Raw genomic sequence first — 72089 nt, 5'->3', positions numbered from 1 at the left:
GGGGCGCCCGGCAGTGGCGACGGCGGGGCGGGTGGCGGGCGCGGGGGTCGACGGCGGGGCGGCGGCGAGGTGCTGGGGGCGGCGGCGCACGTGTGAAGAGAAAGAGAGAGGGGGGGTGGGGCACGACCGTTAACGTTAGTGGGGCCCCTCCCTCTTTGCCGTCCGCTTATTTTCTCTTTGCCTTCTGCTAGCGGACGGCAAAGAGGGGGGGCGTTAGGTTTTTGTAAGCAGCTCGCCAGTGGGGCCCCCTCCCTCTTTGCCGTCCGCTAGCGGACGGCAAAGAACTGGCTGATGGCAAATTAGGTCTTTGCCATCAGCCAGTTCTTTGCCGTCTGCTTTTTGGTAGCTGATGGCAAAGAGCTTCTTCGCCGTCCAATAGCTGACGGCAAAGAGCTGGTAGATGGCAAAGTACCTGATTCCAGTAGTGTATTGTTATGTGTGAAACATGATATATTTGTATGAATGTGTTATTGTTGTCATGACTTTCTCGACCGTTTAACATTTTAAAATTTTAATCTATGTGAAAAATATATTTGAAAAAAGGCCCAGCCGTGTCCGGACACGCGCATGGACAATATACTATACAACGCCTTCGGGGAGGCCTTTCGGCCGCCGAGCGGGGAGGCCACGGCGTACAACAGGGCATTCATTAGTGTTCTGTAGTGAGCTTGTGAGAAGGCGACAGCGCGGGTATATAAATCGGTCGTCGCGTCTCTCCGCGGGCGAGGTGGGACTAAACCTAGTCGCCACAACGCGCCAGTGTCCCCAGCCGCACACAAAGAGGCATTAAAGGGCCGGCACACGCGCCTGACGCACGTCATTAATGGGCCGACATCGCCATAAATCCCCCTCGGGATCGTTGCATGTGCCCGCTCGGTCGAGCGGGACGAGACGTCTGCCACCGGGCCCGCGGCTGTCGCTTGGTCGGCTGCTGGGCCACCAGACGCGCGCGTGGCGCACGACCAATCGCGCCAGCCCGCACTAGCTGGACTACGCGGGCCCGCCACTGCCTCGGCTGTCGGCCACCGCACGGGCTGGGCTGAAATATTCATCATCGGCGCGCCGATCATGCTGACAGGCCGATCTTCATCGGATCCAGCGCCGCCGCTGCCACCAGAATCGCCCTGAGATATCGTGCACGTTTTTTCCACATCGTGCCAACTCAAGACGGCGGAGATATTTTTTTTATAAAAAAATGACTGCCATGAATACAAACAACAATAGTACATATGACATCACATCCGCAAACTGATACATTTTAGCACAGCAAAAATATTACTTGCCCACACTTATAACATTCCGTTTCATAAAATAGTACCATTCATAGTTGGACACGCATTTAAATGTTTAGTCTCACACGAAAGCAACAACTAAAACGTGAAAAAATTGTCGAACTCTGTCCCAGTGCCATGTCGCATTACAATCGAACAAAGTATCCAACAACGGCAGGTAAACCTTCTACGGGACTAAAACCCTACCGATGCTAATACCTATTCCTCTCCATGATTTTAACAATTTTCATCTTGACCTTCTCTAATTTGTTCACCTCTGAAAAAATAATTTCCGCGACAATACGTGGCCTTGACGCATTAATCTCTTCCTGGTCAAATTCATATGTCCAGCGATCTCCGTCCCAGTATTTTATGCACCACATCACAAAAAAGTCCACAAGCCACTCTGCAATAAACATGTGTGATCAGCTTAGGATGTAGAATGCACTTGCTTGTACTAGTTGTATGCAGTATTAACTTACCCATCTTTTTGTCTCGGCATTTTGTACTCATTTATTGGCCACGATGAGACATATGGAATTTTTTTGCTTCAAGAGTTGAGTTGGCCTCCATAATATCCTTAGAAATTTCAGCTATCTGAAACAAATTAACAAAACCAGAATATAATGTATGACCCAATATTTTTCCGAATGCGAGTGCAAAAATTATAGCATACCAGGGTGGCAATCATATTGCGAATTCTTTGGCTAATCGCACCTTTAGAATTTGAGGTAAGAACTTGAAACTCCTCCTTCACGGTGTGCATCACTATGGTTATCCAATGATTATCATTAACGTGCATAGGAAAATACACCTACATAGTAACCAAATGATGCTAGTGCAATTAAATAGTATTGACTAATAAAACATATACATATGAAAGCAATACCTTGTCCCGTCTGAAATACTCATCCAATACTCTTGCGAGGACTTTTTTCTTTGTAACATTCTCCGAGTCTAAATCATTTACTGACTTGGTCTTTCCCCTTGCCCTATTCAACATAAATTTGGGGAACCACGTTGTTGATATGTAATCATCAGAAAAATCACGGTTTTATAGGTGTTTACAATATGCATTGATGATCTGCATACATAAACTAAAAATTTGTTTCAGAGAGCTGAAGTACAAATGAGGGTTTTGTTAAAAACAAAGTCATACTTACAGCGCCATTCAACCATTTAAACGTTAGGACATCGTAAAGCATAGCTGGCGTGCATATGTCCCCATCTGGTGGCGGCACATCAACCATGGTTCGGTGTGCATGCTTCTTTAACGATGCAAGAGTCTCAACAAAAACTTTGGCTGCCTCTATGTGATCCGGAGTCATGTTAAGAGAACTTGCAGAACTGAATGTGGTGACGATGCAAACAGATCTAAAGCAATGCAGCTACAGTCAGTTAAATAATAATAAAAATTACATAACGAGTGAATGAATTATAAAGTAGTATTTGACTTACTTTTTTACCACGTTTCTTGCGGGTAATGAGAAGGTCGTAGGGGGGTTGACAATATTTCAACTTTTTTCTTTTGCGTTTACCTTCATTGTCCTGACTGCCTTCACCATTACCTATGTTGCTCTTTGCTGGGAAACTCTCAAACGTGTCTTCAGACTTTGTTGGTGACAAACCACCCATAGACTCACCAGAAATATCATCATTCTGCGGGGTTCGGGACATAGACGGAAAGTCTTTTGTCCATACAGTTGATGTCGAAGATGGAGAGTTTCCATTATCCTCTATAATGAAAGGATCAGTAGCTTCACCTTTACCCGATGTCGTCGCCGGAGCATCCGTGTCATCAACGGGCACGGAGGTATCATTCATACCCGTGAAAGATGTTCCTATCTTTACGTCCGTAGGTGATTCAATATCTGGCAAATATTTTGATGACTTGTACTTGCCATTCTCCATCCCAACTCCTTCGCCTACATTATCAAATTCGTCATCGTTGTCCCTCTTATTGGGTTTGTACAACACACCTTCCGTGTTCAACCTTTCCATTACCATCTACAAACACAAATGAAACACGATAAGTAGTTGAATAATTAAAGCAGGTTCAATACAACTTCTAAATTACCTATGCACATCTTTCGGGTATATTGAGAACCTCCTTGTGAAGCAGCTTTATGTATGTCATCACATGGTCCATACTATAATTCGTGTTAGATGAAACCGCGGACGTGCTTGGCTTTCTACTCCTGCCACCACCTTTCCGTTTAGGTTTCTTCGTTTCTTCCTCTGGGACAGTCCCTTCACGTGCTACCTTAGCACGTCTGTACTCTTCGCTAATGCAGTTTTCAATCTGTACAACAAACAATAAAATGAATTAAATAACGAATATACTTAATTACTATGTGAAACCAATAAGGACTATACTTATTGACTTAGATTGCCGGTACCCCGCCCGTGCATGTTGTCATGTCGTCTCGCCTTTCCCCTTCCGTTTCTGGCCAGTTAAGCATTAGTGGGTATTCACAAGACAAAGGATCAAATGTATCCACACCAATTGGCTCAAGTTTTTCCCAGTATATATACTGCATGATACTAAACACAAATAGTCAGGCACATAGATCACATAAAAAATATATGTACATACAACTATTACGAAATGACTTTTACCTGAAGAAGAGCCAAGTTCCCGATAGGCCACTTGAATTTTTCAAGATCTTCAACCGTTTTTTAATAGCATCCATGCACACCCCCAACGTGAAATCGTTCCAATTGTATGACTTGATAGCGTTCACGTCCTCCACCATTTTGTAATAACGATAAGGAACAAACTTGGTGGATTGTGGTGCTAAGACTGTACCCATAAGAACCAGTACGTCCCTTCTCACAAAATCATCATCATATGACTGACTATCAACAATATTTTTTAGGCTAGGACTTCCAAAACAAATCCGCTGCCCAGAAAATTCTGCAGGGTCACGCGAGGGCAATGTTGACGTACAGGTCGCGAGCTCCATAAACGATCTTTTCCATGATCTTCATGGAGGTCGAAGTTGATGGAGACGAAGGAACCCGTCTGATCTTGACTATCCAATGCGAAGCTTAGTCCTTCGCCCAGCCAAGCTGACCAGTCGAGCTAGCCCCGAAGATGCCGACGTTCATGATGAAGTTTTGTTCCAGTGCATAGATCGCGCCGAAGCCGATCTGAATTCCCATCACACCGCACTGACTACTAGCAGGGATCTGAATTCCCATCAATTACGAAGCTAAATCCGACAGATCTCGGGTAGGGAGTCCCAAGCTGGTGATCTTGACTTGATGGTAACATGATAGAAAAGTGACATGGTGTTTACCCAAGTTTGGGCACTCTCGAAGAGTTAAAACAATGACCTGCTTAATCATATATGTGAAATGAATCTCTAGGATGTCTAGAATATGTTCTATCGACTAGCCTAGCCTTGTTTTATATAATGTATCAGAGGCCTAGAATTTAGAAGAGTTCTCGTCTTGTGCGCCAAATTTGTGTAATCTTCCTGACCGGGATACGACATGGTGAATACCCCCTTACTTGGACTTGAATTTGTAATCAGGTCACATTGTATTCTAGATCTCTTATATAATAAGAGGTAGTGGCGGAGATTGAAGCCCTTCAGTGGGCGGGTTATGTGGGCCTAACAAAATAAAATAGCATATGGTCTGGCGTTCCAAGGACTAGAAGTAAAAAAATAGTATACATGTGTCAAAATGTTTTTTTGAATTGTACATATTTTAAAATGTTGGGCAGGTCATGGCCCATTTGGTCTTGTAGTAGCTCTGCCAGTAACGAGGGGGTACCACAAGTTGTAACCCATGACGACTTGATAACAACAGGTACTACGCGGGGGAGCCGGCGGCCGATGATGCGGTATCTTGGGGACAATCGCATGTAGTTATTTGCCCCTGGGATGTAGTCATGATCAGTGAACCATGTTAACCAATATTGTGCCTCGATGTTGTCTATGATCTGGCGTGGTGTTTTTATTCTAACATACAGGAGGACTAGAATATACGCGTCCTAGTAGAACATGACTCCATACTCTGTTTACAACAGTATGAGTCCAAATCAAGCTGTAACCTATTTTGTATAAAATATTGGTAAACGTTTGTGTGTGGCGCGCCGGCCGAATTTTCGGCCGGTAACGCCGATGTACTCGTGCACATACATAACAAACAGAGCCCCACCGTACGTCATGTCCTTATCTCCACTAACTCTAGCGAACCAGCACCGCTTTCCCTAGTCCACACAAATCATGCAGCTTGTCCTCTCTGCGCGTGCATCGCCTATCCTCAGTTTTTGCTCTCCGCTCGCGCATCAACTGCCTCAACTCTGCCTCGCGCCGTCGGATCCTAACTCTGGCGAGCCCCACCACCACCAGAGAGTTCCCTCTGCTGCTATTTCTCTCTCTCCGGGGAGCTTTTCTCCCTTTTTCCCCATAGCTACGCCGGCGTCCTTCTAGCTCCCTGGCGCCCCCTCTCATCCCAGGGATGGACCACGGACGGCGGATGGTGGAGCTGCAACCGGGCATGCCAGAAGCTGCAACCGGTGGACGGAGGAGCTACAACCGATGTTGGGTTGAGCTCCATCTGACGGTGTTGCGCCGACGGGTGAGCTACAACCGGCTGCTACCGGAGCTTCAACCACTGGTGGCGGAGGTGCAATCGACGTTTGGGTAAGCTTCATCGAGCAGGCGGAACTGCAATCGACGTTTGGGCAAGCCGCATCGAGCAGGCGGAGCTGCAACCTGCACTACAAGAAATATGTCAACTAGTGACCTTCTGTCAGTGACCCTGGAAGAATTGGTCATAGATCTATGACCATTTCAGACCAGTTGGTCAAAAGCTGTTCGGGGGGCTCCAAAACCTAAACTATAACGACCATTTTGGTCAGAAAGGTCATAATTTCCTTACACGAAATGGTCATAAAGCAGATAGCACTGGTCTGCTGCCTTATTTCTAGCTGATCATGACCAATATAGATGGTCATAACCTTGTAAATTGTGGTGGGTTGCTATGACTAGGCGCCACCTCATCAGTTTTGCCTATGTGTCATGTCCATGTGGCTGTTTTTGCCCTAGGTTGTGAAGCAACCTATATTTTTGTCATTCCCAAAATTCCCAAAAAAATCTCATAAATTCTTTGGGTCATATCTTCATCAAATATGTAAAAATCCTTCCTTGCCTAGTTTAAAACTAATTCAACAATATTCATTTTCCTATTCTGTTCACAACAACACTTTATGAAGGAAGTGCTATTTATATATTCTTGATTGCCCTCGGAATTTTTGGGCACTCTGTCCTATCCAAATCATTACCACATGACAAAATTCAGCTCCACTTGCCTGGCAAATCTTCCTCGGCAAATTTCCAAAGTTTTTGTCCACCTAGAAGCATTGTGAAGGAAGTACCTTTTTTATATATCGAAATGACATGAAATTTATACAGTTCCTTCATATGCCCAAATTATCACCCTCCTCCAAATTGCAGCTCAGCCAAATCATCTATGTGAGCCCAGGTTCAATTTATATTTTATGGCCAAATTGGCATGTTGCAAAGCAAGTGTTATATAGACCCCTCCTATTACCCTCAAACTTTTCGGGCACTCTTCCATACCCAAATCATTGCCACATCATAATATTGAGCTCAATTTTCCTTGTAAATCTTTCTTAGGAAATTTTCTACCTCGAGAGAAGCTTTGTGAAGTAAGTACTAGCTAGGCTTACCCAAATGATCTGAAAATTTACCAGCGCATGACCATACCTATGTAACTTACCTACACCAATTTTTAGCTCATTTAATTCATCCAATCTCTCTCACTAGTTTTCCCAAGTTTTTGTCCATAGAAGAGAATTGTGAAGGAAGTACCACTTTGGCATGTCCAAATAGTATCCATTTTCTACAGTGGTTTCCTATGCCCAAATAACCATCCTCCACCTAGTGCCAGCTCAATCCATTTATTATTTTGAGCCGAGCTTCAACATTCGTAGTTATGTCCAGTGTGGTAGTTTGCAAAGCAAGTACCACCTAGGCTCCTCCTTTTGAGCTGAAAATTTATGAAGACGGTCTTCTTAGTAACTGATCATCCTCAGCCAAAACTCACTCCCATTAGCCATGTACATTTCCCGTATCGCTAATCAAACACTTGGCTATTAATTCATGTTTGAGCATCGATCGGTCTCCTCGTGAGAATCTTATGTTGTAATTTTCTTCCTAGCACCAACCTGGGGAGTGCCCAACCCACTAGACATGCCTAGGCCGCCCAGAACACATGGAAACGCCATGGTCACAAGGTGACCACGCGATGGGCATGCGAGTTTACGCGCTCTAGAGTTGGGGCCCTCGGCCACCGCCCAAACCTCGACGTATCGCCACCAAACCATGTATTTATGATTAAATAGGTCCTTATGTAACTAGAAATGATTTTTGGAAAAAATAAATAGCAAACTATGAGGCAGCCGCAGTTCAAATTTGACCCGCCTCCAACTGAATCGGCGGGAATTTGTCTTTTTCAGCAGAGGTGGATGAAAACTTTTTACACCCAACCATGTTGTCAATTGTGCATTAAATATGTCCTAGTATTTTAGAAAATTGATTTGGTCCAATTTTGCAACAATTATTTGGGAGATCCTTCATAAAAAAACCTCCTTTTGGGCACTTGAAAAATGGAAAATGGTTTTTTCGTCCAAAGAAAATGAAAACTTACTTAGGCAACATTGTTTGACATTCCAATATGCACCCTTGTGCACAATATGAGATCATTTGAACAAACTATGCCATGAATGTGGCCATAAGATTGATCATTTGGCTTGAAAGCCATGAATCCTCACACATGATAGCTCGTTTCTGAGAACACTATTTTAAAACAATTGCCGTATTACCAGTTTGTTATTTTTCCTGGGAACTTGGCCACATATAATGACACAATGCGAAGGTTTCCCAATTTTTTGAATTTTTTATGCCCGTTTCAAAATGCTATCAAAACGGCGGGAATGACCGTTCCTAGCTAGTGGTTGAATCTTGGAATTTTTTGGTGTTTCTATGATTAAATAGATACTTATGTACCTAGAAATGATTTTTGGAAAAAATAAATAGCAAACTACAAGTCAGCTACAGTTCAAATTTGACCCGCTTCCACCTGAATCGGCGGGAATTTATCTTTTTCACGAGAGCTGGATCAAAACTTTTTACACCCAACCATTTGGTCAATTGTGCATTAAATATGTCCTAGTATTTTAGAAAATTGATTTGGTCCAATTTTGCAACAATTATTTGGGAGGTCCTTCACAAAAAAACTCCTTTTGGGCACTCGAAAAATGGAAAATGGTTTTTCCATGCAAAGAAAATGAAAACTTCCTTAGGCAACATTGTTTTCTATTCCAATATGCACCCTTTTGCACAATATGAGATCATTTGAACAAACTATGCCATGAATGTGGCCATAAGATTGATCATTTGGCCTGAAAGCCATGAATCTTCACACTTGATAGCTCGTTTCTGAGAACACTTTTTAAAAATAATTGCCGTATTACAAGTTTCTTATTTTTCCTGTGAACTTGGCCACATATAATGACACAATGCGAAGGTTTCCCAATTTTTTGAATTTTTTATGCCCGTTTCAAAATGCGGTCAAAACGGCGGGAATGACCGTTCCTAGATAGTGGTTGAATCTTGGAATTTTTTTGGTGTTTCTCTGATTAAATAGATACTTATGTACCTAGAAATGATTTTTGGAAAAAATAAATAGCAAACTACGAGGCATCTACAATTCAAATTTGACCCGCTTCCAGCTGAATCGGCGGGAATTTGTCTTTTTCACGAGAGGTGGATCAAAACTTTTTACACCCAACCATTTGGTCAATTGTGCATTAAATATGTCCTAGTATTTTAGAAAATTGATTTAGTACAATTTTGCAACAAATATTTGGTAGGTCCTTCACAAAAAAACCTCTTTTCGGGCACTCAAAAAATGAAAATGAATTTTCCGTGCAAAGAAAATAAAAACTTCCTCGCCTCGCTCCCCCTATTTGTCTCACAAAAAGAAAACATTGTTTGCCATTTCAAGATGCACCATTGTGCATAATATGAGATCATTTCATTGAATTTTTCATGTGAAAAAGTAGAAGAAAAACAAAAGAATGCCGAGGTAGATGCTTTTTTGAAGCATAATTTGTCTTTTTGATGAGAGGTGGATCGAAAGCATTTTACATCTAAAGATTTGGTCAACTGTACATAAAATGCGATCATATAGTTTTGGAAAATGGAGTGGTGCTGTAAACATTTTTGGCACTCCAAAAATAGAAAATGACCCCCCCCTAAAAACTCATTTCTCATAACAATTTTTAAAAGATATTTGTCTTATTGCAATTACAAGTTTGTTAGTTTTCCTAAAACCTATGTCACATTTGGTGACACAATAAGAATGTTTCTTTTTGAATTTCTCATATCATAAAATTGTTTATATGATTCAACAACTTTTTTTGAAAAAAATATGGTTTAACACCTTATTTTTAGTCAATTACGACCAATTTAGAAGGTCATAACGTGTACTGGATTCTGATTGGTCCATGGACATGTCACGCGGATCGTGCTCAAACACCGTCGGATGCTCTCGAATCGGACGGCAACCCTTTCTCCCTCGCCTCGCTCCCCCTATATGTCTCAAAAAAAGAAAAAAAAACTCCCTCACCCTCTCACCCCACGAACCCTAGCGCTCCAGATCCACCTCACGCGCTTCCTCTCCCACATCGCCGCCGCCACCCCGCCGATTCAGATCCGACACCGCCGCCCACGCCCCCGCACCACCACCCGCTCCTCCGCCCGTCCCGGAGGCCTCAGTCGGCGCCCTCCGTTGCATGGCCGCTGCGCTCGTCCCGCCCTCGGCATCGCACCTCCACCGCCATCTCCGTTGGCTCCTCGCCGATGCCTCCGCCCCTTCCTCGTCCAGCGCGCCTCTGCTCAGGATCACATCGGGCTCCTCATCGTCCTCCTCGACCTGCTCCTCCCACCCGCGCTCCTCTCCAACTTCCTCCCCGCCGGCAGCCCCTCGTTTCCGCTCCCCTCCCCTCCATAGGGCCAGATCCGCACCATGCGGCGTTTCTGCATCCGCATCCGTGCCGCCACCACGCCCAAACCGCAGCCGAGGAGAGGAGCCCCGCCGCCAACACGCCCTCCTCCTTCCACCTCCACAGCTCTCTCTCCCTCCCTCCTCGCGCCTCAAACCCTGGCCCGTGCGCGGGCGGCCATGGCGACCGAGCTCTGGATCCTCAGCACCATCTTCTCCAAGAGCAAGATCAGCAACGCAACGTCCACAAGGAGAGGCTATGGTATGCTAGGTATGAATCCCTTTCTCTTCTTCTTCTCCTTCTTCTGGTTTCCTTCATCCCGCATCTGATTCCTGCGTTCTCTGCAGTTTGCTCACTCCGATCTGCTACAGTACGGTCTGCTTTAGCTTGTGAAGGAAGGGGGCCAGCCAAGGAGAAGCTCCTGTGCTGCACGTCGTCTACAGGATCAACATCGAAGTAGTAAGTCCCTGCCCCTCGTCCCCTCCATGCCCATCTTTGTTCGCATTAACCACCATGGCCCTGGCCAGTTTTTCAGCAGCAGTCAGTGTCACACACGCCAAACCCAAAATCAATTTCACGTTATAATAGCAGCTAAAATTCAGATCCGGGACAATGATTCTACCCTGTAAAACGATTCGATGCCGCTAGTCTCAGGGGTTTGAATTGGCCTTAGCACGTACGAATGGAAGTGATGCATATATACAGGTTATAAGTTGTCCTTTACATATACCTTACCCACACACAATGTTCAGTTGCCAGCCTGCAAGAATGCTATTCATTTTCTAGTATGAGTGTACATTCTCCCTTAGGTCTGGTGTTAGTTTCGTCCTTCCCTGTGTGTGTTCTCTCCTAATGCTACTAGTTTCCACGCAGGCGACCTCCATGGACGACATCGACGATGAAAACAATGACGAGGGGCCTGTAACAAGAACGAGAGCCCTCTTGTTTAGAGGGGCGTTGACCCGTGACGCGGTCTTTGCCGTAGAGTTCCAGAGTTCAAGGACCGAATCGTCGACGCCATCAGTGACAAGCAGGTTCGACATCTTTCTCGGTTCTTTCCCCTGCATTCCTTTGGTAGCAGCACTAGTAGTATATGTAATTTGTGCAGATGCAATTGAAGTGAATTAACTCGGTCCGCTGTAGTTTTATTCATTTTGGAATTTTTTTGAAATGTGACCGACTTGGATTGGATGGTAGATGGTTTAGTTCATGTGAAGCATCCCTCTTACAGTAAAGAATGCAGTTTGAGGATAATCTGCCAATTCTTCTGTAGTGGATATAAAATAATTAGGCATTTCTAAATTGCCTTGAATTTCCATGAACTGACAAATGGACTGATCTACTTGCTGCATGTGCTACTAAACATAAAACTGAAAAACCTTTTGCTGCCATTTTGTAGGTACTTTCCATAATGAACTTGGTTTCTGTTCACACACATGTACTGCTACATTATCCTATACATGTTGTCTGAATTATGTGAGAGGATACTGCCATTTTGTTGGTACTTTCCATATTGAATTCATTGTAGCAGACATTAGCATGTTTTAGATGTAGCACTCTTTACTTTTGTCGATGGTTTACATTTGTCAATCCTAGGAATTGATTAGTGCCTTCTATTTTGACTCTAGATTTGAATAGTGCCCAGGTAGTGTTCATTAGTAGGTTAAAAGGACGTTCAGCTTATTTATTAAATCATGATGTACAAAAGGTTTAGCTACGTGGGACTCCCAAGTTTGCAACTATAGTAGAATTAAGGCCATGGAGCAAGAGTTCTGTTGGGCATCCTTTGCATTTCTCTTGTCATGTTCCATGCTTCACAACATGTGGGTAAACATATCGGTACACACGCACACTGCAGTTTGTAATGTCATTTAATAGGGGATGCATTAGGGTACTTTATTTCCATTATAAACTAATAATAATTAAGAGCTTAGTAAGGTAACAATAATCTAGCATATATAGTAGAATATTAGATGTGCTTGTATAAATAGAATGCAGAGTTTAGAAATGAACTGAAATCTGAGAGCAGGAAGTGGTAGGCTTAATTTCATTTTGACTCTACATTCTTATTCTTATATTTTCATTGTTATTCTTTGCACAGGTGAAGTGTGAATCCAAGGCCGAAGCTGTGAATCATATCAACAAAGAGGAGCATATTATGTGTTGTAATTGTACGCATATCTGGGTTGTAGTATACTGAATTGTAATAGACTAATGTAGTCTTGTTTTGGACGAATTTCATTTGCTCTCTAGTCTGTTCAAAACAATGATTGTGTATGTGATTTGAATACCCGTGAAATGGAAACCTGACAAGAGGGTCCAAGTTATAATGGTTGTTTGACAAATTTCGAAATTTCTGACATGTGGGACATATTTTGAGATAAGCATGACATGTGGGGCTGGCTTACTAGTGGTACCCCAATGTATAATGGCTGAAACTAGAAAAATCAATGGACTAAAAAGGCTACGACCCAAAAGTAAAATGGCTTAATTGTTGGGCCTGGCCCATGTAGTTGACCAAAATTAATCAAGAAAAAATATGTAAAAAGGCCGAATTATTGGGCTAGGCCCATGTAGAAAATCGAATTGGACCGGGTTGAATCTTGTGCCACATCAGATTGCCACGCTGGATGCCTACGTGGCCTGCGGAGGTTGCTAGTGACCAAAACGCCACAGTAGACGTATTTTGGTCATAAATGTCTACGACCATTCCAGAAGAAAGTTCACTATAGTCAGTTTATGACCAATAGTGCTGGTCACAAGTTGACATATTTCTTGTAGTGCTGCGGGGGCCGCCAGTGCTGGAACCAATATGGTGGCGAGCTGGAACGGGCGTCCCATTTTGCTGCAACCGGAGTAAAGTGTTGCTGGAACCTGCTGTTCGATTTGCTACAATTAAATTTATTGAGTTTGTTGTTTGTAGTATTTTTGCTGGAACCGCCTTTTTGTTTTGCTACAATCGAATTTGCTAGAGTTTTGCTATTTGTGGGATTTTGCTGGAACCAGTGTTCTTTTTGGCTGGAACCAGCCATTTTTTTGCTTCAACTGACCACCATAGCTTTTTTGTTTTGCTAGAAGCCGACAGTGGTAGGTGACGAGGCGGCGAGCCGGAGCCGAGGACACGAGGATGTTGCAACCATGGCGATCATGTGCTGGAACCGGCTGGCGTCAGAGCTACATCCACGATGACCATGTGCTGGACCCACCGGCGGTCGTGCTGCAATCTCGGCGGCCACGAGCGGGGCACTTCGCCGGTGCTCGTTGGCCACGGCCCCGACGGCAAGGCAAAGAATACTTTTGAGATTTGGAAGCGTCGAGCCGGGGACGGCACAGGTCTCTCTCCCCCTTCTTTTATTTCTCTGCTTTTGTTTTTTGCTGAGAGGTAGTCGAAGGAACCGCATCGTACTGTTTAAAAAAATCCTAATCGTGTGGTGGCGTGTGGACCGGCCCAAATTTGGGCCGGTGCGCTGGCGCCTATCATCGCCCTAAAATATTTGACACAATTACAAGAACAGTTGATACCCAAAGGAAGCCAGTTCAAGGCAGTGAGGGGCCTCCGGTGAGAGCTCCGTGTGCTCTGGAGCGATATCGTGCCTCGAGAGATGACATCCAAGGCCATATGAAGATACAATTTGGAGCCCCAAAAAAACTTGCTGCTCCACCCCATGAGCCGCTGACCCGTCTTCATTTTTTGTACGTAGCTTGTTTCAAAATGACTGACTTTACATACACACTCGTTCGCTTATTGTAGTTGTACTCCTCCACCGTTTCGACTTCGGATTACGAACAGGGCCGTCTCTCTTCGTGTACGAGTACGACACGAACCAAGAAACAGTACCCCCGCGCGGCCGAGTATATAACATACCAGCAAACCATGGCAAACTCCCCTCATCATCATCTTCATAATAAACCGTGGCTCCCTGACCAAACGTAAACGTGCCATGGACGATTCCTCCAAACCAAGTGCAAGCAAACGACACGCCATGGCGCCGGCCCCTTGGTCTGACCTCCACGGCGAGCTCCTCGTGTCCATTGCCGCCACCGACGGCGTGCCTCTGAGAGACTATGCATCCCTCCGCGGCATATGCACCGCGTGGCGCTCCGCCCTGGCGCCACGGTCGTACCCGTGCCTTCTCTCCCTCGCCGAGAACCACGATAGCCACAGCGCCTCTGTCTTTTCACTCCCGATGGGGCGCTCCTTCCACCTCCACACGGGATAATCTGCAATCGTCACCCCCAAATGCACTTTCTATGGCGGTGCCCGCACCCGAGTCGTCGGCTCAGGCGACGGCCGCTTCGCCATCGCCATAGACGAGCGGGACACCCACTAGTAGAAAACGGAGCTTTAGCGCCGGTTCGTAAGGGCCTTTAGTGCCGGTTCCATAACCGGCACTAAAGGGTGGGCACTAAAGGCCCCCCCTTTAGTACCGGTTCGGCACGAACCGGCGCTAAAGTGCCACCACGTGGCGTGAGCTCGCGCCCTAGTATGGGGGACCTTTAGTCTCTAATCACCACGTAAGGTTTTTTTGAAAATTTTGGAATTTTTTTTAATTTTTTTGAATTATTTGATGATTTAGTCTCTAATCACCTCTCTTAACTGCTCAAGTGTGGATCACTCATTCCAAATCATCTAACTTCCCGACCGGTCACCCATCCCTCTCACTACTCCAGCTCGAGCACGCTTAACTTTCGGGTTCTATTTCCTTCGTTTCCGAGTCTGCACTTGTTGTTTTCCTGACAATAGTAAGATGTCAATCCTATTAACCCTCAGGAGTTTAGCTTCAGCATGAAGTCACACATTTCACCGTTTGAGTTTGAAACTATTATTCTAAAAAACAGTAATTATTTAGTAACACTAATATTTCTTGAATAATTTTGACCATAGTTTGACCACAGTTTGACCATAGTTTGACCAGATTTGACCAAAATTCAAAAAATTGAAATAATTATTTAGTAACACTAATATTCTTGAATAATTATGTAGTAACATTAATACTTCTTGAATAAGTAGTTTGACCAGATTTAACCAAAATTTTTTAAACAAACTGAAATTTGACCATATCTTTTTTTCCTTTTGGAATTTGAGGATTCTAAAAAATTCCAAACAAGCCGTATTACAAGTTTTTTATGCCCGTTTCTGAGAACACTTTTTAAAAATAATTGCCGTATTACAAGTTTGTTATTTTTCCTGTGAACTTGGCCACATATAATGACACAATGCGAAGGTTTCCCAATTTTTTGATTTTTTTGAATTTTTTATGCCCGTTTCAAAATGCGGTCAAAATGGCGGGAATGACCGTTCCTAGCTAGTGGTTGAATCTTGGAATTTTTTGGTGTTTCTCTGATTAAATAGATACTTATGTACCTAGAAATGATTTTTGGAAAAAATAAATAGCAAACTACGAGGCATCTACAATTCAAATTTGACCCGCTTCCAGCTGAATCGGCGGGAATTTGTCTTTTTCACGAGAGGTGGATCAAAACTTTTTACACCCAACCATTTGGTCAATTGTGCATTAAATATGTCCTAGTATTTTAGAAAATTGATTTAGTACAATTTTGCAACAAATTATTTGGTAGGTCCTTCACAAAAAAACCTCTTTTCGGGCACTCAAAAAATGAAAATGAATTTTCCGTGCAAAGAAAATAAAAACTTCCTCGCCTCGCTCCCCCTATTTGTCTCACAAAAAGAAAACATTGTTTGCCATTTCAAGATGCACCATTGTGCATAATATGAGATCATTTCATTGAATTTTTCATGTGAAAAAGTAGGAGAAAAACAAAAGATGCCGAGGTAGATGCTTTTTTGAAGCATAATTTGTATTTTTGATGAGAGGTGGATCGAAAGCATTTTACATCTAAAGATTTGGTCAACTGTACGTAAAATGCGGTCATATATTTTTGGAAAATGGAGTGGTGCTGTAAACATTTTTGGCACTCCGAAAATAGAAAATGACCCCCCCTAAAAACTCATTTCTCATAACAAATTTTAAAAGATATTTGTCTTATTCCAATTACAAGTTTGTTAGTTTTCCTAAGAACTATGTCACATTTGGTGACACAATGAGAATGTTTCTTTTTGAATTTCTCATATCATAAATTTTTTTATATGATTCAACACCTTTTTTGAAAAAAATATGGTTTAACACCTTATTTTTAGTCAATTACGACCAATTTAGAAGGTCATAACGTGTACTGGATTCTGATTGGTTCATGGACATGTCACGCGGATCATGCTCAAACACCGTCGGATGCTCTCAGATCGGACGGCAGCCCTTTCTCCCTCGCCCCGCTCCCCCTATTTGTCTCAGAAAAAGAAAAAAAAAACTCCCTCACCCTCTCACCCCATGAACCCTAGCGCTCCAGATCCACCTCAGGCGCTCCTTCTCCCACATCGCCGCCGCCACCCCGCTGATTCAGATCCAACACCGCTGCCTGCGCCCCCGCACCACCACCCGCTCCTCCGCCCGTCCCGGAGGCCTTAGTCGGCGCCCTCCGTTGCATGGCCGCCGCGCTCGTCCCGCCCTCGGCGCCGCACCTCCACCGCCATCTCTGCTGGCTCCTCGCCGACGCCTCCGCCCCTTCCTCGTCCAGCGCGCCTCTGCTCAGGCTCACATCGGGCTCCTCATCGTCCTCCTCGACCTGCTCCTCCCACTCGCGCTCCTCTCCAACTTCCTCCCTGCCGGCGCCCCATCCTTTCCGCTCCCCTCCCCTCCATAGGGCCAGATCCGCACCGTGCGGTGTTTCCGCATCCGCATCCGCGCCGCCACCACGCCCAAACCGCGGCCGAGGAGAGGAGCCCCGCCGCCGCCACGCCCTCCTCCTTCCACCTCCACAGCTCTCCCTCCCTCCCTCCTCGCACCTCAAACCCTAGCCCGTGCGCGGGAGGCCATGGCGACCGAGCTCTGGATCCTCAGCACCCTCTTCTCCAAGAGAAAGATCAGCAACGCAACATCCACAAGGAGAGGCTATGGTATGCTAGGTATGAATCCCTTTCTCTTCTTCTGGTTTCCTTCATCCCGCATCTGATTCCTGCGTTCTCTACAGTTTGCTCACTCCGATTGCTATAGTACGGTCTGCTTTAGCTTGTGAAGGAAGGGGCCAGCCAAGGAGAAGCTCATGTGCTGCACGTCGTCTACAGGATCAACATTGAAGTAGTAAGTCCCTGCCCCTCGTCCCCTCCATGCCCATATTCGTTTGCATTAACCATCATGGCCCTGGCCAGTTTTTCAGCAGCAGTCAGTGTCACACACACCAAACCCAAAATCAATTTCACGTTATAATAGCAGCTAAAATTCAGATCTGGGACAATGATTCTACCCTGTAAAACGATTCAATGCCGCCAGTCTCAGGGGGTTGAATTGGCCTTAGCACGTACGAATGGAAGTGATGCATACATACAGGTTATAAGTTGTCCTTTACATATACCTTACCCACACACAATGTTCAGTTGCCAGCCTGCAAGAATGCTATTCATTTTCTAGTATGAGTGTACATTCTCCCTTAGGTCTGGTGTTAGTTTCGTCCTTCCCTGTGTGTGTTCTCTCCTAATGCTACAAGTTTCCACGCAGGCGACCTCTATGGACGACATCGACGATGAAAACAATGACGAGGGGCCTGTAACAAGAACGAGAGCCCTCTTGTTCACAGGGGCGTTGACCCGTGACGCGGTCTTTGCCGCGGAGTTCCAGAGTTCAAGGACCGAATCATCGACGCCGTCAGTGACGAGCAGGTTCGACATCTTTCTCGGTTCTTTCCCCTGCATTCCTTTGGTAGCAGCACTAGTAGTATATGTAATTTGTGCAGATGCAATTGAAGTGAATTAACTCGGTCTGATGTAGTTTCATTCAGTTTGGAATTTTTTTGAAATGTGACCGACTTGGATTCGATGGTAGATGGTTTAGTTCATGTGAAGCATCCCTCTTACAGTAAAGAATGCAGTTTGAGGATAATCTGCCAATTCTTCTATAGTGGATATAAAATAATTAGGCATTTCTAAATTGCCTTGAATTTCCCTGAACTGACAAATGGACTGATCTACTTGCTGCCTGTGCTACTAAACATAAAACTGAAAAACCTTTTACTGCCATTTTGTAGGTACTTTCCATAATGAACTTGGTTTCTGTTCACACACATGTACTGCTACATTATCCTATACATGTTGTCTGAATTATGTGAGAGGATATTGTCATTTTGCTGGTACTTTCCATATTGAATTCATTGTAGCAGACATCGGCAGGTTTTAGATGTAGCACTCTTTACTTTTGTCGCTGGTTTACATTTGTCAATCCTAGGAATTGATTAGTGCCTTCTGTTTTGACTCTAGATTTGAATAGTGCCCAGGTAGTGTTCATTAGTAGGTTAAAAGGACGTTCAGCTTATTTATTAAATCATGATGTACAAAAGGTTTAGCTACGTGGGACTCCCAAGTCTGCAACTATAGTAGAAATAAGGCCATGGAGCAAGAGTTCTGTTGGGCATCCTTTGCATTTCTCTTGTCATGTTCCATGCTTCACAACATGTGGGTAAACATATCAGTACACACGCACACTGCAGTTTGTAATGTCATTTAATAGGGGATGCATTAGGGTACTTTATTTCCATTATAAACTAATAATAATTAAGAGCTTAGTAAGGTAACAATAATCTAGCATATATAGTAGAATATTAGATGTGCTTGTATAAATAGAATGCAGAGTTTAGAAATGAACTGAAATCTGAGAGCAGGAAGTGGTAGGCTTAATTTCATTTTGACTCTACATTCTTATTCTTATATTTTCATTCTTATTCTTTGCACAGGTGAAGTGTGAATCCAAGGCCGAAGCTGTGAATCATATCAACAAAGAGGAGCATATTATGTGTTGTAATTGTATGCATATCTGGGTTGTAGTATACTGAATTGTAATGACTAATGTAGTCTTGTTTTGGACGAATTTCATTTGCTCTCTAGTCTGTTCAAAACAATGATTGTGTATGTGATTTGAATACCCGTGAAATGGAAACCCTGACAAGAAGGGTCCAAGTTTATAATGGTTGTTTGACAAATTTTCGAAATTTCTGACATGTGGGACATATTTGAGATAAGCATGACATGTGGGGGCTGGCTTACTAGGTGGTGCCCCAATGGTATAATGGCTGAAACTAGAAAAATCAATGACTAAAAAAGCTACGAGCCCAAAAGATAAAATGGCTTAATTGTTGGGCCTGGCCCCATGTAGTTGACCAAAAATAATCAAGAGAAAAAATATGTAAAAAGCCGAATTATTGGGCTAGGTTGGGCTAGGCCCATGTAGAAAATCGAATTGGACCGGGTTGAATCTTGTGCCACATCAGATTGCCACGCTGGATGCCTACGTGGCCTGCGGAGGTTGCTAGTGACCAAAACGCCACAGTAGACGTATTTTGGTCATAAATGTCTACGACCATTCCAGAAGAAAGTTCACTATAGTCAGTTTATGACCAATAGTGCTGGTCACAAGTTGACATATTTCTTGTAGTGCTACGGGGGCCGCCAGTGCTGAAACCAGTATGGTGGCGAGCTGGAACGGGCGTCCCATTTTGCTGCAACCGGAGTAAAGTGTTGCTGGAACCTGCTGTTCGATTTGCTACAATTAAATTTATTGAGTTTGTTGTTTGTAGTATTTTTGCTGGAACCGCCTTTTTGTTTTGCTACAATCGAATTTGCTAGAGTTTTGCTATTTGTGGGATTTTGCTGGAACCAGTGTTCTTTTTGGCTGGAACCAGCCATTTTTTTGCTTCAACTGACCACCATAGCTTTTTTGTTTTGCTAGAAGCCGACAGTGGTAGGTGACGAGGCGGCGAGCCGGAGCCGAGGACACGAGGATGTTGCAACCATGGCGATCATGTGCTGGAACCGGCTGGCGTCAGAGCTACATCCACGATGACCATGTGCTGGACCCACCGGCGGTCGTGCTGCAATCTCGGCAGCCACGAGCGGGGCACTTCGCCGGTGCTCGTTGGCCACGGCCCCGACGGCAAGGCAAAGACTACTTTTGAGATTTGGAAGCGTCGAGCCGGGAACGGCACTGGTCTCTCTCCCCCTTCTTTTTTTCTCTACTTTTGTTTTTTGCTGAGAGGTAGTCGAAGGAACCGCATCGTATTGTTTAAAAAAAATCCTAATCGTGTGGTGGTGTGTGACCGGCCCAAATTTGGGCAGGTGCGCTTGCGCCTATCATCGCCCTAAAATATTTGACACAATTACAAGAACAGCTGATACCCAAAGGAAGCTAGTTCATGGCGGTTAGGGGCCTCCGGTGAGAGCTCCGTGTGCTCCTGAGCGATATCGTGCCTCGAGAGATGACATCCAAGGCCATATGAAGATACAATTTGGAGCCCCAAAAAAACTTGCTGCTCCACCCCCTGAGCCGCTGACCCGTCTTCATTATTTGTACGTAGCTTGTTTCAAAAGGACTGACTTTACATACACACTCGTTCACTTATTGTAGTTGTACTCCACCGTTTCGACTTCGGATTGGCCGTCTCTCTTCGTGTACGAGTACGACACGAACCAAGAAACAGTACCCCCGCGTGGCCGAGTATATAACATACCAGCAAACCATGGCAAACTCCCCTCATCATCATCTTCATAATAAACCGTGGCTCCCTGACCAAACGTAAACGTGCCATGGACGATTCCTCCAAACCAAGTGCAAGCAAACGACACGCCATGGCGCCGGCCCCTTGGTCCGACCTCCACGGCGAGCTCCTCATGTCCATTGCCGCCACCGACGGCGTGTCTCTGAGAGACTATGCATCCCTCCGCGGCATATGCACCGTGTGGCGCTCCGCCCTGGCGCCACTGTCGTACCCGTGCCTTCTCTCCCTCGCCAAGAGCCACGATCGCCATAGCGCCTCTGTCTTTTCACTCCCGATGGGGCGCTCCTTCCACCTCCACACGGGATCCTCCGCAATCGTCACCCCCAAATGCACTTTCTATGGCGGTGCCCGCACCCGAGTCGTCGGCTCAGGCGACGGCCGCTTCGCCATCGCCATAGACGAGCGGGACACCCACTAGTAGAAAACGGAGTTTTAGCGCCGGTTCGTAAGGGCCTTTAGTGCCGGTTCCATAACCGACACTAAAGGGTGGGCACTAAAGGCCCCCCCCTTTAGTACCGGTTCGGCACGAACCAGCGCTAAAGTGCCACCACGTGGCGTGAGCTCGCGCCCTAGTATGGGGGACCTTTAGTACCGGTTGGTGTTACCAACCGGTACTAAAGGTTTTTTTTTGAAAATTTTGGAATTTTTTTTGTTTTTTTTTAATTTTTTTGAATTATTTGATGATTTAGTCTCTAATCACCTTTCTTAACTGCTCAAGTGTGGATCAGTCATTTCAAATCATCTAACTTCCCGACCGGTCACCCATCCCTCTCACTACTCCAGCCCGAGCACGCTTAACTTTCGGGTTCTATTCTCCTTCATTTCCGAGTCTGCACTTGTTGTTTTCCTGACAATAGTAAGATGTCAATCCTATTAACCCTCAGGAGTTTAGCTTGCGCATGAAGTCACACATTTCACCGTTTGAGTTTGAAACTATTATTCTAAAAAACAGTAATTATTTAGTAACACTAATATTTCTTGAATAAGTTTGACCATAGTTTGACCACAATTTGACCATAGTTTGACCGGATTTGACCAAAATTCAAAAAGTTGAAATAATTATTTAGTAACACTAATATTCTTGAATAATTATGTAGTAACATTAATACTTCTTGAATAAGTAGTTTGACCAGATTTAACCAAATTTTTTTAAACAAACTGAAATTTGACCATATCTTTTTTTCCTTTTGGAATTTGAGGATTCTAAAAAATTCCAAACAGGCCGTAGGCGGTCTCCATCGGATGCGGATTTTCGTGCTGAATTTTTTGATATATTATACGTTTTTTCCGACATCGTATGCAAAAGTTATAGCCGTTTTATATTTTCCCTACACTTTTTGCAAAACATGTCCAAATTGTAGTTTTTAAATTTTCCTAACTAGTAGATGTAGTAATATAACTACATCTCGAAGGATTTTATTTTTTGAAGTTTTTATCATTTTCTTTTGATTTTTTCAGAACTGAAATGGCGACACACGGGGGGGGGGGGGGGTAGAGTTTGAAAATTGCCCTATAGTGCCGGTTTGTGTCACAAACCGGTACTATAGGTCAGACCCCTTTAGTACCGGTTCATGGCACGAACCGGTACTAAAGGTTAGACCTTTAGTACCGGTTCGTTTGAAAATTGCCCTATAGTGCCGGTTTGTGTCACAAACCGGTACTATAGGTCAGACCCCTTTAGTACCGGTTCGTGCCGGTACTAAAGGTGATCGTGGGCCCTCGGCCTGACGCTAGCCTGCCACCACCCCTTTAGTACCGATTCGTGCCACGAACCGGTACTAAAGGTTTAACACGAAACGGCATTAATGCAAATCCGTTCGAACCGGCACTAATGGTACCATTAGTACCGGGCCAAAATCAAACCGGGACTAATGTGCTTCACGTTTGACCCTTTTTCTACTAGTGACCCGAAGCGCAACGCTGAGGATCGTCCTTGTTGATCCTCGCGCCGGCAAGAACGTGCAGCTCGGCTCTCCGGCAAGGGGCAGGGCGTCCGTATGCAAGATTGTGTTTGCTTCAAACACGAATTTGAATGACAACTGGAGAGCCGTGGCTCTGTACGACCACAACAGCAGGGTAGCCTACATCGACACCGGCGGCGGCGACAGCACTGAAGACAAGAAGTGGACGACCGTCGACGTCGCTGACGGGAGTTGCTACGACGACATGGCCTTCCACGCTGGAGACGACAAGGTGTACTTCCTCAGTTCATGTGGCAGCGTGCATGTCCTGCGCATGCCCCGTGGCGGCCAGCCGGCCGTAATCGAGCCCTTGGCGAACCTCATGCGCGACCCCAACCCAGCGGCCGCCTACGCTGCGCCCTACGACGTTGTGTCCCCAAAGATGGTCACCAAGCACATCTTCCTCTGCCATGGCAGCCTGTACCAGATGTGGAAGAACACCAACGCCAACGTCAACTTGGGCAGCGGGTACTTTAGGATGTCTGCCGACGAGATTTTCGTCCTGAGGTACGACCCGGGACGCTGGCCATGCTGGGACGTGGTGAAGGATTTGGGAGGCTGCTCGGTGTTCCTCGGCAGGAGCAGCAGCCCGGCGGTGGTGCGACCCGCTGTCCCAGAGGTGAGAGCCGATTGCGTGTACTGGATAGACTGGCAGGGTGTTCCGATGGTGTGTGACATAGCCACCGGGACCTCCAAGCCGTGGGTGCCTCCTTGTGGTGCGTGCAAAGGTGAGTGCTGGTATTTCGGTCATGAGAGCATGGCTAATAGAAGAGCCTGCTGCTGGCTGTATATGGGTGCCACATCATCCAAAGGCTTGATAAAAGACTACTAGTATAATAGGCTGGCTGTAGGCTGGCTATTAGATGGACTATACTATTCAATGTTTGCATGTAAAGAAGGTCAAACAGGCTCACATGATTGGCAGGAAAGACGGAGCTCTTGCGTTTAGCACTCACGCCGGCTGCATGCTGGCTGTATTGCATCGAAGATTGAGCTGCAGCCGGGCGATACACGGAGCGCCGGCTCTTCTCTCTCTCTTCATTTCTCACTCCTCCAGCAAGGATTTTTGCTGACATGTAAAACCTTATAGCCAGCTGACTAGGCTTATTATACTTGCTCTGACAACACGACGGGCATCGACGGTGAGAGGACGATTTAAATGGGCTCCAGATGTTTGAGGTCAGAGGAGAAGAAGATTTGACTCTTTCTACGTAATTTAATGAATGAGAATGGGATTATCATGGTTCCCAAAAATGTGAAGTTCCATATGGCTATCAACATTGTATTCTTTCCGGCAACCACATCTTTTCTACCACTGGCAGAGCCTTGTCAAAGAGCTCAGGAGCGCTTGCTCATGCCTGAAAATATACCTTCTATTTTGTTGATAATTTTCTGAAATAACCACACCTGTACATGACGGAGTATTGCACTTAGACGTTAATTTTGATTTAAAAACGTGCATTCAGTTGCCATGTTATGGGAAAAAAAAACAGGGAACGAGATGATGATATTCTACCCATTCATACTGTTTTTCTTATTACGAAAAACACAAAACAAGCATGTTCTCCTTATGAGGATTTTCATTTATAGGCGATTTGTTTTCTTCTTTTTAATTTTGTATGAGGGCAGATGATAGGTCTTAGTTATTATGAAGAGAAATATAAAATTTAATGCATGGTGGGTGAAATGATGCGCTTTTTACGATCGACTAGTCACAATGGATAGTAAACATACACTAGTAACATACACATGTCCCTAGACTATGTTACTACCTTCATAGTGGATAGTAACTTAAGTGTGGTAACAATGCAAAGATTCATTTATTAGGTTATGGACTCATATTGCATTGGGACATGTGATGTTACAGTAACTAGCTAAGTTACTACAACTACCTCTTTCTTCATTAACTCATTGCCACATAAGCAAATTTGCTGAGTTAGACTCGATGTTACTGCTGAAGTTATTACTCCCACTGTGGGTAGTCAATCAATTTTGGGCATTCCTTACTCCATTGCAAAAAAAGAGGAAAGTGGAAGGTTGGGAGGGGAGAAGCTAGAGACCGAGGACGTATCCCCTTCTATTTTTTCTCCTCCAGTCGTGTTGTATCTCAAGTGTTTAATTCCAAGCCTTATCACTTGAGCAGCTAACCTGAGTTTCGTACGCTGTTTGGTGGTTAGCGTTTTCGTTCAGGTGGTAAATCATGAGCGGCCACATACAACCCATTAACAGTCATGCAAGGAGCGCCCCCTCGACCTGTCCACATCATCACATGGGACAAGAGATTTACTGTAACTCAGCGTAGAAACAATGTATCGAGGTAAATAAGGCGAGAGATAAAAAAAAATGCTAGATACCCGGAAAAAACCAACGGACCTTTACGGATTAGCTGACTTGTCATTTTCTAATTAGGCTAAATAACCATGTCTTCCTAATTAATCGAGCCCCCCCTGATTTCTAATGCAGCGACTGTTTCCTTCGTTAAGAGGGCAACTCCCGATCCCACGCCACCGTCTCTCACATCGCCGCCTCCTCTCGCTCCTCGCCTTCCACGCCGTCGCTGTGGCCGCTCCTCCTATTCTTCTTGCGCCCCCTGCCATCCCCTCCTTCACAAGTTGTGTGGTGGGCGATCCTCTCAATGCTGGATGCGGGAGAGGGAGAATCCGGGAAGGTGGGCGGGGGCGGATCAACCTAGGCTCGATTTTGAGGCCTCTCATGGCCGCGCCCACACCACCTACGCTCCTCCCCTCCTGCGGCGCAGCTGCTGCTTTTGGAGCTCTGCTCGGACTAGGCCTGCTGTCCTCTTTCCAGGTGAGAGATTTGTTGCCTTCCTTAATTTGTTTACCTGCCTATGCTTCATCCTTCTTTACACTTCAATCATTCAAATTTTTCTTGATGCTTTTTATGTTATTCCTAGGAGCAATTTAAGATCAAAAGGATGATGGGAGGATGCAACTACACAGTAGTATGCTCCACGTCAAATGGTATATTTATCTCTCTTTTTAGGTAAGATAAAAACAGTAACATGTGAAACAAATCGCAACATGCTCTGTAGCCTGGAGTGACAGTCTAGATATGGAGAGCATTGCCCATAAATCTGCATCGTAGTAGCTTGTCGCTTCTATAAAATATCACTAAATTTAATATGGTCATTTCGTCTTGATTACCTATATAGATTTGTGAATTTGGCATTTTATTCCTTTCTTGCCCATGGAGGAAAATGTGAAGACAGCTTGCAGCCCAATCTCAGCTCTTGGATTTCACAGGGACGGCGGGCGATGGCCGTGGCGGCGGCGGAGAAGGTGTTGTGGTGTCTCACGCTGGGGTTCAATATGATGTGCGACTTGAGGCAAGTTCTGCAAAGACTCTGCTTCTCTTTTGGAGACCGCGTGTCTTTTGGAGCATGTTAGGCTTTGATTTCAGTTCATTGATGTGCTCTATCATCCACCTTGTAAGACTATCACCTATCTCATAAATATGGCCCTATTACCTTGCTATGCTTGATGATTGAACATTATCCTGCTAAGCTTGTTTAACTCTATTCATATAGTAACAACTGAGCTACTTAGCACGCATATGCACATTCACAACTGCACCGCCAAGGCAAGTGCGCAAAGGACTGCACAGGAGGCGCGCCCGGGGCACGGGCGCGCCTCATCCACTAGTGATGTGTGTATACGTTTATTAGGAATGAGACGTATCAGGATGACTTGACTCGGTGTAACAATAAATAACTGCTGGTTTGAACAAATCGAGATTCAACACACATTCTTTTAGGCGCTAATTATGGCAGAGAGATTCTTCATTACTAGAAGGGTCGAGCGTGCTTTGCTGCGCCGTTGGTGTTATTGGGTTTCTTTAAAAAAATTATCCTGCTTCAAAATATAAGATGTATTACTTTTTTAAAAGTTAAATCTTTTATTTTTGGTCAAATTTGTAGAGAAATATATTTAAATTCATAATATCAAATCGGTATTTTTGAATTCATCATGAATTGAATTTATGTGGATGTCGATATTTTTGCTCTGAACTTGTTCAAAGTTAAAGAATTTTGACTTCCTACAAAACTAATACACCTTATATTTTGGAATTGATGGAATATTTAGTTTGACGGGTGGGGTAGGTAATAATGTGTTTTGTTTTTATTTATAATATAGTGATTTGGTGGGCTTTTGTGGTGTGATTATGTGTTATCCACTAACCAATCCATATTTATATAAGGAAATTTTTGTGTCGATGGTCGCATGCTACTATATTGGTGCTACAATATCACATGGTTGCATTTTTTTTCCAAGTGGTGCGAGGGTGTCCAGAATTGATATGTTTTTATAGGCCAGTTGTTGTTGATTGATTTGAAAAATTGTTGGCCCAGTCAAAATCGTAAATCAAATCTAAAATTGAATGAAAGAGATTCAAAATTAGTGAATATAGTGAATTAAAATAATGTAATGGGAGAGCTTGAGAAAATATTGACCTGGTCAAAATCGCTTGACTCAATTCAAAATTGAATACCTCAATTAATTGTGAGGCATTAAAAATTACAAAGAATAGTGTATGGTATAAAAGAATTGACCGTGAGAGCTTTGAGAAATTATTTACCCGGTCAAAATCAGGTGGCCCAATTCTAATTGGAAACCTCAAATGTGATCTCTTTAAAATGACACTAATAGAAAAAGGGTCAATTGTGAAGCACATTAGTTCTGGTTTGTAACAGAACCGGCACTAATGTGATCAATAGTACCGGTTCATGGCGGCGATCAATAGTACCGGTTCATGGCGAACCTTTAGTACTGGTTCATGCCACGAACCGGTACTAAAGAGGCTGTGGCAGCCTGCGGTCAGGCTATGGCCCCACCATCACCATTTAGTGCCGGTTCGTACCACGAAGCGGTACTAATGAGGTTATGGCAAGCTGTTTTTAGTCCCACCTCGCTCCCCTAACAAGGTTTTTACCACCTTAAATATGTTACTTCTCAAACTATCACAAGCACTTGGTCTTCATTGAACTCTATGTGTAGAATTTGTGGCCGTAATATGAGTCTTCACCGGTTTACAAATCGTTGAGGACTCATATTGACAATTTAGATTGTACACAAAAAGGTCATTGATGATCAAAGTATTTTTGATGTATAAGATCATATTGACAATTTAGACTGTAAAGAAATATAAGATTATATTGATCATAAAAGGGTTAAATGTGAAGCACATTAGTGCCGGTTTGAATTTGAGCCGGCACTAATGTGACCATTAGTGCCGGTTCCAACGGTTAGGCGGGCGAACATCATTAGTACCGGTTCGTGGGCAACCTTTAGTACCGGTTCATGCCACGAACCGGTACTAATGAGGCCAGTGCAGCTGTGGTCAGACTGGGGCCCCACGAAGACCTTTAGTACCGGTTCATGGCATGAACTGGTACTAGAGTTTCTTAGTAAGCTGATTTTTAGTCCCACCTCATCAAGAGAGAGGCAGTATGAGCGGTTTATAAGCCGTGAGTGCAGAGACAATGACGAAGAGGCGCAATGCTCACCTGCACGTTGCTTAGCTTCAAGCCTTTCGGAATAGCATAGATTGCACTGAGCTATGTGCAGTGCAGTCTACACTATTCCGAAAAGCTTGAAGCAAATTAACCAGCATTGCACCTTTTTTTATTTTTAATAACTTATTTGAACTCCGGACTTCTTGTGTTCAGTATGCAAGATTCAAAGCGACGTCATCAATTTCCAACATGTTCTGACATCATTTGCTGTTTTTCAGTCATTTACCGAATTGTTTAAAAATCTAAATGACCGTGAAATTGAAAATCACTACAAAATGAACTGTGAAAATGTTCAAACTTGGCATGGTATCATCATTTCACCCGCATAGCATGTGCGAAAGAGTAGAGAGGGTCACGGCAAAAACTGGACGCACTTCATGTACAAACTGAACAATCTCTTTCGGAGTATATCAGGGTTTCGGACGAGAACTCATCTGTTACACGGGCACTTCAGTGTTTTTTAAACTTATTTGAACTCCGGACTTATTTTGTGTTCAGTATGCAGCATTCAAAGCGACGTCATCAATTTCCAACATGTTCTGGCATCATTTGTTGTTTTTCAGTCATTTACCAAATTGTTTAGAGAGCTAAATGATCGTGAAATTGAAAATCACTACAAAATGAACTGTGAAAATGTTGAAATTTGGCATGGTATATAATCATTTCATCCGCATAGCATGTGCGAAAGAGTAGCGAGGGTCACGGCAAAAACTGGACGCATTTCGTGTACAAACTGGACAATCTCTTTTGGAGTATCAGGGTTTCGGACGAGAACTCATCTGTTACACGGGCACTTTAATGTTTTTTAAACTTATTTGAACTCCGGACTTCTTTTGTGTTCAGTATGCAGCATTCAAAGCGACGTCATCAATTTCCAACATGTTCTGACATCATTTGATGTTTTTCAGTCATTTACCTAATTGTTTAGAGAGCTAAATGACCGTGAAATTGAAAATCACTACAAAATGAACTGTAAAAATGTTGAAACTTGACATGGTATCATCATTTCACCCGCATAGCATGTGCGAAAGAGTAGAGAGGGTCACGGCAAAAACTGGACGCACTTCGTGTACAAACTGGACAATCTCCTTCGGAGTATCAGGGTTTCGGACGAGAACTCATCTGTTACACGGGCACTTCAATGTTTTTTAAACGTGTACAAACCCGCATAGCATGTGCGAAAGAGTAGAGAGGGTCACAGCAAAAACTGGATAGCAGAAAAGAAATCAACTACTCAGAAATAAATAGAAGAAAAAATAAAGCAGAAAAGAAAAAACTAAAAAATTTTTGGGGCGCTGCCCTATGGGCCTGCTAGACCACGGGCGTATAATTTCAGGCCCACAAGGCCCAGCAGACTCATAGGGCAGCGCGCCGTAGTTAGGCCCAGAAGCCTGCTTTATAGAGGAGTTCGAAAGGGCAGCTGCGGCTTTGTGGGACTAAACTTTGTGCACCGCGGGTGGCAGCGCACCACCTTTAGTACCGGTTGGTGGCTCCAACCGGTACTAAAGGGTGGTCTTTAGTACCGGTTGGAGCCATAAACCGGTACTAATGGCCTGCTTTTCCCGCCTCTTGGCCTGGCCAAAGTTGTCCTTTAGTACCGGTTGGTGGCTCCAACCGGTACTAAAGGCATCTCCTATATATACAACAGTTATGAAAAATTTTAGTTAGTTCCTGTTCGTCTTCGTCGCCGCCCCCGGCCTCGCCCCGTGTCGCGCCCCGTCCCCGTTGCCGTCGTCGCGCCCCGGCCGTCCTCGTCCCCGTCGTCGCGCGCGCCCCGGCCGTCCCCGCACCCGTCGCGCCGTCCCCATCGTCGCCGTCTCGCGTCGCCGCCCGTACGTCGCCGCCCGTACACACACACACACAATATTTTTACTTATTTTCTGTTTTCTATTTTTTAGATTAATGCATGTCAAATTGTTAATTAGATGAATTACCTAGATAAGAATGTTAGATTAATGTGAAATGTTAGATATGAATTAGATAGAAAAGTTAAATATTAATGTCAATTGTTAGATGAATTAGCTAGATATTAATTAGGTATATGAGATTTGAACTAGTTGAATTAATATAACTAGTTTAGTTTTAGTAAATGCTTAGTTGAATTAGTTGAGTTAATAGAACTAGTTGAATTAGTTGAAATAATAGAACTAGTAATGGTTCACTTATATATACAACTTAACTAGTTTATTTTTGTCAATTGTTAGATTAATGTGAAATGTTATATATGAATTAGATAGAAAAGTTAAATATTAATGTCAATTGTTAGATGAATTAGCTAGATATTAATTAATTAGTTATATGAGATTATTTAAACTAGTTGAATTAATATAACTAGTTTATTTTTAGTAAATGCTTAGTTGAACTATCTAGTTGAATTAGTACTAGTTTATTTTTAATAAGAAAATTTAGGTATATAAGATTTGATGATCTAATTAAAATATTACTATATATAGCTACTTTATATATTTTAGTAAGAAAATTAACAGAACTAGTTTATTTTTAGTAAATTCTTAGTTGAATTAGTTGAGTTAATAGAACTAGTTATTTTTAGTAAGAAAATTTAGGTATATGAGATTTGATGATCTAATCAAAATATTATTATATAGAACTACCTACTTTATAGTTGAATTAGTAAGTGCTTAGTTAAATTAATTAGTTGAACTAATTGATTTAACAGAACTAGTTGAATTAATAGAACTAATAAGTGTTTAATATTTCACCTATGAACATAGGAATGTCGTCTGACGACGAACACAATTTCATTATGTGCGAATAATGTGAAGACCAGCGCGGCCTGTGCGGCATAAATTTTCTAGTTGATGATAGGCGCTTCAGCATCAAGCTGGATGAGAACTTCGAAGTGGATACAGTAAGTCAGAACGACAAGTCTTTTTTCATAATTAAGCATGACTTATGCTTCATTTGCTTCAACTTTTAATTTTAATTTTTTCACTATTCTACTAGCGTATCCCCTGCCATGCAAGAATTTTTATTTTGGATAAGATAGGTTTCAGTCCTAACAAAAGTATGGAGGTAAAAAAAGTTTATTTGAAGACCGAGCATGGTTATACCTTCAACGTCAAATTATACAATGCAGACATATACACCTATTTTGAATGCAAAACTTGGCAAGCACTGTGCAAGGCTTATGCATTTGAGCCTGATATGGTTATCACCTTTGATATTCGTCCGGAAGATGATATTAAAGGTAATAGAGACATCTGAGTCGATGTGCAGACGCCTCCAGTTCTACCATTATGTGAGTTTCTCAACAATATTTATGTCTTCGATATTGTTTATTCAAAAAGAGTTGACAAGTAATTTATATTGACAGCTTATTTTCAAGCAAGCAAACATGTCCGGTGCTTGGTAGACAGGACCTCACTGTTCTGGGGCTGAACTAAACTGCGAGGAGACAAGTCATTATATTTCATGGCTTGAGGATCTTGACGCTGTCAAGACAAATTTTTTTTCTGCACTTAGAAATGTTAGTACTCAAAACGTGTGACCAATAGTGTTCGTACTGAACTACGGTCACATATATTTAGGAAAGATGATAAGATTTCTACTATTTTTCCTCAGTGCATCTTTTGCATACATTATTTTTTTAAGCTAAACTTCATTGCTAAGTATGTTACTATATGATGTTCTTCAACAGGGACTCCCGATGAATGTTGTGCCTGATTGGATCGATACTAAAGGTATCATGAATATTGTTAGCTTACGACCAAGATATCCTACAATGCACTTTAGTGCATTTAGGATTTCTAATAGCGAGGAATGCTTAATAGTAAAAGACTGGAGCAAAATTGTGAACGATCGCAGAGAAATACTAGGGGTAGCAATCAAAAGCGGATATGGCATATACTTGATGACTTAGCTAGGATCCACATGCATCCAGTCAAACTAATCTGTGGTACTTTCACCTAATGATTTAACAACTCATTATAATGTAAAACAATCACTAAATTAAATTGAAAACACAAAATTAAAGTAAAAATAAAAAATAAAACCAAAACACACTCAAACATTTAATACCAGTTGGTGTTACCAACCGGTACAAACACGTGGTTGCCCTTTAGCATCAGTTCATGCTGAACCGGTACTAAAGGGGGGGGCTTTAGTGCCCACACTTTAGTGCTGGTTACCGAACCAGCACTAAAGAACCTTACGAACCGGTGCTATTGCCCGGTTCTGCACTAGTGTGAGGAAGCTTAATGTTATAAAGGATACCAGCTAAATGCTCAATGATCAAACTGGCTCGGCGCTATGAGGCTGACCGAAGCCCAAGTGGGGAATCCACTGCTTGACAACATCGTCAAGTGAGGTTCTAAAAAAACATGGTCAAGTGAGGTTGATTGGAGCCCAGGTTTGGTGCACACACAGGCTCCACCCAATGCTAGCCAGTGTATTGATGTGGTGTAAACTGTGGTTGGTGATGCCCTTGCAGCAAAGGAGGCTGGCTAGGGCGTCTTGCCTCTAGTTGGGCAAAAGGCGGCGCCGGCTGATGGAGGCTCAGCGGGCGGCCTGGCCGGGTGTGTAGTTCAGCTGGACGTTGATGAATTAGGTGCTGAATCAAAATGGGGACGGAGGAAAAGAATGTACATGGAGTAGCAAGTGGAGCATGCTGTTGTGCATAGTCTGTGCACCCATCATGTCAAGCTTGTGTTCCCAATACCCCAAACAGTGGGGGCAAGTTATCTAGCCGCAAGGTTGCCTATGTTACACTCTGCTCTTCTGGAGAGCACGGCGGCAAGCAAGAGGCGTCGCTCTGATGATCAAGAATTAGTCCTCACTATGAATAGCAATAGCTCCGAGAGTTTAGAGTATTAGAGTTCAAATGATTTTCTGTTACTTGTAAAAGAGTGTGTGGTGAGAGGGTTAAGACTGTAGTAGGTGTAGATGGGGCTATTGCCCATGTAACATAGGAGATGGATGGGGGAGAGAACTTCAGGATAGGAGGCGAGAGTCTATAGGAAAGGAAAAAAAAGAAAGGTGGTACACCAACGGAAGCTACCGGCCCCAGCGCTGCCGGTCAACTGACGGGCACATTTGATGACGCTCGTCAGAAGCCATGAAAACTCTGAGTTGGAACTATCGAGGCTTGTGACAACCTCTTACAGTTCAAGAGCTTGTGTGTCTCACTAAGACACACCATCCCAATGTTATCTTTCTTTTGGAAACTATACCAAAAATAAAGAGTATGTTGAGCTTTTGCGTTATAGGTTGGTTATGAATAATGTGTTTACTGTTTTCTAGCTATGGTAAAAGTGGACGGCTTGCTGTGTTTTGGTATAAAGCATACTCCTGTGAAAGTTACATTATGTGAGATCTCTTGAGACAGATTTAAACCTCTTTGTGTTGGATCTTGGTTTATGGTGGGAGATTTTAAACAAGCTATGTGGCAAAATGAATATTTTTCTTGTCATAAGATGTCTCCTAGACTGATGGCTAATTTTCGTGATGTTTTGTCGGATTGTAATTTATATGATTTGGGCTTTCGAGGTGCTTCGTGGACGTATAATCATAAGGAGGGCAACAAAAATGTAGGTAAGCCTTATCCTGCGGTGGCTTGCCTGGTGCAAGGTCTCCCATTTTATAAGTTCCAGGTCCGAGCATTGTCCTATTTTTACTGAGTTGTTGGATAAGGTGAGAGGTGGTACGTTTATTAAACAGTTAAAATGTTTTTCGAAACGAGGCAAAAGATTGACCATTTTCATTGATTAAGAAGAAAAGAGTTGTCCGGTTAATTAGAGAAAAACCAGGCGAAAACCTAGATACAAACCCCACAAGGGACACATCCAGACGACCTGGCCACAACAATGCTAAACAATCGACCACGCCGTCGAGGACATGGCAACTCCGATTATGCCGACAAGTTTCCCTGGAGAAAGTTGCAATCCTCGCACCGACCTAGTCCAGCACAACATCTGGAGAGCACCACCCACAGTAAAGCGTCCTCATGGAGTCATCGTTGCTAAAGCGGACCCGCCGCCCGCAGCTCCGACTTCTCTGCCACAACCAAAAACCTGCATGGGCACATCCATTGGTGCACCGGACCGTCGACATCAGAAGGACAAGCCGCGACTCAGCTCAGCTCGCCACCATCATCGTTGCCACACACGTCGCAACGCCACATCAACCTCACCGTCGGTCGGGCACCTGCCGACCACGATGTTGTGCACGTCCAGCCTGCAGACAACACAAATGAGACCAAGACCTCCAAGACGATGCCCCAAAGAGGGAAAATGACGTTGGAGACGACGCTGCCGCCTGATCCAACCGAGATCTTGACTTTCGCATGTAGATCTTGACCCAAGAGATGAGGATGCACAAATCACCACGACAGCGCCTCTAAGGAAGAAAGCGACGCCCACGGGCGCCACTGCCACCGACCGGCAAGCACCAGCCAAGCTTTCGCCCGGATCAGCAACACCATCACTCGCACGCGGTCGACACACGCCAACCAGCACCTCCACTGACCCGCGCACCCCTGCACAGCAACCACGCCATCGCCACACAGGGACCACCACCATGTCTCGCTGTCGAGCCAAAGCTGCCCACACAGGAGAGACGAGCCTCCCTCCGCCAAGCACACCGCGGCCGCCGTGTCGCCCACACGAACTCCACAGCCACCATCCCGGGGCCGCCGCCCCGGAGTCCAAGCGCCGCCAAACTAGGCCCAAGGACAGGAGGTCGCCACGCTGCGCAACAGCCACTTCACCATGCGGGGCATGGCCGTAGCCAGAAACCACCACTGGTCAGCCGAATCCGACCCCGGCCGGCCAGATCCGGCAGCGGCCAGCCCTCCCGTGGACCACCATCACTCCACCGAGGCTCCAGGACGTACGCCACGTCGGGCGGAGCCGAAGACCAAGCCGGGGAGCCGTCAGCGTCGAGATCTAGAGCGCCACGCTCACTCACTCCGACCTGCCATGGGGGAGACCGGAGCATCACCAAGCCCCGCCGCCGCGCTGCCCTCCGCGGCCACAGCGACCGGCCGCCGCAACGAAGCCAGGGATGCCGCCCAGACCCAGCACATAGAGTGCGTCGCCGCTGGCCGGGAGAGCCCCGCCGCCGCCGTCCGCTGCACGGGCTTATAGCCCGGCCTCATCATTCGGCGACGGCGAGAGGGTGGAGTAGAGGAGAGGTGGTGGGTAGCGGCGGCGGGATTGGGCTCCACCCGAGCCGCCCCGGAGGAGACGCCGGGGACGAGAGGAGTTCTGCTCTACTTCATAATCCTGCTATTTGTTACTAGTACCCACGTACCTTGAGCATGAGAAAATTGGCTATTTGCCATTTTCAATAAGTGGCTTCTCAAAATTGCCACTTTAAAAATTAGCTTCGCAAAAATGCCACTCAGCTCGTTGCCTCCTTGATTACCATGCCACTTCCCTTCTTTTACTGATTTTCCATTTGTAAGCACTAGAAAAGACCAAACCACCCCTAAGGCTGTGTACACGCACGTAAAAGAAAAGGCCGTGTGGAGTATTTATCCAATCGACACTTGAAGCCGACGAGAGCGCGCCAGCCGCTGAGAATACCGGATGTGCTGCAGCGCCGATCTCCTCGACCTCGTGTGCCGCCAATTGCCTTATCTCATTGACGCTAGTGCCGTTGACTGCCTCGACGTCCCATGCCGCCGATCGCGTAAACACAGCGTTTCGCCGATCTCCTCAACAGTGTGTCTTCGATCTCCTCGTGTCGCGGATGGCCTGGTACCATAGTGGCCGCATGGATTCTGGACCGTAGTATGTCATTGTCCTCTCATCTCACTGACTTCACTTTCCGTTCGGGGGTAATCAGCTGAATCCATTGGTGTGTGACTTTCAGTCAAAATTATTCACCAATAAAAGTTGGAATATTGTTCAGCAACAAATTTGGGTGAATGTTCACATAGGGTCGAGCAATATCCCTGAACCAACACGAGAGCATAGCAGCTACAGTTTTGAGAAATTTGCATAGCAGCATAGCAACTGTTAGAAGGAAGAAAGAGGTTTGGTGGAATTGTTTGTTGTATTGCTTGAGCCTCGTGGGCATATATTTATGAGTACAATTATCTACTTGGAGTATAAGACAAGCCAGAACAAATCGTAATCTATCTCGTATTTCCTAATAAACATTATACTCAACACCCCCCGCAGTCACAACGGTAGCGACGCAGACGGTGAGACTGGAGATGAATCCAAAGGCAAGCCAGCCGACGCCCCCCCCCCCTAGTCGTAACGGTCGACGCATCACGGAGTCGTGGCTGGAGTGGAAACCAACGAGGTTGCTCAAGCAGGCGGTAGCCCTTTGTGCCGTTTGTCGATGTAGTCAAGAGCGTGGGTGGTGGAGCCGTGGTCGAGGTAGCCGTGCGAAGAATGGCACGGTCGATGTCGAGTCTGGGTGGCCGGTGTCGTGAAAGTCACCGTGGAGCCACGGGCGCAAGAGGGCGCCGAGTTAGTATGGGCGCAGTGGTGTTGAAGTAGGGGTGTGCCGGGAAGAAAATGTTGTTGACGACGCATCGCGGCGGGTTTGCCAAGCCCGGTGACACATCGTCGACGAAGGCACGCACCGGTGTTGCCAGCACCGGGCATGCGTAGACGAACGGAGACGAAGTTGACGAAGCGCCGACCAGGCTTGCCAGGCCCGGGGACACGTCGTGGATGAAGGCACGCATCGGTGTTGCCAGCACCGGGCATGCGTAGATGAAGGACCTGCACGAGCTGTACGCCATGTCGGAGAAGTCGGAGGGGCCAGTAGAGAAGAACTCGACGACGGTTGCGGCCTGACGAGGGCGGCGACGGCTAGGTTAGAAGTGCGGCGACAAGACAAGCCAGAACAAATCTTAGTCTATCTCGTTTTTTCTAATAAACATTATACTCAACAGCAACAACCAACAGCACATTTGGCAGCTGATACAAGAATGAGAAATTTGACTTCTGAGACAAAACATGAACAGATGATGTAAGAGAAGTGACATGATCACAGCTGATACCCGAGCATCATGATAATCTAACACACCAATGCAACTCAACTCTATCTTCTCTACTAAAGGATCACTTGTAGACACTTTTCACTCTAGAAAACTGAATCTGTGGAGTTTCTCTACAGATCATCCTTGCTCGAGGCAGTCGTCTAGAGGAAAATTTGCCGGCCGACGGCAGCTCCTCCGCGGTCACGTGCCATCTCCCTCCGCCTCCTCCCATCCTCCTGGAACGTGCCCTCCCTCCTCCTCATCCCAGGCAAGCGGCCCGGTGACCGGGACGGGCGGCGCGAGCGCTGAGCAAGCGGGTTGGCTGAGTGGCGACGTCATATGAGCAGGCGGGACGAACAAACGATGGTTGTCGGGCGGAGTGAGCAGCGAGCGGTCGAGCGACGCTAGCGGCGACGGCAATTGGGCTGGCGGCGCCCCAGGCGATCTTACCGGCGGCGAAAAATTTGGCTAGTTTCTCTGTCGAATCAGATGCATAACAAGATTAAAATACTCTGTACGTGTACATAGCCTTAGAGAGGTAGTTTGGTCTTTTCTGATTCTTGCAAATGAAAAAGGGAAAAAGAAATCAGTAAAAGAATGGAAATGGCATGGTAATCAAGGACTCAACGGGCTGAGTGGCAATTTTGAGAAGCCATTTATTGGAAGTGGCAAATATTCAATTTTCTCTCTTGAGCACCGACTATTTTAAGTCAACAGTTAAAATGTGAATCCTATTGGGAGAGAGAAGGTGAAATACTCGTGCTTTGATTGTAGTAGTACTCGGCATAGCTACTCGTGCTCTGATTGTAGTAGTACTCCTCAACCGGTTGGATTTCGGATTACTGTTCCTGACTTCGTGCACGATACGAACCAAGAAACAGTACCCCAGGCAGCCGAGAATATATACCTGCAACTACGAAACCGTGGCTCCGTGCTCCGTGCTCCGTGACCAACATAAACTTGCTACATGGTCGATTCCTCCGCACCAAGTGCAAGCAAACGGCACGCCATAGCGCCGGCGGGGCACTCCCCTTGGTCCGACCTCCACAGCGAGCTCCTCGTGTCCATTGCCGCCACCGACGGCGTGTCTCTGAGAGACTACGAATCCCTCCGCGCCGTATGCACGGCGTGGCGCTTCGCCCTGGTGCCACTGTCGTACTCGTGCCTTCTCTCTCTCGCCGAGAGCGACGATAGCCACAACGTCTCCGTCTTTTCGCTCCCGATGCGACGCTCACTCCACGTCCACACAGGGTCATCCGTTGTCGTCGTCAACTCCCGAACAAGCTTCCACGGCCGCGTCCGAGTCGTCGGCTCAGGCAACGGCTGCTTCGCCATCGCCATCGACAAGGTTCCCGCCGTAACCATGGGCAACCCGTCGGCCTTCGTCACCTGCTCGACGCGCAGGATCTTCCTCGTCGATCCCCGCGCCGGCAAGAAGGTGCAGCTCGTCCCTCGGACCGGGGACCAGGAGTCCGTACGCAAGATTGTGTTCGCTCCGAACCCGAGCGCGAACCCGCCCAGCCACAACGACGACTGGACGGCCGTGGCCCTGTACGACCGTAACAACAGGGTGTCAGATGGAAGCGTTCCTACTCCCTTGTGAGGGAGCCGCGTTGGTTTTATATTGATTGTGGGCAGGAATAGCCTCTGCCGTGGCTTACAAGTCTTCACCGATCGCTAGGATACGGTGGTTACAGAATCGCTAGGATAGATGCGTACAAGGGAAGGAGAAGGAGTTTGTTGAGATTACAACAGAATTCTATCTCTAATTCTAACACCCTCCCTTAATTTCAACTATCCTACATTAAGATTCTTCTTGAACTCTTCAAATAGCTTAACTGGCAAAGCCTTAGTGAAACCATCTGCCACTTGATCTCTGGAAGGAATAAACCGTATGTCCAGCTTCTTTTCTGCAACTCTTTCACGTACAAAATGAAAATCAATTTCTATGTGTTTGGTTCTACCATGAAACACTGGATTTGCAGATAGATATGTGGCTCCCAAATTGTCACACCACAAGCAGGACACACGATGTTGTTTAATCCCCAACTCATTGAGCAATGATTCTACCCAGATGATCTCAGTAATAGCATTTGCTAGTGACTTGTATTCAGCTTCTGTACTTGACCTGGACACTGTGACTTGTTTTCGAGCACTCCAAGAAATAAGATTAGCATCAAAGAAAACTGCAAAACCTCCAGTTGATTTTCTATCATCACTACATCCTGCCTAGTCAGCATCAAAAAATGCACTAACAAGGGTGGAGGTAGAACGTCTGAACTGAAGGCCTACGTTCACTGTGTGCTTGATATATCGTACAATCCTTTTAACAGCTGTCCAATGTACTGTAGTGAGTGCATGAAGATACTGACAAACCTTGTTAACAGCAAAGGATATATCTGGTCTTGTCAGTGTAAGATATTGTAAGGCTCCTACTGCACTTCTGTACCTTGTACTCTCTTCTTCCTTAAGTGGCTCACCTTCAAAGGCTGAAAGTTTCTCCGAAGAAGACAATGGTGTGGGTGAAGGCTTGCAGTCCTTCATCCCCATACGAGCTAGAAGTTCAGTGGCATATTTCTCTTGACTTAGTATTATGCCATCTTGAACCTTCTTGACATCAATGCCTAGGAAGAAGTGCAGATCACCAAGATCCTTCAAAACAAACTCTGAACTTAGGTCATGCAAAAGAGCATTAGTGGCACCTTGTGAAGAACTTGCAACTATAATATCATCAACATATATTAAAACAAATATAGTTGTATTTGCCTTGTTGTAGATAAAAAGAGATGTGTCAGCCTTGGATGTAACAAAGCCAAGCTGCCTTAACTGAGAACTCAACCTTGAGTACCATGCTCTTGGTGCTTGTTTCAAGCCATATATCGCCTTGTCAAGTTTACGCACATAGTGAGGTGTCTTCTTGTTTGCATACCCAGGTGGCTGTCTCATGTAAACCTCCTCTTCGAGAACACCATGCAAAAACGCGTTTTGAACGTCTAGCTGTCTCAAGCTCCATCCCCTAGAAACAGCAATGGCTAACACAAGTCTAATAGTTGCAGCCTTAACAACGGGACTAAAGGTGTCTTCATAGTCTAAACCATAACGTTGTTTAAAACCCTTTGCAACTAAACGTGTTTTATACCTGTCAATCGTCCCATCTGCCTTTTTTTTGATTCTGTAGACCCACTTACAGTCAATAATGTTTTTACCTCATTTCTCATGTACAAGATGCCAAGTCTTATTCCTCATGAGAGCTGAGTACTCCTCATCCATTGCATTTTTCCATCTTGGATCCCCTAATGCATCTTCCAACCTTGTTGGTTCTCCTGTGATACACAACATACCATATGTTATAGTACCGTCAGTTCTAACCTTTGGATTTCGTATACCTTTCTGAAGACGAGTTGTGACACGAGAAGTCGTTGGTTGAGGCTGATTTCGCTGTGTAGCAGTCTGCGGCACAGAGATTGATATAGTAGGACTTGCCGTAGAGGATCCTGGGGACATCTCAGATTCACTTTCCGCAGCAAATCCCGATCCGAGCCGTGTAGCCTGCGGTGTGGGGGATCCGCCAGAAGTGGCTGCCGCAGAAGATCTCGCGCTGCCAGCCGGCACATGCGCGTGGGATCCCGATGCGGATCCTATCGCTGTCGACGCGTCGGGCCCGTGTGTGGGACGCGGTGCGAGACGTGGCGTCTCGTCTGAACGGGGTGACGCGGCGCCGTCCAACTGGTGCAGACCCGCGCGTGGGCTTCTGCATGGCGCGCGATCCTGTGCGAATCTGTGCGCCCGATCCGAGGCGGCCTGACGCACAGGAGTTCCAGGTGACGCATGATCTGCTTCGTGCTCCGCGCCTGCTCCGTCTTCTTCTGGCACATGCAATACCAGATCATTTTCTTCAAAATTTTGATCATTTTCTGCACCAATTTCTGCACCGATTTCTGCTGCATGATCCTGCATACGAAGAGGCACAATTCCACTAGTATAATCATCAGTTGGGTCAGTACAATTATCGCCCCCATGATCAATGTTCTGGAGATGAGGTGGAAGAAGGAGTATCTCCTTATTGAGAAGTGCTCCGGCATTAGGATGGAGTGATTCAAAGGGATAGACAGATTCATCAAAAACGACATCTCGAGAGATATAGACCCTACCAGTAGAAATATGAAGACATTTAACTCCCTTATGAATTGGACTATATCCAAGAAATACACACTTCTTGGATCGGAAAGCAAGCTTGCGTGTATTATATGGGCGAAGATTGGGCCAACAAGCACAACCAAATACACGAAGTGACATGTAGTCAGGAGTAGTACCAAAAAGATGTGTGATGGGAGTCTCAAATTTGATGACTTTACTAGGGAGCAAATTTATAAGATATGTAGCGGTCAAAAATGCTTCATCCCAGAACTTTAGTGGCATAGATGCATTTGCTAGTAGAGCTAACCCTACTTCAACAACATGGCGATGCTTTCTTTCCGCCGAGCCGTGCTGTTGGTGTGCATGGGGGCACGACACACGGTGTGAGACCCCAAGCTCTTGAAAAAAGAGATTAAGTTTCTTGTATTCACCTCCCCAGTCGGTTTGCATGGCAATAGTTTTAGTGTTCAGTTTTCGCTCAACAAGGTTTTGAAAATTCTTGAAAACTTGAAACACTTCGGATCGTTTCTTAAGAAGATAGATCCATGTAAATTTGCTATAGTCATCAATGAAGCTAACATAGTATGAATGTCTGGCAACAGAAGTAGGGGCTGGCCCCCAAACATCAGAAAACAGAAGTTGCAAGGGTGTAGTAGAAATACTGAATGAAATAGGATATGGCAACTGATGACTTTTAGCTTGTTGGCATGGATCACAAACAGACTCAATACTATACTCATGAGAGTGGGGAAGTTTATTCTTGCTAAGAATGAATTTAACAATAGCTGATGAAGGATGACCTAATCTATTGTGCCACTTTGCTGAAGAAGGCTTGACAGCGACAAAGGCTTGTTTATTTGATGATGGTGATGAAGATATAAGTGGGTAGAGACCACCCACGCACTTGCCCCTAAGAAGCACTCTCCTCGTGTCCAAGTCCTTTACCAAAAAGAAATAGGGATAAAATTCAATGAGAACACGATTATCAGGAGTAAATCTATGAACTGAAAGAAGATTTTTTGATGTGGTAGGGACATATAGGACTCGTTTTAGATGCAAATTTTTCTTGGGGGTTTTGATAATTGAACTACCAACATGAGTGATTTTCATACCAGAACCACTTGCAGTATGCACTTGGTCATGTCCACGATACTTGTCTGTGATCGTCAGCTTGTCGAGCTCCCCTGTGATGTCGTTTGTGGCGCCGGTATCCGCATACCAGTTCGTGTCAATGCCGTAGGAGTCAGTGACCATGTTGGCCCCCTTCTCCTCATGTTCATCTTCATCATCATAGTGATGCCAACAATCGCGAGCACCTCCTGGATGATGCTTATAACAAATTTGACACTCTGGATAATCGCAAACCTGCTGCTGACGTTGTTGCTGTTGGCAACCGCGGCCACCTCCGCCGCCGCCGTTTCCACCAGATGGAGTTGGGGAGGGGCGCCTGCCTCGGCCGCGACCCCTGCTGTTGCTGCCCCTGCGGCCTCTGCTGTAGCCACGCCCGCGCCCCCTGTAAGCTAAGTTCGCCGAGGTCTTGAAGCTTGCGTCAGGTCCGTCGCTGAGCATCTCTACGCGTTGATCAAACGCAGCAATCTGAGCAAACAGATCGTCCACTGAGATTTGGTTTTTGATTGCACCGATGGCTGCCACAACAGGGTCATAATCCCCGTCGAGACCGGCAAGCACGTAGTCCACCATCTCCGGTCCGAGACGGGACGACCTGCCGCTGCGAGCTCATCCCCCAGGCTCTTCATCCTAGAGATGTAGGCGCTACTTGACATAGATCCTTTCTTTGTATTGGTGATGGCGATCCGTAGGTTGGTGATGCGCGACTGGGACTGCGAGGCGAACAGGGTGGTGATGGCAGTCCAAAGCTCGAACGTCGTCTCCTTGCTCACAACTTGGACGATGATCTCCATTGACAGAGAGTTCAGGAGGTGGCTTAGGACTTGCTGGTCCTTTGAAATCCACTACGCATACAAAGGATTAGGTTCTGCGGCGGTAGTTTTGTCCGCCTGCTGCGTCTGCACCGTCTTCGGTGGCACTGCGTCTGATCCGTCCAGGAGGCCGGTGACCTGCGCTCCTCGCAGGCCCGGCATGACCTGTGCCTTCCACAAGATGAAGTTGGTCTTGGTGAGCTTCTCAGATGGGAGAGCACCAAGGTTGAGGGATACGGTGGATGAGGACGACATGGCGAGGGTGGTGGCGAGGAAGGAGGCTGCTGGCTAGATTGATAGGAAGAGGACGGCTCTGAATACCATGTCATATGGAAGCGTTCCTACTCCCTCGTGAGGGAGCCGCGTTGGTTTTATATTGATTGTGGGCAGGAATAGCCTCTGCCGTGGCTTACAAGTCTTCACCGATCGCTAGGATACGGTGGTTACAGAATCGCTAGGATAGATGCTCTAGGATAGATGCGTACAAGGGAAGGAGAAGGAGTTTGTTGAGATTACAACAGAATTCTATCTCTAATTCTAACACAGGGTAGCCTACATCGACACCGGCGGCGGCGGCAGCAGCACTGAAGACAAGACGTGGACGACCATCAAAGTCACCGGAGGGAGTTGCTATGACGACATGGCCTTCCACGCTGGAGAAGACAAGGTGTACTTGCTCGACTCATCCGGGGGCGTGGGCGTCCTCCGCATGCCCCGCGGCGGCCAGCCGACCGTAATCGAGCCCTTTGCGACCCTCATGCAAGACCCCAACCCTATCGCAGCCTGTACCAGGTGTGGAAGAACACATGTGCCACCATCAACTTGGCCAGCGGGTACTTCAGGATATCTGCGCATGAGATCTTCGTCCTGAGGTGTGACCCGGGATGCTGGCCATGCTGGGATGCTGTGAAGGATCTAGGAGGCTGCTCCGTGTTCCTCAGCAAGAGCAGCAGTCCGGTCGTGGTGCGACCGGCTATCCCTGAGGTGAGAGCCGATTGCGTGTATTGGATAGACTGGCGAGGCATTCCCATGGTGTGTGATATAGCCACCGGGGCCTCCCAGCCATGGGTGCTTTCTTATGGTACGTTCAAAGGTGACTGTTGGTACTTCAGTCATGATGACACAGCAAGCATCGACGGGGAGGGGAGGAATATCCCTCTTCAGTCATGTAATCATGTCGAGCATGTTAGCTAACCTTAGGGGCGGCGCTACAGTTTTGGTAGGCGGAAGAAACAAGTTACAAGTGCATCGCTGTACAAGTTCTAAAATTCTTCTTTTATGGTGGGATCTGCAATTCCTGTAAACATTGCCGATTATGGCTAGGGCTTGGCGGAAACGGGGCGACACCCAGCCGCCACCGCCGCCGCGTACACCCATCGCCGGTGAGGATGGCGCTAGCTTCGCACGGGGAATCCATCTCCGGGGCGAACACGTTGCGGCTCCGTCCGCCCCTGCGGCCTTGTCCGCCACTACAGCTCCGTCCGCCACTGCGGCCTCGTCCGCCTCCGCCTTCGCGGCTCCGTCAGCTAGGTCTGTGAATGTGAGAAGCTATGCACAGGGGAGGGGAGCTAGCAGGAGCACAAACCCCAAAAATGCTGCAAGCAGCTACGCAGGTGAAGCAGTTTCGGGGGAGGAGTGCAGTATTTCGCCCGCAGTAGGAACACAGTTTGACCTAGGTGGTTCTATCAGAAATCCTAGGACTATATCCCCATCAACTTCGTTCGCGAGAACAACAGCATGGGCAATAAACTGCTTGTCGTGGAACTGTCGAGGGATTGGCGGATCTCATACAATTCGTGACCTTGTGTCCCTTAATCAAGTACATCATCCTCACTTTATATTCTTATGTGAGACTAGACAAAACAAAGAGAAAGTCCGGCGACTGTGCAATCGTCTAGGCTTGAGAGGCTTTGCTGGAGTTAGCAGTGAAGGGTTCAGCGGAGGACTGGCCCTGTTTTGGGATGAGCACTTTTTTGTCAAGATAAAAGAGAGTAATGCAAGATACATTGATGCATATGTTGGTGCTGCCCCGGGTACTGCGACATGGAGATTAACTTGTGTGTATGGTGAGCCCAAAGTGGAAAATAGACACTTAATGTGGGACAATCTTCGACAGCTTAAGGAAAAGTCACATCTTCCATGGACAATATTGGGTGACTTCAATGAAGCCCGTTGGCAGTTTGAACACTTTTCTTTCACCCGACGTGCAGAATGGCAAATGGAGGCCTTGAGAGATGTCCTTGATGATTTTGAGCTTACATACTTGGGCTTTAAAGGTGTCCCTTTCACCTATGATAACAAAAGGGGAGGCAGAAAGAATGTGAAGGTGAGGCTTGATCGTGCCGTGGCGGATAATAATTGGCGAGATATGTTTGCAGATGCTTCAGTAGAACATATTGTTTCTTCCTGCTCAGATCATTGTGTACTTCTATTCCGCCTCCAGGCTGAACAGCTAGTCCAAAACAAAAGAAGGTGCAGACAATATGAACTTTTCTGGGAAAGAGCGTCTGATCTACCGGCAATTATAGAACAAGCATGGGCTGGTGCTGGAGACAAGAGCGACTTGGGCACTATCCAAGGATGTCTAAGGGAGGTGATGAAGTCGTTGCAAGTCTAGAGTAAACGTAAGTTTGGGAATATACTTCGAGAATTGGAGTCAGTCCGGGCTGAACTCAATGATCTGCTGCAGAGGGGTGCTGACAACAAAGAGGTTAGGAAAGCTTCAGATAAAATGAATGAGCTCCTATATAAAGAGGAGATGCTATGGTTGCAGCGTTCTAGAGTTAACTGGCTAAAAGAAGGGGACCGAAATACGATTTTTTTTCACAGGAAAGCAGTGTGGCGCGCGAAGAAGAATAAGATTGTGAAGTTGCTAAGGTCTGACGGAAGCTGGGCATCTTCACACGCTGAGATGGAGGATATGGCCACCCAGTTTTTTCAAGTGCTGTTTTCTCGGGATCCAAACCTGAATCCGGATGACATTGTTAATTTGTTTGAAAAGAAGGTTTCCGAGGATATGAATGGTGCATTGTGTAAGGAGTTTTCTGACAAGGAAATATCAGATGCTCTCTTTGAGATTGGTCCCCTAAAGTCCCCCGGTACTGATGGGTTCCCGGCCAGATTTTACCAAAGAAACTGGGGGATCCTAAAGGATGAAACTATTGCAGCGGTCAAAATGTTCTTTGAAACAGGTAACATGCCCGCTAACATCAACCATACTGCTATTGTTCTTATTCCAAAGGTGGATCATCCACCGAATTTGAGGGAGTTCCGGCCTATTAGTCTGTGTATGGTGCTATACAAGGTTATTGCAAAATGTCTAGCTAACAGATTGAGGCCTATACTCGGTGATATTATCTCAGTGAACCAGAGTGCGTTTGTCCCCGGAAGGCTTATCACCGATAATGCACTTGTGGCCTTTGAGTGCTTTCATTTCATTGAGCAAAACACAAACCCAGGGAAGGATTTTTGCGCTTACAAAATTGATCTGTCAAAGGCATATGATCGAGTGGACTGGGGGTTCCTTGAGAAGGCGATGAAAGGCTTAGGTTTCTCTCATCGGTGGATCGGTTGGATCATGTCATGTGTGACCACGGTGAGCTACTCTGTAAAATTCAATGGAACTTTGCTGGATTCGTTTACCCCTTCCCGTGGTCTCCGCCGGGGCGACCCTTTGTCACCATTCCTATTCTTGTTTGTCGCAGATGGCCTCTCAGCTTTGCTACAGAAAGAGATTAATGATAACCGGATTGTGCCCTTGAAAATTTGTCGTCGAGCCCCGGGTATCTCTCACATGTTATTCGCCGATGATACGTTACTCTTCTTCAAGGCTGAGTCTGAGCAAGCCTTGCGGATTCAACATGTGATCAATACCTATACTCAAGGTACAGGCCAATTGGTAAATGCTGATAAATGTTCGCTGATGTTTGGGAAGATCTGCCCTAGTGCTATCCAAGAGGAGGTCAAAGCTGTGCTGTAGGTTACACAAGTAGAGTTTGAGACTAAATATTTGGGTCTCCCAACCCCCGAGGGCCGAATGTCACGAGGGAAGTTCCAAACCATCCAGGCTAAGCTCCTAAAAAGAATGGTGCAGTGGGGAGAATTTTCCAATGGTGGAAAAGAAATACTCATCAAGGCGGTCGCTCAAGCTCTACCGACCTATGTGATGGGAGTATTTAAACTCCCTGTAGGGCTATGTGAAGAACTCATGAAAATGATCAGAGAATTCTGGTGGGGTGCTAGCAAAAATCAGAGGCGTACACACTGGATCTCATGGGACTGTATGATCCGGCCAAAAGCTTGTGGGGGTATGGGTTTCCGAGATTTACAACTTTTTAACCAAGCTCTATTAGCAAAGCAAGCATGAAGGTTAATAGAAAATCCTGAAAGTTTATGCGCCCAAATCCAGAAAATTCTGGTGGACACGGTCTTTACTGGAAATGGGTCATCAACTTGGAAGGCAATTGAGTTTGGCCTTGAACTGCTGAAGAAGGGGATCATTTGGCGCATAGGTGATGGTGCAACAATCCGGATCTGAAGAGACCCCTGGATCCCTCGAGGCCCCTCGTGCCGACCCATCACTACTAGGAAAAGGGGTATAGATGGAATTGACACTAATGGCACACCAGACATGTGGTGCGCCATTACTATATACTAATGGCGCACCATGTGTTGGTGCGTCATTAGTGTCCAAATACTAATGGCGCACCACATCCACGGTGCGCCATTAGTAATTTTTTTTTTATTTTTTTTTTCAAAACTACTAATGGCACACCGTGGGAGTGGTGCGCCATTACTAGTTCAACTAGTAATGGCGCACCACTGAACTAGTAATGGCGCACCACTCCCACGGTGCGCCATTATTTTTTTACTAATGGTGCACCGTGGGAGTGGTGCGCCATTAGTAACTTGGCCACCACTTCCACCAAATGCACCCCCCCGTGGACCGCCTTTTCAGTTTTAAAAAAATTAAAAAAATGATGGAAATGTCAAAAAAATAAAAGAAAAAAAGTTTCCCATGTGATATGTGGTCTAGTTGTTGTGAAAATTTACAAATATGAATTTTGACTTTATTTGCGAAATCTCTCGAGAATTTGTAAAATAGGCATAACTTTTGCGTACGAACTCGGATGAAAAAGTTTTTATATGAAAAATCATCTACTCGAAAAGTTACATCCGAATTTAACTGGGGGATCCCCGTTAAACATTTTCTAAATTCTCAAAAACCTAACAGAAAAAAAGATACGGGGCTTTTAAGATCTGGAGAGGCAAAAAAATTCAAAAAATTCAAACTTACTAATGGCGCACCTACCCATGGTGCGCCATTACTATCTTCACGCCTTCAAAATTCAAAATAAGTCAAAAAAATAAAAAAAATTACTAATGGCGCACCTGCCCATGGTGCGCCATTAGTATCTTCCCGCCTTCAAAATTCAAAAAAAAAATAAAAAAATAAAAAAAGTTAGTAATGGCGCACCTGCCCGCGGTGCGCCATTACTATGCCGTATATATGGCTGGGCGTGGTCCTCTCCTCCTTACCTCTTCATTCTTCTCCTCCACTCCACCTCTCCTCCACTCCATCTCCTCCTCTCCTCCACTCCATCTTCCCTTCTCTCCTCCACCATACTACCCTCCTCCTCTCCGGCGGCCTCCTCCTCCTTCTCCTCCTCTCCGGCGACCTCCTCCTCCCTCTTCTCCTCCCCTCCCCTCCCCTCACGGTTTCTCCTTCCTCCTCTCCGGTGAGCTCCTCCTCCCTCCTCTCCGGCGAACTTCTCCTCCTCCTCTCCGGCGAACTCCTCCTCCTCTCCGGCAATGTAGGCGAGCGCCTCTCCGGTATCGTGCCAAAAAACGAGCAAAAAATGGGCAAAAAAATCACAATCCAGATCGAAATTCAAAATTCAAAAATAGCAATGGCGCACGGTGGGGGTTAGATGGTGCGCCACTACTTTTTTCCCGCCTTGAAAATTCAAAAATATTAATGGCGCACCAGTGGCCTATACTAATGGTGCACCAGTGGCCTATACTAATGGTGCACCATGCCCTATACTAATGGCGCACCAGTGGTGCGCCATTAGTAAAAAATACTAGTGGCGTGATACTAATGGCGCACCAGTGATGCACCATTAGTAGGCAAAACTGGTGCGCCATTAGTAGCCCTTTTCCTAGTAGTGCATTACCCCTAAACGTCCATGCCGCCTCAAGTGGGTTACAGATCTACTGAACACAGATGGCTCCTGGAATATGGGGTTGTTACAGCAACATTTTTATCAAGTCAACATTGATGAGATATTGAAAATTAAGCCCTCTAGGCGGCTGGAATCTGACGTCCTGGCTTGGTTTCCAGATAAACGAGGGCTGTTCTCGGTCAAAAGTGCTTATTTTCTTGGTTTACAGGAAATAATGACTGCTAATGATCCAGGAGCGACTAGCTCTCATCCGGATGGCCGATGACCAGCCTGGGATCTCATATGGAAGAGCCAAGTGCCACCCAAAGTGCGCATCTTTGCGTGGAAAGCTACACACGAAGCCCTGGCCACTGAAGCAACAATGAAGTCCAGGCACATGCAGGAGGTTCGGGCCTGTACTATATGTGGGAGTGATGTGGAGGATGCTCATCATGCGCTAATTAGCTGCCCACATGCCGCAGGCCTATGGAACGCCAGGTTTGGGACATCCCAAATAGTGATGACCTTCAGGACAGGGAGCCGGAGTGGATTTTTCGCCTCCTTGAGAAGTTAACTGAAATTCAACATACCATGGTTCTCATGACTATGTGGAGGGCGTGGCATGTGCATAATGAAATAACTCACCACAAGCCGGCAATCCCGATTGAGGTCTCACGTAGGTTTCTTGCAAGCTATTTAACCTCGCTTCTGATGCTGCAACAGTACCCCGAGGCTGATGAAATCAAAGGTAAATTTGTTGTCGATTATCTTGGTGAACCTGCGTGCAAGATGAAGCCTACGCTGCCTGTGGAACAGTGGCAGGCATCGGTAGCCGGCTGGGCAAAGCTCAATGTGGATGGGTCCTTCATGGCCACTAACGGTACAGCAGGGGTGGGCATGCTTCTTCGGGATCGTAATGGGACTGTGATGCTTGCTGCTATTAGAGGACTTGTGAACTGCGCTGATGCGCTGGAAGCAGAAGTGGCGGCAATCCATGAAGGTATTATATTGGCCCTAAGCTGGACTGAGGTGGACCTCATAGTGGAGACCGACTGTGCAGAGGCTGTGCATTTGATTTCTTCTACAGAACAAGATCGTTCAGCGCATAGCCACAGAATAATGGAGATTAGATTATTGCTGTCTCAAGAAAGGAGGATTCAACTAGTTAAGATCAAGCGTAACATGAACTCTGCTAGCCACACTCTCGCGCAAATGGGACGAATTCAACATCGAACTGCTTGTTGGCTGCGAAACCCCCCTGACGAGATTGCGAGCATCATTGCCGCTGATTGTAACAACATTACTTGATGAATAAATTTTCCTTTCCCGCAAAAAAATAAAAATAAACGTACATGTTAGTAGTATTCTTTAATTTGTATTTTTCATTGCAGAAATATTGTATCTTTTCGTTGACAGATGATATTCATGTTCTGTAGTACCTATCGATTCAGCAGGCTGTTTCCTTTCTTTTTTTCCTCGAGAAAACTTCTTATCAATTCATTTTCAATCATGGCAGTACGACGAACATCAGAAATAATAAAAAATACAAAAAGATTCATAGACCACGTAGCGACGATTACAAGCACTGAAGCGAGCCAAAGGCGTGCCGCCGTCAACGCCCTTCCCTCGCCGGAGACAGGCAAAACTTGTTGTAGTAGACATCGGAAAGTCGTCGTGCTAAGACCCCATAGGACCAGCGCACCAGAACAACAAATGTCGCTGATGAAATGTAGCGCAGATTGGAAGGATCCAACCTGAAAACAGACAAACGTAGACAATCGACAACAAAATCTGAGCAGATCCACCAAAGATAGATCCGCCGAAGATACACCTCCACACGCGCACCGACGATGCTAGACCCACCACCAGGACGGGGGCTAGACAGGGAGGACATTTAGCATCATATACATAGCAGTACAAATCATTTCTTAGCATGTAAACTCCTACAAGCTTGAGAAGTTACTCTATGAACTACAAAATATTTAGTGCAACACATATGAAAACTCCGAGAAGCTTCAATAGCAAAACCAATAGGGTGGTTATAGTTCATGAAGGAAATATGCCCTAGAGGCAATAATAATGTTATTATTTTATTTCCTTATATCATGATAAATGTTTATTATTCATGATAGAATTGTATTATCCAGAAACATAATACTTGTGTGAATACATAGACAAACCAAACGTCACTAGTATGCCTCTACTTGACTAGCTCATTAATCAAAGATGGTTATGTTTCCTAACCATAGACATGTGTTGTCATTTGATTAACGGGATCACATTATTAGGAGAATGATGTGATTGACATGACCCATTCCATTAGCTTAGCACCCGATCGTTTAGTATGTTGCTATTGCTTTCTTCATGACTTATACATGTTCCTATGACTATGAGATTATGCATCTCCCGTTTGCTGGAGGAACACTTTGTGTGCTACCAAACGTCACAACGTAATTGGGTGATTATAAAGGAGCTCTATAGGTGTCTCCAAAGGTAAATGTTGGGTTGGCGTATTTCGAGATTAGGATTTGTCACTCCGATTGTCGGAGAGGTATCTCTGGGCCCTCTCGGTAATGCACATCACATAAGCCTTGCAAGCATTACAACTAATGAGTTAGTTGCGAGATGATGTATTACCAAACGAGTAAAGAGACTTGACGGTAACGAGATTGAACTAGGTATTGAGATACCGATGATCGAATCTCGGGCAAGTAACATACCGATGACAAAGGGAACAACGTATGTTGTTATGCGGTCTGACCGATAAAGATCTTCGTAGAATATGTAGGAGCCAATATGAGCATCCAGGTTCCGCTATTGGTTATTGACCGGAGACATGTCTCGGTCATGTCTACATTGTTCTCGAACCCGTAGGGTCCGCACGCTTAAGGCTTCGATGACAGTTATATTATGAGTTTTGATGTACCGAAGTTAGTTCGGAGTCCCGGATGTGATCACGGACATAACGAGGAGTCTCGAAATGGTCGAGACATAAAGATTGATATATTGGACGGCTATATTCGGACACCGGAAGTGTTCCGGGTGATTTCGGAGAAACCGGAGTAGCGGAGGGTTCCCGGACCCCCCCGGGAGAAGTAATGGGCCATATGGGCCTTAGTGTAGAAAGAGAAGGGCAGCCAGGGTGGGCTGCACGCCTCCTCCCCCTGGTCCGAATTGGACTAGGAGAGGGGGGGTGGCGCCCCCCTTTCCTTCTCCTTCCCCACTTCCTTCCCCCTCCTAGTAGGAGTCCTACTCCTACTAGGAGGAGGACTCCTCCTTGGCGCGCCAATAGGGCCGGCCGGCCTCCTCCCCTTGCTACTTTATATACGGGGGCAGGGGGCACCCCTAGACACACAAGTTGATCCACGTGATCATTTTCTTAGCCGTGTGCGGTGCCCCCTTCCACCATAATCCTCGATAATATTGTAGCGGTGCTTAGGCGAAGCCCTACGATGGTAGAACATCAAGATCGTCACCACGCCATCGTGCTGACGGAACTCTTCCCTGACACTTTGCTGGATCGGAGTCCGGGGATCGTCATCGAGCTGAATGTGTGCTAAAAATCGGAGGTGTCGTAGTTTCGGTGCTTGATCGGTCGGGCCGTGAAGACGTACGACTACATCAACTGCGTTGTGCTAACGCTTCCGCTGTCGGTCTACAAGGGTACGTAGATCACACTCTCCCCTCTCGTTGCTATGCATCACCATGATCTTGCGTGTGCGTAGGAATTTTTTTGAAATTACTACATTCCCCAACAGTGGCATCCGAGCCAGGTTTTATGTGTTGATGTTATATGCACGAGTAGAACACAAGTGTGTTGTGGGCGATATAAGTCATACTGCTTACCAGCATGTCATACTTTGGTTCGGCGGTATTGTTGGACGAAGCGGCCCGGACCGACATTACGCGTACGCTTACGCGAGACCGGTTCTCCCGACGTGCTTTGCACAAAGGTGGCTAGCGGGTGTCAGTTTCTCCAACTTTAGTTGAACCGAGTGTGGCTACGCCCGGTCCTTGCGAAGGTTAAAACAGCACCAACTTGACAAACTATCGTTGTGGTTTTGATGCGTAGGTAAGATTGGTTCTTGCTTAAGCCCGTAGCAGCCACGTAAAACTTGCAACAACAAAGTAGAGGACGTCTAACTTGTTTTTGCAGGGCATGTTGTGATGTGATATGGTGAAGACATGATACTAAATTTTATTGTATGAGATGATCATGTTTTGTAACCAAGTTATCGGCAACTGGCAGGAGCCATATGGTTGTCGCTTTATTGTATGCAATGCAATTGCGCTGTAATGCTTTACTTTATCACTAAGCGGTAGCGATAGTCGTGGAAGCATAAGATTGGCGAGACGACAACGATGCTACGATGGTGATCAAGGTGTCGCGCCGGTGACGATGGTGATCACGACGGTGCTTCGAAGATGAAGATCACAAGCACAAGATGATGATGGCCATATCATATCACTTATATTGATTGCATGTGATGTTTATCTTTTATGCATCTTATCTTGCTTTGATTGACGGTAGCATTTTAAGATGATATCTCACTAATTATCAAGAAGTGTTCTCCCTGAGTATGCACCATTGCGAAAGTGATGTTCACCAATGAAACTACTCCATCTCACGTGATGATCGGACATGGTTTAGTTGATTTGGATCACGTAATCACTTAGAGGATTAGAGGGATGTCTATCTAAGTGGGAGTTCTTTAGTAATATGATTAATTGAACCTAAATTTATCATGAACTTAGTACCTAATAGTATCTTGCTTGTTTATGTTTGATTCTAGATAGATGGCCCGTGCTGTTGTTCCGTTGAATTTTAATGCGTTCCTTGAGAAAGCGAAGTTGAAAGATGATGGTAGCAATTACACGGACTGGGTCCGTAACTTGAGGATTATCCTCATTGCTGCACAGAAGAATTACGTCCTGGAACCACCGCTGGGTGCTAGGCCTACTGCTGGAGCAACACCAGATGTTATGAATGTCTGGCAGAGCAAAGCTGATGACTATTCGATAGTTCAGTGTGCCATGCTTTACCGCTTAGAATCGGGACTTCAACAACGTTTTGAACGTCATGGAGCATATGAGATGTTCCAGGAGTTGAAGTTAATATTTCAAGCAAATGCCCGGATTGAGAGATACGAAGTCTCCAATAAGTTCTATAGCTGCAAGATGGAGGAGAACAGTTCTGTCAGTGAGCATATACTCAAAATGTCTGGGTATAATAATCACTTGATTCAATTGGGAGTTAATCTTCCAGATGATTGCGTCATTGACGGAATTCTCCAATCACTGCCACCAAGCAACAAGAGCTTCGTGATGAACTATAATATGCAAGGGATGAATAAGACTATTCCCGAGCTCTTCGCAATGCTGAAAGCTGCGGAGGTAGAAATCAAGAAGGAGCATCAAGTGTTGATGGTCAATAAGACCACTAGTTTCAAGAAAAAGGGCAAAGGAAAGAAGAAGGGGAACTTAAAAAAGAACAGCAAATTGCTACTCAAGAGAAGAAACCCAAATCTGGACATAAGCCTGAAACTGAGTGCTTCTACTGCAAGCAGATTGGTCACTGGAAGCGGAACTGCCCCAAGTATTTGGCAGATAAGAAGGATGGCAAGGTGAACAAAGGTATATGTGATATACATGTTATTGATGTGTACCTTACTAATGTTCGCAGTAGCACCTGGGTATTTGATACTGGTTCTGTTGCTAATATTTGCAACTCGAAACAGGGACTACGAATTAAGCGAAGATTGGCTAAGGATGAGGTGACGATGCGCGTCGGAAATGGTTCCAAAGTCGATGTGATCGCGGTCGGCACACTACCTCTACATCTACCTTCGGGATTAGTATTAGACCTAAATAATTGTTATTTGGTGCCAGCGTTAAGCATGAACATTATATCTGGATCTTGTTTGATGCGAGATGGTTATTCATTTAAATCAGAGAATAATGGTTGTTCTATTTATATGAGTAATATCTTTTATGGCCATGCACCCTTAAAGAGTGGTCTATTCTAATTAAATCTCGATAGTGGTGACACACACATTCATAACGTTGAAGCCAAAAGATGCAGAGTTGATAATGATAGTGCAACTTATTTGTGGCACTGCCGTTTGGGTCATATCGGTGTAAAGCGCATGAAGAAACTCCATACTGATGGACTTTTGGAACCACTTGATTATGAATCACTTGGTACTTGCGAACCGTGCCTTATGGGTAAGATGACAAAAACACCGTTCTCCGGTACTATGGAGAGAGCAACAGATTTGTTGGAAATCATACATACAGATGTATGTGGTCCGATGAATGTTGAGGCTCGTGGCGGATATCGTTATTTTCTCACCTTCAAAGATGACTTAAGCAGATATGGGTATATCTACTTAATGAAACATAAGTCTGAAACATTTGAAAAGTTCAAAGAATTTCAGAGTGAAGTTGAAAAATCATCGTAACAAGAAAATAAAATTCCTACGATCTGATCGTGGAGGAGAATATTTGAGTTATGAGTTTGGTGTACATTTGAAACAAAGCGGAATAGTTTCGCAACTCACGCCACCCGGAACACCACAGCATAATGGTGTGTCCGAACGTCGTAATCGTACTTTACTAGATATGGTGTGATCTATGATGTCTCTTACTGATTTACCGCTATCATTTTGGGGATATGCTCTAGAGACAGCCGCATTCACATTAAATAGGGCACCATCAAAATCCGTTGAGACGACGCCTTATGAACTGTGGTTTAGCAAGAAACCAAAGTTGTCATTTCTGAAAGTTTGGGGCTGCGATGCTTATGTGAAAAAGCTTCAACCTGATAAGCTCGAACCTAAATCGGAGAAATGTGTCTTCATAGGATATCCAAAGGAAGCTATTGGATACACCTTCTATCACAGATCCGAAGGCAAGACTTTTGTTGCTAAATTCGGAAACTTTCTAGAGAAGGGATTTCTCTCGAAAGAAGTAAGTGGGAGGAAAGTAGAACTTGATGAGGTAACTGTACCTGCTCCCTTATTGGAAAGTAGTACATCACAGAAACCAGTTTCTGTGACACCTACACCAATTAGTGAGGAAGCTAATGATGATGATCATGAAACTTCAGAACAAGATACTACTGAACCTCATAGATCAACCAGAGTAAGATCCGCACCAGAGTGGTATGGTAATCCTGTTCTGGAAGTCATGCTACTAGATCATGAGGAACCTACGAACTATGAAGAAGCGATGGTGAGCCCAGATTCCGCAAAATGGCTTGAAGCCATGAAATCTGAGATGGGATCCATGTATGAGAACAAAGTATGGACTTTGGTTGACTTGCCCATTAATCGGCAAGCAATTGAGAATAAATGGATCTTCAAGAAGAACACTGACGCTGACGGTAATATTACTGTCTACAAAGCTCGACTTGTCGCAAAAGGTTTTCGACAAGTTCAAGGGATTGACTACTATGAGACCTTCTCACCCGTAGCGATGCTTAAGTCTGTCCGAATCACGTTAGCAATTGCCGCATTTTATAATTATGAAATTTGGCAGATGGATGTCAAAACTGCATTCCTGAATGGATTTCTCGAAGAAGAGTTGTATATGATGCAACCGGAAGGTTTTGTCGATCCAAAGGGAGCTAACAAAGTATGCAAGCTCCAGCGATCCATTTATGGACTGGTGCAAGCTTCTCGGAGTTGGAATAAACGTTTTGATAGTATTAGTAGAAAACGGAGCTTTAGCGCCGGTTCGTAAGGGCCTTTAGTGCCAGTTCCATAACCGGCACTAAAGGGTGGGCACTAAAGGCCCCCCCCTTTAGTACCGGTTCGGCACGAACCGGCGCTAAAGTGCCACCACGTGGCGTGAGCTCGCGCCCTGGTATGGGGGACCTTTAGTACCGGTTGGTGTTACCAACCGGTACTAAAGGTTTTTTTTGAATTTTTTTTTGAAAATTTTGGAATTTTTTTTGATTTTTAATTTTTTTGAATTATTTGATGATTTAGTCTCTAATCACCTCTCTTAACTGCTCAAGTGTGGATCACTCATTCCAAATCATCTAACTTCCCGACCGGTCACCCATCCCTCTCACTACTCCAGCCCGAGCACGCTTAACTTTCGGGTTCTATTCTCCTTCGTTTCCGAGTCTGCACTTGTTGTTTTCCTGACAATAGTAAGATGTCAATCCTATTAACCCTCAAGAGTTTAGCTTGAGCATGAAGTCATACATTTCACCATTTGAGTTTGAAACTATTATTCTAAAAAACAGTAATTATTTACTAACGCTAATATTTCTTGAATAAGTTTGACCATAGTTTGACCACAGTTTGACCATAGTTTGACCAGATTTGACCAAAATTCAAAAAATTGAAATAATTATTTAGTAACACTAATATTCTTGAATAATTATGTAGTAACATTAATACTTCTTGAATAAGTAACCAATTTTTTTTAAACAAACTGAAATTTGACCATATCTTTTTTTCCTTTTGGAATTTGAGGATTCTAAAAATTCCAAACAGGCCGTATTACAAGTTTTTTATGCCCGTTTCTGAGAACACTTTTTAAAAATAATTGCCGTATTACAAGTTTGTTATTTTTCCTGTGAACTTGGCCACATATAATGACACAATGCGAAGGTTTCCCAATTTTTTGATTTTTTTTGAATTTTTTATGCCCGTTTCAAAATGCGGTCAAAACGGCGGGAATGACCGTTCCTAGCTAGTGGTTGAATCTTAGAATTTTTTTGGTGTTTCTCTGATTAAATAGATAGTTATGTACCTAGAAATGATTTTTGGAAAAAATAAATAGCAAACTACGAGGCAGCTACAATTCAAATTTGACCCGCCGCCAACACGCCCTCCTCCTTCCACCTCCACAGCTCTCCCTCCCTCCCTCCTCGCGCCTTAAACCCTAGCCCGTGCGCGGGTGGCCATGGCGACCGAGCTCTGGATCCTCAGCACCCTCTTCTCCAAGAGCAAGATCAGCAACGCAACGTCCACAAGGAGAGGCTATGGTATGCTAGGTATGAATCCCTTTCTCTTCTTCTTCTCCTTCTTCTGGTTTCCTTCATCCCGCATCTGATTCCTGCGTTCTCTGCAGTTTGCTCACTCCGATCTGCTACAGTACGGTCTGCTTTAGCTTGTGAAGGAAGGGGCCAGCCAAGGAGAAGCTCCTGTGCTCCACGTCGTCTACATGATCAACATCGAAGTAGTAAGTCCCTGCCCCTCGTCCCCTCCATGCCCATCTTCGTTCGCATTAACCACCATGGCCCTGGCCAGTTTTTCAGCAGCAGTCAGTGTCACACACGCCAAACCCAAAATCAATTTCACGTTATAATAGCAGCTAAAATTCAGATCTAGGACAATGATTCTACCCTGTAAAACGATTCAATGCCGCTAGTCTCAGGGGTTTGAATTGGCCTTAGCACGTATGAATGGAAGTGATGCATACATACAGGTTATAAGTTGTCCTTTACATATACCTTACCCACACACAATGTTCAGTTGCCAGCCTGCAAGAATGCTATTCATTTTCTAGTATGAGTGTACATTCTCCCTTAGGTCTGGTGTTAGTTTCGTCCTTCCCTGTGTGTGTTATCTCCTAATGCTACAAGTTTCCACGCAGGCGACCTCCATGGACGACATCGACGATGAAAACAATGACGAGGGGCCCGTAACAAGAACGAGAGCCCTCTTGTTCAGAGGGGCGTTGACCTTTATGAAGATGAGTTGTGACACGAGAAGTCGTTGGTTGAGGCTAGTTTCGCTGTGTAGCAGTCTGCAGCACAGAGATTGATGTAGTAGGACTTGCCGCAGAGGATCCTGGGGACATCTCAGATTCACTTTCCGCAGGAAATCCCGATCCGAGCCGTGTAGCCTGCGGTGTGGGGGATCCGCCAGAAGCGGCTGCCGCAGAAGATCTCGCTCTGCCAGCCGGCACATGCGCGTGGGATCCCGATGCGGATCCTGTCGTTGTCGACGCGTCAGGCCCGCGTGTGGGATGCGGTGCGAGACATGGCGTCTCATCTAAACGGGGTGACGCGGCGCCGTCCAACTGGTGCAGACCCGCGTGTGGGCTTCTGCATGGCACGCGATCCTGCGCGAATCTACGCGCCCGATCCGAGGTGGCGTGACGCACAGGAGTTCCAGGTGACGCAGGATCTGCTTCGTGCTCCGCGCCTGCTCCGTCTTCTTCTGTCACATGCAATACCAGATCATTTTCTTCAAAATTTTGATCATTTTCTGCACCAATTTCTGCACCGATTTCTGCTGCATGATCCTGCATACGAAGAGGCACAATTGCACTAGTATAATCATTAGTTGGGTCAGTACAATTATCGCCCCCATGATCAATGTTTTGGAGATGAGGTGGAAGAAGGAGTATCTCCTTCTTGAGAAGTGCTCCGGCATTAGGATGGAGTGATTCAAAGCGATAGACAGATTCATCAAAAACGACATCTCGAGAGATATAGACCCTACCAGTAGAAATATGCAGACATTTAACTCCCTTATGAATTGGACTGTATCCAAGAAATACACACTTCTTGGATCGGAAAGGAAGCTTGCGTGTATTATATGGGTGAAGATTGGGCCAACAAGCACAACCAAATACACGAAGTGACTTGTAGTCAGGAGTAGTACCAAAAAGACGTGTGATGGGAGTCTCAAATTTGATGACTTTACTAGGGAGCAAATTTATAAGATATGTAGCGGTCAAAAATGCTTCATCCCAGAACTTGAGTGGCATAGATGCGTTTGCTAGTAGAGCTAACCCTACTTCAACAACATGGCGATGCTTTCTTTCTGCCGAGCCGTTCTGTTGGTGTGCATGAGGGCACGACACATGGTGTGAGACCCCAAGCTCTTGAAAAAAGAGATTAAGTTTCTTGTATTCACCTCCCTAGTCGGTTTGCATGGCAATAATTTTAGTGTTCAGTTTTCGCTCAACAAGGTTCTGAAAATTCTTGAAAACTTGAAACACTTCAGATCGTTTCTTAAGAAGATAGATCCATGTAAATTTGCTATAGTCATCAATGAAGCTAACATAGTATGAGTGTCTGGCAATAGAAGTTGGGGCTGGCCCCAAACATCAGAAAACACAAGTTGCAAGGGTGTAGTAGAAATACTGAATGAAATAGGATATGGCAACTGATGACTTTTAGCTTGTTGGCATGGATCACAAACAAACACAATACTAGACTCATGAGAGTGGGGAAGTTTATTCTTGCTAAGAATGGATTTAACAATAGCTGATGAAGGATGACCTAATCTACTGTGCCACTTTGCTGAAGAAGGCTTGACAGCGACAAAGGCTTGTTTATTTGATGATGGTGATGAAGATATAAGTGGGTAGAGACCACCCACGCACTTGCCCCTAAGAAGCACTCTCCTTGTGTCCAAGTCCTTTACCAAAAAGAAATAGGGATAAAATTCAATGAGAACATGATTATCAAGAGTAAATCTATGAACTGAAAGAAGATTTTTTGATGTGGTAGGGACATATAGGACTCGTTTTAGATGAAAATTTTTCATGGGGTTTTTGATAATTGAACTACCAACATGAGTGATTTTCATACCAGAACCACTTGCAGTATGCACTTGGTCATGTCCACGATACTTGTCTGTGATCGTTAGCTTGTCAAGCTCCCCTGTGATGGGGTTTGTGGCGCCAGTATCCGCATACCAGTTCGTGTCGATGCCGTAGGAGTCAGTGACCATGTTGGCCCCCTTCTCCTCATGTTCATCTTCATCATCATAGCGATGCCAACAATCGCGAGCACCTCCTGGATGATGCTTATAACAAATTTGACACTCTGGATAATCGCGAACCTGCTGCCGACGTTGTTGCTGTTGGCGACCGCGGCCACCTCCGCTGCCGCCGTTTCCACCAGATGGAGTTAGGGAGGGGCGCCTGCCTTGGCCGCGACCCCTGCTGTTGCTGCGCCCGCGGCCTCTGCTGTAGCCACGCCCGCGCCCCCTGTAAGCTAAGTTCGCCGAGGTCTTGAAGCCTGCGTCAGGTCCGTGGCCGAGCATCTCTACGCGTTGATCAAACGCAGCAATCTGAGCAAACAGATCGTCCACTGAGATTTGGTTTTTGATTGCACCAATGGTTGCCACAACAGGGTCATAATCCCTGTCGAGACCGACAAGCAGGTAGTCCACCATCTCCGGGTCCGAGACGGGACGACCTGCCGCTGCGAGCTTATCCCCCAGGCTCTTCATCCTAGAGATGTAGGCGCTACTGGACATAGATCCTTTCTTTGTATTGGTGATGGCGATCCGTAGGTTGGTGATGCGCGACTGGGACTACGAGGCGAACAGGGTGGTGATGGCAGTCCAAAGCTCGAACGTCGTCTCCTTGCTCGCAACTTGGGCGAGGATCTCCATTGACAGAGAGTTCAGGAGGTGGCTTAGGACTTGCTAGTCCTTTGAAATCCACTGCGCGTACAAAGGATTAGGTTCTACGGTGGTAGTTTTGTCCGCCTGCTGCATCTGCACCGTCTTCGGTTGCGCTGCGTCTGATCCGTCCAGGAGGCCGGTGACCTGCGCTCCTCGCAGGCCCGGCATGACCTGTGCCTTCCACAAGATGAAGTTGGTCTTGGTGAGCTTCTCAGATGGGAGAGCACCAAGGTTGAGGGATACGGTGGATGAGGACGACATGGCGAGGGTGGTGGCGAGGAAGGAGGCTACTGGCTAGGTCGATAGGAAGAGGACGGCTCTGAATACCATGTCAGATGGAAGCGTTCCTACTCCCTCGTGAGGGAGCCGCGTTGGTTTTATATTGATTGTGGGCAGGAATAGCCTCTGCCGTGGCTTACAAGTCTTCACCGATCGCTAGGATACGGTGGTTACAGAATCGCTAGGATAGATGCTCTAGGATAGATGCGTACAAGGGAAGGAGAAGGAGTTTGTTGAGATTACAACAGAATTCTATCTCTAATTCTAACACAGGGTAGCCTACATCGACACCGGTGGCGGCAGCAGCACTGAAGACAAGACGTGGACGACCATCAAAGTCACCGGAGGGAGTTGCTATGACTACATGGCCTTCCACGCTGGAGAAGACAAGGTGTACTTGCTCGACTCATCCGGGGGCGTGGGCGTCCTCCGCATGGCCCGCGGCGGCCAACCGGCCGTAATCGAGCCCTTTGGGACCCTCATGCAAGACCCCAACCCTATCGCAGCCTAGGCCCCGCCCTACGACGTTGTGTCGCCAAAGATAGTCACCAAGCACATCTTCTTCTTCCATGGCAGCCTGTACCAGGTGTGGAAGAACACATGTGCCACCATCAACTTGGCCAGCGGGTACTTCAGGATATCTGCGCACGAGATCTTCGTCCTGAGGTGTGACCCGGGACGCTGGCCATGCTGGGATGCTGTGAAGGATCTAGGAGGCTGCTCCGTGTTCCTCAGCAAGAGTAGCAGTCCGGTCGTGGTGCGACCGGCTGTCCCTAAGGTGAGAGCCGATTGCGTGTATTGGATAGACTGGCGAGGCATTCCCATGGTGTGTGATATAGCCACCGAGTCCTCCCAGCCATGGGTGCTTTCTTATGGTACGTTCAAAGGTGACTGTTGGTACTTCAGTCACGACGACACAGCAAGCATCGACGGGGAGGGGAGGAATATCCCTCGTCAGTCATGTAATCATGTCGAGCATGTTAGCTAACCTTAGGGGCGGCGCTACAGTTTTGGTAGGCGGAAGAAACAAGTTACAAGTGCATCGCTGTATGAGTTCTGCAATTCTTCTTTTATGGTGGGATCTGCAATTCCTGTAAACATTGCCGATTATGGCTAGGGTTTGGCGGAAACGGGGCGACACCCAGCCGCCGCCGCCGCCGCCGCGTACACCCATCGCCGGTGAGGATGGCGCTAGCTTCGCACGGGGAATCCATCTCTGGGCGAACACGTTGCGGCTCCGTCCACCCCTGCGGCCTTGTCCGCCGCTGCGGCTCCGTCTGCCTTTGCCCATTGATCGGCAAGCAATTGAGAATAAATGGATCTTCAAGAAGAAGACTAACGCTGACGGTAATATTACTGTCTACAAAGCTCGACTTGTCGCAAAAGGTTTTCGACAAGTTCAAGGGATTGACTACGATGAGACCTTCTCACCCGTGGCGATGCTTAAGTCTGTCCGAATCATGTTAGCAATTGCCGCATTTTATAATTATGAAATTTGGTAGATGGATGTCAAAACTGCATTCCTGAATGGATTTGTGGAAGAAGAGTTGCATATGATGCAACCGGAAGGTTTTGTCGATCCAAAGGAAGCTAACAAAGTATGCAAGCTCCAGCGATCCATTTATGGACTGGTGCAAGCTTCTCGGAGTTGGAATAAACGTTTTGATAGAACTAGTAGAAAACGGAGCTTTAGCGCCGGTTCGTAATGGCCTTTAGTGCCGGTTCCATAACCGGCACTAAAGGGTGGGCACTAAAGGCCCCCCCTTTAGTACCGGTTCGGCACGAACCGGCGCTAAAGTGCCACCACATGGCGTGAGCTCGCGCCCTGGTATGGGGGACCTTTAGTACCGGTTGGTGTTACCAACCGGTACTAAAGGTTTTTTTTGAATTTTTTGGAATTTTTTTGATTTTTATTTTTTTTGAATTATTTGATGATTTAGTCTCTAATCACCTCTCTTAACTGCACAAGTGTGGATCACTCATTCCAAATCATCTAACTTCCCAACCGGTCACCCATCCCTCTCACTACTCCAGCCCGAGCACGCTTAACTTTCGGGTTCTATTCTCCTTCGTTTCCGAGTCTGCACTTGTTGTTTTCCTGACAATAGTAAGATGTCAATCCTATTAACCCTCAGGAGTTTAGCTTGAGCATGAAGTCACACATTTCACCATTTGAGTTTGAAACTATTATTCTAAAAAACAGTAATCATTTAGTAACGCTAATATTTCTTGAATAAGTTTGACCATAGTTTGACCACAGTTTGACCATAGTTTGACCAGATTTAACCAAAATTCAAAAAATTGAAATAATTATTTAGTAACACTAATATTCTTGAATAATTATGTAGTAACATTAATACTTCTTGAATAAGTAGTTTGACCAGATTTAACCAAATTTTTTTAAACAAACTGAAATTTGACCATATCTTTTTTTCCTTTTGGAATTTGAGGATTCTAAAAAATTCCAAACAGGCCGTAGGCGGTCTCCATCGGATGCGGATTTTTGTGCTGAATTTTTTGATATATTATACGTTTTTTTCCAACATCGTATGCAAAAGTTATAGCCGTTTTACATTTTCCCTACACTTTGCAAAACATGTCCAAATTTTAGTTTTTAAATTTTCCTAACTAGTAGATGTAGTAATATAACTACCTCTCGAAGGATTTTATTTTTTGAAGTTTTTATCATTTTCTTTTGATTTTTTCAGAACTGAAATGGCGACACACACGGGGGGGGGGGGGGGGGGTAGAGTTTGAAAATTGCTCACAAACCGGTACTATAGGTCAGATCCCTTTAGTACCGGTTTATGGCACGAACCGGCACTAAAGGTTAGACCTTTTGTACCGGTTTGTGCCACGAACCGGTACTAAAGGTGATCGTGGGGCCCCGGCCTGACGCCAGCCTGCCACCACCCCTTTAGTACCGGTTCGTGCCACGAACCGGTACTAAAGGTTCAACACGAACCGGCATTAATGCAAATCCGTTCGAACCGGCACTAATGGTACCATTAGTACCAGGCCAAAATCACACCGACACTAATGTGCTTCATGTTTGACCCTTTTTCTACTAGTGTAGTGTGATCAAAGCATTTGGTTTTGTACAGACTTTTGGAGAAGGCTGTATTTACAAGAAAGTGAGTGGGAGCTCTGTAGCATTTCTGATATTATATGTAGATGACATATTACTAATCGTAAATGATATAGAATTTCTGAATAGCATAAACACTACTAGGAAAAGGCCTACTAATGGCGCACCGGTTTTGCCTACTAATGGCGCATCACCGGTGTGCCATTAGTAGCACGCCACTAGTAATTTTTACTAATGGCGCACCACTGGTGCGCCATTAGTATATAACACCATGCGCCATTAGTGTGCCTCCCAAGGGCCATATTTAACCATGTGCTTTGGCGCACTAATGGCGCACTGCGGACGGATGCGCCATTAGTATACTTGGCATACTAATGGCGCACTCTGTGGTGATGCGCCATTAGTATGAATATTAGGTTTTATTTTTTTTACTTTTCTGATTTTTGCACATGTTACAAAATATATTATTTGACAGAATATAGACAGTAGCACACAGCAACAGCAGATTCATTGAATACAATAGAAGATTAGTCTCCGAATACAATTCATCATATTAGTCTCCGAATTCAAAAGACCGAATAAAGATAAAACATTACAACTCAGACCGCGAGTATCAAGTTTGTCGGAAGTAATACTAATCCTAAGAAGTCCTACTAATCATCATCATACAACTTCTACTCGTTATTCATAACAAGTCATATGATCATCATCTTGATAGTCTTCGAACTAACCCTACTTAATTGTTCTTAGCACATGATCATCAGTATTAGGCAGGACCTAAATACCCTATTTAAGCTAAAATAGCATAAAACAATATAGACCCTGACTCTCCATTATGGAGAATGGAGAACATCCTGTCTCCAATTCTTGCGCTTCGCTTCCTTTTGGTTCCAAGAAGCTCCTTACGACTGTCCATACATTTTTTCCATCCTTTGATTTTCATGTCTCCACTTCTTTTAGAAATCTCGTATGGACAGTTGAGATTCGTAGGACGACCTGGCTGTATGTTCAAAACATTAACACTACCTTTCAGATACATCATATGAGGCACACAATTCTCTGGGATTATCTGTTGAAAAACATAGTAATAACTTCATAGTTAGCAATGATGTACTAGTTTTAGAAGTATGCAAAAGATGCACGGATGTCGTAATAGTAAAAATCTTACCAGGGTATCTCCATGGTAGTTACCGTAGTTGAACACATGCACTAGTGGCACGTATTTACCATAATGTTGAGGAGTTTGATTGTAGATATTGTAATTCTCAATGTCGATACAAAATCTGACCAAATGATTTTTCTCCTTGTAAGTTGTTAATTCGGAGCCATCGGTGTAGTGGGTTTTGTCTACCATCTCCCGCACATTCTTTGAACAATAAAAATAAGCTGTCAATGGAAATAAGCTGTCAACTATTTTGAAATAAACAATATAAATTAGCTAATAACTATGTTTGAGAAACTCACATAGCGGTAGAACTGGAGGCGTATCAACAAGGACCCAAATGTCCATATTGTCTTGGTTGATGTCAGGATGACCAAGATCCATGGTGATAAGCATACCCTCATCAAAACCATACATCTTGCAAAATGCTTCCCAATTTTTGCAACCAAAATGGGTTACGCTCTCAGAATTATATAGATTTACTTCAAAGTCCACATCGTGATGAGTCCTTAGGTGAATTTTCTTTGTTTCAGAAATTTCATGGTCTTCAAAATCCATCCTCTCCAAGACATAGCGTCTTGCATGGCATGGGATAAGCTATACTCGAATTGTAAAAGATGAAAATTACACGTTGAAATAGTTGAAGTCATGCTTAATTATGAAAATAACACTTGTCATCGTTGTGTACCATTTCAACTTCGAAGGTCTCCTCGAGCTTAATGCTAAAGCGCCGATCATCGTCCAGGTGAGGCATGTCGCACAGACCTTGATCATCGTGGCACCAGTCGCACTCCACCGGGAGACTTTCGTCGTCCCTTTCGTCGTCCGATGATGATGACGACATATCCTACGTTCATAATTCAAAACTACATCATTTAGGGTTTGTCGACACCGAGGGATCCTAAAAGCTAAGCTTTTATCATTTAGGGTTTGTCGATGCTGAGGCACCCTAAAAGCCTAAGCTTTCATCATTTAGGTTCTTATCGACACCGAGGCACCCTAAAAGCCAACGTTTTATCATTTAGGGTTTGTCGACGTCGAGGCACCCTAAAAGCCTAAGCTTTCATCATTTAGGTTTTGTCGATGTCGAGGCACCCTAAAAGCCTAAGCGTACATCATTTAGGTTCTCATCGACACCGAGGCACCCTATAGAAGCGAAGTTAAGTTTTCATCATTTAGGGTTTATCGATGCTGAGGCACCCTAGGTTGGGCCTAATCACTTGGCACTAATCACTTGGCTCTATTGCCACCTATGTTGGGTTTATCATCTAGGGTTTATCGATGCTAACGAGAATTCTAAGTTGGGCCTAATCACTTGGCTCTATTGCCACCTATGGTTTAATGCAGCAAGAATGGCGGGGCAGTTGATCCTACTTAATTAAGTACTAAGATACCCCGGCCCATGCATTAGTAGAAAGTACCCCATATGTCCGATTTTAAGCAAAGTCATGCTAAAATTCACAGAAAATTTCAGCATGACCTTTGCTGAAAATAAGACATATGGAGTACCCGAATTTTCCGGAACGGAAGTTAATCGACATTCCGGCAAACTCAAGGGCTTCTCGGGGTACCTGCAAAATCATCACGACACGATGGTCGGAGACAAAACCCAGAAAACTAGCACCACAATGTGCCTCTACTTTCATATGGATGAAAAGGCCACATACCATATGGTCCTCTACTTTCATATGGACAAAAATCAGCTCAACTTATGTGAGCTTCCATTCCAGATCTAATAGGTCACCCAACAAAAAATCATGAATAGTTTTAGCTGAAAAAAAATCATGGATTGCTGTTAACTGAAAATTAGTGAAAGAAACTGTTGCTGATCATGGATTACTGTTAATTAAAAATAGAGCATCTGGCTTGTCTTATCATGTTCACTAAGTCCACAAAAATGAATAGGTTCAGTAAACTTGAAGTACTCAACACTAAACATGGTTCAGAGCTCACTACACTACACTACATCGTGCAATGGTTCAGACCTCACTACACTAGAACAAGCTCACTACACTACACTACACTACACATGCTTAAACTCTGAACATAAACAAACACCAGCAATGCAATATTTAAACTACCTCTGTTTCTTGGCAACAAGAGTTATCATCAATGCTTTTGAGTTTATTAAGTACCTTCAGTTCTGATTTTTAAATGTCAAAAGAGCTTCACAATATCTTGAATCCTCCAAATCACTCTTAACAGTTCTGCATTGCACAAAGGCAGCAATGAGCCAATGATATCAGTAGCAATAATAGGTGCTTACATTCTCATAACGTCAGTATTAGTTAACCAAAATTCAACCTACAGAGTTCTAGTACAGTGAGTAACTCCCAATTCTTTTAATAGAAGCACAATTAACAACACAACTAGGGAGTCTAGGACAATTCCACCAGATAGAATTTGAAGGAAAAACGTTCTTCCAGAACCTTCAAGCCACAATCATAAATAGAGTAGCTGATCATATAAGCTATATTTAAATAAACATCAACTAAACTTGATGACAAGAAAAACTACAATCACATTGATACAAACTAGAGCATATAGCAATAGTAAATTGCTGCTCCATATAGCAATAGTAATGCACCTAATCAACATTGTAGAGCATCCTGTTACAAACTTGTTCTGATCCTGCAAATTAATGGGGAGGAAGAACTAGGGAGGGAGGGAATGGTAATGGTTTAGAGAAGAACAATAGTAATGCTCCATATAGCAATATTAATGCTCCATATGTTCTGATCCATATAGCAAGAAGAACTAGGGAGGGAGGGAATGGGGAGGAAGGGTGGAGAGGGAGGAAGGAGGAGAGGTACCTGGGCGGGCGTGGCCAGTCGCCGGAGGGGTCGGGGTCGGGGTCGGCGGCAACGTAGAAGGGGTGGCTCGAGGGCGTCCGAGCTCGTCCGGGTCCTCGTAGTCGAAGAGGAAGACGACGGCGGTCCTCCTGGGCGCCTCGGTTGGTCGTGGGGAGGCCGGCGGCCACGTGCTTCGCGGGTCGTGGGGCGCGGGGGCAGCGGCGCGGGGGAGTAGGGGCGGCGGCGCGGGGGAGCCGGAGCGGGTGTGGCGAGGGATGGAAGGGGATCTGGCGAGGGAGAGGGAAGGAGGTATCGGGCGAAGGGCCGTGTATCCAGCTATAGAGGGGGGAATGTTAGTAATGGCGCATCGTCGAGGGGTGCGCCATAAAAACACTCATAGCAATGGCGCACCATTCTCTGGTGCGCCATTAGTAACTTTTTTTTCTGATAGCAATGGCGCACCCTCCTCTGGTGCGCCATTAGTAACTTATTTTTTTCATTATTTCTTGTTGCATCTAATAATTTGTTTTTTTATCAAATTTGTTATTTTCATGAGGACTAGAACAAAATATATCATCAAATATCATCAAATTTGTTTTTTTTAATATCATCAATTTTTTTATTTTTAATTGAAAATATCATCAAATTTGTTATTTGAAAATATTATCAAAAGCGGGGAGGGTGCGGGGTGTCGGCGCGCGGTGGGGGGGAGGGTGCAGGGGGTCGGCGGCGGCGGTGGAGCGGGGGAGGGTGCGGTGGGTCGTCGGTGGCGGTGGAGCGGGGAGGGTGCGGGGGGTCGGCGGCGGCGGCGTGGGTCGGGGTAGCGGGAGGAATTAGCTAGGGGGGCGAGGAAGAGGGATGAAGGGGATCTGGCGAGAAGGAGGGAACTAGCTAGGGGGAATCTTACTAATGGCGCACCAACGGTCGGTGCGCCATTAATAATCTTTTTTTACATAGCAATGGCGCATCGGACAGAGGTGCGCCATTAGTAATCTTTTTTCTATATATAGCAATGGCGCACCAGCCAGAGGTGCGCCATAAGTAATTTTTTTTTGTTGCATGTAATAATTTTTTAGAAAATGAATATGAATATGAAACAGTAATATTTTTTATAAAAACAGTAATAATTGTTGTTTAACAACAATTGTAGTCTACACTTTTTTATTATTATTTTTTAAAAAATGAAGAGGGGAGAGGAGGCGCGAGTGGGATCGAGATCGAGATGGAGGGGGAATCGAGATCGAGATGGAGGGGGATCGAGATCGAGTGTCCTCATGAATATTCAATATTTTATCATATTGAATATGAAAAAATATCATCAAATTTGAAAAAATATTCATGAATTCAAAAAGTACCCATGAAATTTAAAAATATTCATAATATCAAAAAGTGCCCATGAAATTTAAAAATATTCATGATATCAAAAAGTGCCATAATATTTAAAAATATTCATGATATCAAAATATATACTAATGGCGCACTTCTACAGGGTGCGCCATTAGTAGTTTAAACTAGTAATGGCGCACTGTGAGGCGATGCGCCATTAGTAGTTTTGAAAAAAAAAATTCAGCACTGGCGCACTCCATGTCTGGTGCGCCATTACTAGTTAGAACTAGTAATGGCGCACCAGAGGTAGGATGCGCCATTAGTATGTATGTAAAAATAAAAAAAATTATCACTAGTGGCGCACTAGTTTTCTGGTGCGCCATTACTGTCTTCCACACTAATGGCGCATCACCAACTGGTGCGCCATTAGTATATAGTAGTGGCGCAGTACTACTTCCCTGGTGCGCTGTTAGTGTCAATCCTATCTATAGCCCTTTTCCTAGTAGTGAAAGGAATACTTGAATAAGAGTTTTCAATGAAAGACCTCCGGCGAAGCTGCTTTACATATTGGCATTAAGATCTATAGATATTAGATCAAAGACGCCTTAATTGGCTTTCACAAGCACATACCTTGACAAAATTTTGAAAAAGTTCAAAATGGATCAGCAAAGAAAAGGAATTCTTGCTGTGTTACAGGTGTGAAATTGAGTAAGACTCAATGCCCGACCAATGCAGAAGATAGAAGAAAATGAAAGATGTTCCCTATGCTTCAGCCATAGGCTCTATCATGTATGCAATGCTGTGTACCAGACCTGATGTGTGTCTTGCTATAAGTCTAGCAGGGAGGTACCAAAGTAATCCAGGAGTGGATCACTGGACAGCGGTCAAGAACATCCTGAAATACCTGAAAAGGACTAAGGATATGTTTCTCATATATGGAGGTGACAAAGAGCTCATCGTAAATGGTTACGTTGATGCAAGCTTTGACACTGATCCGGACGATTCTAAATCGCAAACCGGATACGTGTTTACATTAAACGGTGGAGCTGTCAGTTGGTGCAGTTCTAAACAAAGTTGTGGCGAATCTACATGTGAAGCGGAGTACATAGCTGCTTCAGAAGCAGCAAACGAAGGAGTCTGGATGAAGGAGTTCATATCCGATCTAGGTGTCATACCTAGTGCATCGGGTCCAATGAAAATCTTTTGTGACAATACTGGTGCAATTGCCTTGGCAAAGGAATCCAGATTTCACAAGAGAACCAAGCACATCAAGAGACGCTTCAATTCCATCCGGGATCTAGTCCAGGTGGGAGACATAGAGATTTGCAAGATACATACGGATCTGAATGTTGCAGACCCGTTGACTAAGCCTCTTCCACGAGCAAAACATGATCAGCACCAAAGCTCCATGGGTGTTAGAATCATTAC

The sequence above is a fragment of the Triticum urartu genome, chromosome 2, assembly GCF_003073215.2.
Source record: "Triticum urartu cultivar G1812 chromosome 2, Tu2.1, whole genome shotgun sequence".
In the NCBI taxonomy this organism is placed as follows: Eukaryota; Viridiplantae; Streptophyta; class Magnoliopsida; order Poales; family Poaceae; genus Triticum; species Triticum urartu.
Note: the sequence above shows the minus strand (reverse complement) of the source record.